The 72,089-nt window shown below is 36.1% G+C and overlaps 2 protein-coding genes across 2 annotated transcripts; one reads left to right on the top strand and one right to left on the bottom strand.

The window, feature by feature from the left end:
- Positions 1 to 18,097: 18,097 nt before the first annotated feature.
- LOC135076570 (uncharacterized) lies at positions 18,098 to 19,344 on the bottom strand. The gene is made up of 2 exons (XM_063971007.1): positions 19,084 to 19,344; positions 18,098 to 18,807 (listed from the first exon to the last, which is right to left on the bottom strand). Exons 1-2 carry the CDS (start codon positions 19,229 to 19,231, stop codon positions 18,221 to 18,223), a joined length of 735 nt encoding a protein of 244 aa, XP_063827077.1. The 5' UTR covers positions 19,232 to 19,344; the 3' UTR covers positions 18,098 to 18,220.
- Positions 19,345 to 50,702: 31,358 nt separating this feature from the next.
- On the top strand, positions 50,703 to 51,475 carry LOC135076556 (alpha-crystallin A chain-like). The gene has a single exon (XM_063971003.1). It carries the CDS (start codon positions 50,749 to 50,751, stop codon positions 51,409 to 51,411), a length of 663 nt encoding a protein of 220 aa, XP_063827073.1. The 5' UTR covers positions 50,703 to 50,748; the 3' UTR covers positions 51,412 to 51,475.
- Positions 51,476 to 72,089: the final 20,614 nt, after the last annotated feature.

Genomic DNA, 72,089 nt, shown 5'->3' with positions numbered 1-72,089 from the left:
CGAAAAAGGTTTTCCAGAAAGAAATACGTTCTCACAGTTAAGAGCAATTAAATTATTTCAGTGACGACGCGTAAAAATGGCGATTCATCAAAACAAAATGTTGCCTTTCAGCGCTGAAACGACACGTTTCTTATTTAGTTCAATTTTATTGTAACCAAGTACTGACTCAGCATTTTCATAACAAACATAGTACCTAGCAAGCGAGCTTATTATTCTAAAGATTTTACTATCGTAATATTTAAATGTTATGGCCTAAGGTAAACGGCTACTAGTTCGTGATAGTACGTAAGTTCGTAAGTTTTTTTTCTAGCTCAAATAATAAGCAAATGGAATATTATTTATAAAAATTCTTCATTACTACAAAAACTATATTATTTAAGCTATCTAAAAAACCAAGTTCCAACATTGTGGCGCCAAAAATGAGAGCAATACGAAGCTTCAAACTCTCAGAGAGCCAAAAACAGCCGAGCGGCTTGCAAAGGTTGCTCTCACCGTAAGGTTAGCGCTCCAACTTCTTAAGCTTATAAAAAGGCGAAGGAACGTCCATTTAAATAAAACTTGTAATAGTGGTTTCATGTGTTCCTTGACAATTGATTTGGCTTAGAAAAAAGTTATATGAAAACGTAGAATTCCTTTAAAATTGCGATTAATTGACTCACGAAATAGCGTACATATTATTTTTCGGGTGTCCCCTATTTCGTAACACTACCGATTCAAGGATATTATGGATAACATTTTGATGCTTGGTTTTTAAATAATTATTTATGATAATTTAAATGTAAGTTATGAAACAAATAATGCATTTATTTAAGTTTCTCATGACCTAAATTCGGTATATGTTTCGTTCACTAGAATTTATACGACACGAGTTTGAAGTTCACATATATGACCAATTTTAAGATAAATTAGCATAAGTAGTACCAGCATAATTTTGGTTTTATTTCGATTTGTTTTATTTATCTTTGTTTATTTGTATTGTATTGGGATAGATAATAGTTAATTGACACATTTTGACAATAATCCATGAATTTTACTTGGGGAATTTGGAATAATCAGTATCACGAAACAAGGAACCGTATTATTGTTACTTTTTTCCAAGTTCGTGATATATAAATGTATGGTGTTTGGTACTTTTATGACACACACCATCAAAGAAATCGACATATTTTTTAGTTTTTAATACTTACCTACCTAAGAAATTAATTAGTTAATAACTTTTTTTTTTATTATGAGTCATTGGCGTATCTGGGGTTATTTTCAGGGGGGGGGCTACCCTCACTTGAAACAGCTCCAGGGGTGGGATTATGGGGAGAAGGGGGGGGGGGTTTGCAAATCAAAAATTTATGGGTACGAAGGGGGGGGGGGTAGGCCACCCCCACATTTCTAATGGTTATATAAATATTTTCACATATCGCTAGAAATAACAAATCTAAATTTTATGGGTACGAGGGGGGGGGGTAAGTTTCCCCCCCCCCCCATTTCTAATGGTTATAGAAATATTTTCACATATTGTTAGAATTAACAAATCAAAATATTTTACAAGACTCACATTATTTCTTATGAATATTTCAGGTAAGTGACATCGTCAATTTCACATAATTATTTTATTCTAAATTTTTATTATCGTTTTTAAATTTATGAAACCCTTAATCATTATTAAAATATCCTAACTGTATGCATAAAACCTTATCCCGAAATAGGGGACATGAGTTCACGAACTTAGAAACAGAGCAAAATTTTGTCACGAAACAGGATCCAAACAAGAGGTCCGCAGAACAATTAATATAAAAAAAAGTTCAAACTATATAACTATAAATTATATATTAACTTACTGTCAAAAGACCAAAGTTTAGCATACAAAAGCTTTCATACTGATATCATGCTTGGTTATTTTTAAATAAAATGTTAAAGTCGTAAGAGCCTTAATATACCGAAGTAGGGGGCACTTACCTTAATGGTTAGCATTAACAGAACACCAGGTTCTGATATTGTTGGGGTCAAAATGCGCACGAGTATTAAAAACCCAACTATTTTTTTAAACTTTTGCTTTCATTAATTGGGGCTGGATATTATTTGGTTGTGATATTTTGCTACCTTTACTTACTGTACTGGACAGAATGCGCTTTTTAAACTACCTATACATTTTTCATATGAGACTACAGCAAAATTAATTTCCAAGCGATTGTTCGCTAAAAATTGCTAGACTTTTTAAACAGCAAGCGTTTGCAAACAGACGTCGCCGTTTGTGAAACGACTAATAAGCATGTACTTCACGACGACAGTGACACAAAGCTTGAATTTTTTATATAACAAAAGTATGAGTTTTATTAAAATGCACCATAGTGGACTCATTTTAAAATGAATTGTTGGACTGGACTCTCTTCACTCGGGGTGTCTGGATTACCTCATAGACGAGGCACACAATTATGTTTGAGACTTAAGAATTTCCAGGATCGAGTAAACCTTTTACTTAGTATGGTTCTATGTTTTATAGGAGAAGAAAATAATTACATAAGTTTAGGACTTCATTTGTAAACCCAACGGAAGCTAAATGGAAGCAAAAAAGATCTGACAAACATCTTTACCTTTTTGCTTTGTTATACTATGTCATTATCAGCTATTCAGTCATCATCATCATCATCTCAGCCATAGGACGTCTACTGCTGAACATAGGCCTCCCCCAATGCTTTCCATGTTACCCGGTTGGTAGCGGCCTGCGTCCAGCGCTTTCCTGCTACCTTTATGATGTCGTCGGTCCACCTTGTGGGTGGACGTCCCACGCTGCGTTTTCCGGTACGCCGCCTCCACTCCAGAATCTTGTTTCCCCATCGGCCGTCAGTTCTGAGTCAGCTATTCAGTACTAATGACCAATGTCGATCACGATTAGTCAGCATAACAGCTATCTAAAGCAGCATGCCCCTAAATCCTGCGGTTCCGACGCCTAGATAATTATTCCGAGCAAAGGTACCGTGGTAAGGTTGACGTGTCCGTTGGAAATCCGCCAGGCGCTGCACTGGATACTACATCAATCTCGCCTTTGTATAAATTTACCGATAACGGCTTAGTTCCTACTCTCTCCATGATAGCATGCAATTATTACATGAAAGCCCGTTGGCTTTGATAGATGAATGGGCTATTAAACGCAGTCCCAAGAAAATTTTTTGTTGGATTATCTTAACTTAATAAATAAATAAATAAATGTTTTTTTTCGGAATTGATCGGGGCTCTTGGGTATCAGGAGCCTGTAAATCCGTGAAGTTGTTCAAGATATTAAGTAATTTATTCAGTTTTGACTCATATTTATATTTTTATTGATGATTTGACTGTAGGAGAGCTAGAGTATTTTAAAACACTAGTTGACCCAAAAATGCGCAGAGTTGTAACTAAGTAGGTACTATGAAATGTTGGAGGATACATGATACATGTTTGTAGTCCATAACTCAGGTAGGTACGAGTATCATATTTGAACTCATCATTCTCCCCTTGCGGATACCGTAAATTACTGCACCAAGTGGCAATCGAGTAAATCAAATGAAACGAGAACCAATTCCAATTGCGCCTGTTAACATTGTATAATCGTTACACATACAACTACCCGCCTCTTGGCCACATCAAACATCAAACATATAACCTCGCTATTAATTAGACGCAGCCATACATATCTCACTGGGACAGCTCTGCCATACGTTACGGACCCGCAAACTGTAGACAACCCCTGCTTAATAGAAGCAACCTTATAATTTTGGTTGGATACAATATTTTGACAGTTGCAAGACACTCAACAAGTTTGTTGGAATTTATTAAGGAATCTTCGAATTAGCCAAATGACGTCCACTGCTGGACAAGGCTTCCCCCAAGGGTTTCCATAACCACCGGTCCTGTGCTGCTCGCATCCAGGTCTTCCCGTTTATGTAAGGAATCCTAATCCACATAAGGTCAACATGATGCACTGAAGGATATTATCAGTTCCATTTATAATACTAGAAAAACTTACTCTCTACCTAATGCGAAATATATACATAAACTAGCGGCCGCCCGCGACTTCGTACGCGTGGATCGCGTTTTACCCCTTTAGGGGTGTAGTTTCGTAAAATCATTTCTTAGCGGATGCCTACGTCATAACATCTACCTGCATGCCAAATTTCAGCCCGATCCGTCCAGTGCAAACCACTGGCTGTGCGTTGATATATCACTATGTCAGTCAGTCACCTTTGAGTTAATATAAAATATATGTATTTAGATGTACTTTCAGCGTTGTCGTCTTTAATTAAATAATGGTAGTAGCTAACGTAGATCCCTTTCAGGGCAATGGTCTAAGAAGAGGGACACAATATGGTATGTGTCCCAGAGTAGGACATGGAATGGGTGCTAGAATATTTTGGTAAATAAGGAAGCTTTAAAAAAACTCATTAAAACTCATTTATTTCTGTAAGAAGGCTTAAAAAAAAGCACTTTTACACGTACCAGTATTAACCCTACCGCTGCTTCAGGACAATAAATGGGCCAGTGCTGAGAAGAAGCAGCGCAAGAAACTCAGTCACTATTGTCAGCCTCTTTTTCAAAGGTTTACATGCTTTGAAATGTACAAAGTTATAAATATTTATGCGAGCTAGGCAGTAACGTATCCCAAACATTTTTATCTTTTAAATAATCATCGACTTTATAGTAGTAAAAAGCAATAGACGTTTTATTTATTTTGATTGCTACAGTACTTAACTAATGCTGAATGTTAAAAGTCTAATTAATTTATTGCATAATATTTATGATAATTTAAAACACTTCAAGGTCAAGTAAGTTATCTGCAGACAGACGATCAGCCCTTTGAAAATGCGGATTCCCTGATAAATGTTATCAACCGGGCCGAGCCCGCAAATATCAATCAAACCCTCATCGCTGGAGGGTAGGGGACAAGGCACCAGCTTTTTACCCTCCCTTTGAAGACGGGCTTTCATCTAAGTTCTTTTGGGCTGTCGGGTTTGATGGTGCAGGGTGGGATTCAGAAAAGAATGGATGAGTTTTGGTTTTACTGGTGTTGCTCAATCGCGACTTCGACTCAATCGATTCGGCCTCGGGGAAAGCTCTATCACAATTTTTTTTAAAGATTATTAGCAATTTGTATTGCCCAAATTACTAATAGTCCCATTAGCCCCTCGTGTTAAGCTAAATAAGCTTGTGTTACGAGTGGGCTCACCACAATTTATAGTCGAGCGGCGGTGGGATTCGAACCCGCGTTCCTCGGATCTCGAGTCAGCCACTCCGACCCCTTCACCGTTCGGCTATCGTGGCTATAAAACAATGATTATGTTCAGTATCTTCATTTGTTTTACTATTATTAAAGATACGAGTATTATCATTTTAAAGGGAAATCTTACTATACTTTCTTCCCAACCTTCTAGCTTGGTGAGCTTATAGAGTGTATCCCAAATTCTCTATTTGTCTGGATTGGAGAGATGCGGTTTTTACAGTAGAGATGAAACCTGATGTTGATGATGATAATGACTAAATTCATACAAAACTTATATTGAACCTTATCAAGTCATTTAAAGTCTTCTTTGACAATAGGTATCAGTCATCCCGAAACCAAATCCTTTACGACATAACATCTAGGTCGTGCTCGTGATTGACATTGATGAAACATAAATTATGTAATGTTTTGACCGAGGGTTAAAGCGTGAATAATCATAGAGGTAAATGATACCTACTTAGGTATTTATGAATATGCCTACGCTTAAAATATCATATTCACACGAATAACTGTGGTCAAACCACCGCAGAAATTGTGAAAGTATTTAACGCTCTCCCCACGACTTGGGGTGAAACCGCAGTTGCCCGCATGCAAAGCAATTTTGTGCGACTACCTACATAGTTCAAAGCCTCGTATAAGAACTGGTGGATTCTTGTAATACAAACTATTTCTTGTTTGAAGGTTCTAAGTATGAATAATAGGTAAGGTAGAATATACTGATAGAGTGAAGACATTTTAAGATTAAGATTGAAGGTGAAAATTTATTGCTTGTTTTACGGTACCTACTGAAATAGTTATGACCCACGTACTTCCAAATTGTACGAATTTAGTTGAAATGTGTAGTGTACCTAGCGATTTTTCGGATTGATTTCGGTTGAGTTTCACTATAACGTCCACTGATCACATAATATTTTGTCTACCACGTACGTGGGTATTGACACGAGTATGATCTTCCACGAACAGTGATTCCTCATACCTTTCATAATATTTATAAGTAATTTCTACCTACTATCTCTACAAAAGATCAATGAATATAATATTCTGTTAATCTTATCGCTTCAGTCCATACCCTGAGCACTCACTAAAATCCTTTAGCGAGAAGCGTTGAATTGCCAAATCATTCCAATTATCGAGTCCCGAGGGTTTTTATTGGCAGTGGCGTGGTTTTTAAATTAAAATATTTGCGCGATGAATAGAGCGCTACTGGTCCGAGTTCGGAGTAAATATTTTGAATTTTTCGCATGTAATATCAATAATGTTCTGCATATTTGGATGAAATATTCCGATGGAATATTGAAATGTATTTCGTTCATGCACTACGAAAGTTCACCGGCGCGTCGGTGAAACCGAATAAATTCAAACCATGTCGGGGTGCTGAAAGTAATTAAAATTATTTTTTAAAGGCACTTATAGTTCCAAAATACTGAACTGTCCTATGCATGACATTGACAGTGGGGCGCCACCGTCAATACCGGATCGCTAGTTCCGATTTTTGCCATGTTGGAAACCATATAGTTGAACGATGGTAGCGCCCCCCTGTCATTGAGTTTGGTGGGACAGTTCAGCGTGGGTCATCTATAACACGTTCACAAAATTCTAATAAATAAAATAGGTCGCTTTGCAAGAAAAAAGAAAAACTATATACCTACCTAGGTATGTAGGTATTTACTTTCTAAATTTTCACAAAAAACTGTTACGCAAAAGTGGATCGACTTTTTGCTTATTTAATTTCTTTGGTAGGTAACTCTTATAACTTTTCTTGAAGATTGAAATCAATGATTGATATTATTACATTTCTAAGCATTTCTCTTGCCGAGGTCTTAAACTTCTCATTGCATTTTTGAGATATGCCTTAACTTTCGATCGTTCGATTGGAGCGATCCATCTTCCACAACTGGCAGGTGAGGCGATGGAAAGTGTTTACTAATTGAACGCCCCACGAACGCCCCATCGCTTGCCTTTGTCTGTTAATTGAAAATGTCAACTTGGCCACCCTTAGGGCGCATTCACAGCCGCATTAAATTTTACGTTCAAAAAGAGGAAACTTCGACTTTTGCAGCTATTCAAGTGATTGTGCAAGAGTAAGAGTCATGACTCATGATTATTTGTGGCTTATTGTGAGGTACAAAAGAGTCATTTCTGTTTAAATGATTTCCAAGAATTGACCCGGAAATTAGTTTCTTTCGGTAAATGAAACGAGACTGAAAACTGGACTCAATTTCAGTAGGTACAGTCGAGTTCATAAATATATTGGCAGTGCCCATGTTTAAAGCCCTCCAGTGCAAAGCGAATGACAGGGGCAAACAAAGGTTTAGGAACCTTTAAGAAAATATATACATCACGGACAATAAACAATTTAAATTTTGATATTATGCTCCGACAAGTGGCGACCACGAGCCGGAAGACGTGGACCGACGATCTGGTGAAGGTTACGGGAGGTGCCTGGATGCGGGTAGTGCAGGATCGGTCTTTGTTGAAATCCTTGGGGGAGGCCTTTGTCCAGCACTGGACGTCATTCGGCTGAAATGAACGAACGAACGATTATGCTCCAATAGGTAGCTATTTTGTGGTAGTAACCCGATCACTATTGTGTTTCTGCCCTAAGCCACTTTTGGAACAATGCCCTTCGATAACGGTTTAATTTTTGGGCACCAATTTGCGGGGAATTACTTCAGATTCGATACTAAAGTCGGCCGATGAATATTTGAGTTGCCTTCAATTACACTTCAAGTCCTGATAACCGAAACTGGAGAGGACAATTGAATTATCTTGTACAGTAATTAAATTAATGTGTTTATTGAAGTGTACCTAAGTTATAATAAAATATCCAAATGCAGGCAAGGATATTTTATTTTTATAAAATAGGAATATAACATCACTACATAGTATAAAACAAAGTTGATTTCCACTGTATGTCCCTATTTATGCTTAGATCTTTAAAAGTACGCAACGGATTTTAATACGGTTTTTTTAACAGGTGAATGATTTATGGGGAATGTTTATACGTATACTTAGCAACCGTGCGAAGCCGGGGCGGGTCGCTAGTAGCACATAAAGGCTCATTACTTGCACGAAAGCATGCTACTATTAAGCAATTGCTGCTTAGTAGCATTTATGTCGAAACATTGCTAATTTAGCATGCTCATTTCGAATTTTTCGAGCACGTCTATTTTAAGCATGCTAATATACATGACTTTGTATGAGCGTATGTCAAAAATTTTTATAGATCCTAGATTATTGACAGCAGAAAGAAAACATAAATTAAAACTATGCTAAAAAAGAAAAGTTACATCAAGACAGAAAACGCCCAGGCAGAAGCTCCAGTAATTTTGTAAAACAAAAACACTTACGCCTTTTCAGTTTCATTTCCTTTCAAACGATTATCCGCACCAATTCTCAAATGCCTTAGAAAATCCTGACTCCATAAAAACTCCCCCAGAACCCTTTTCACTCATTCACTTTTGTAATAATTGACTTTTACCACTCCTAGCTGATGAAATGTCTGCTCTTGATTGGTTAGACATTAATTGATTCCCGATGAAAAAACACTTTGGCGATGCCGGTGCTTGACGGCTCAGCGAGGAGCGGCAAGAACAGTCTACTAACTTCGTTAACTTGACTTTTAAACTGCAGATGTTAAAATTGTACTTATTCGCTATTCTATGAAAATATTGTGGTGAACCTGACGCGCCTGGTGGTATGTAGGTGTAATATAATTAGAATTTTACTTTAACCGCTTTTTCTAAATAATTAAACAATTTTTAAATTATTTTCTGTCTGCTGTCTGTTTTTACCCAAATGCGCCAGAAGGAAGGTTATTTTTTTTTTAAATCAGAAAAGGTTAAACCAACTTTGAGAGGACCTTCACTGTCACAGGCAGGTACTTATTTTAATTAGGCTCAAAACATAATTTATTTAATAAATACCTAATTAATAAATCCGTCACAGATAGAGTTACACGCGGGCGAAGGCGCGAACTTGATATCCCAGTTATTCATCATTTCAGCCATAGGACGTCCACTGCTGAACATAGGCCTCCCCCAATGCTTTCCACGTTGATCGATTGGTAGCAGCCTACGTCCAGCGCTTCCTTGCTACCTTTACGATGTCGTCGGTCCACCTTGTAGGTGGTTTTCTGGTACGCTGCGTTTTCACAGTTATTTATTAAATTGATTTTAACTAACCGGCCCACTAGCTAAGTGTGGCTCTCACATCAGCATATTTTCTTCACATGGCTTTTTTATTTGAACTACATCCCAAACAGAGGAAGACGTCCGTTCCCGATTAGGTATTTCCCGATTACACTGTTCCTCCCGAATTTGAGGAGGTTTTTGTTTCGATAACCCGAAATGCTTTGGAATTCGTTTAACCCTTATCTTGGCATGACCAAAAATTCACTACGATTTTAATTTTTTTGATATTTATGAGTTTAGTATGATCCTAATAGGCCAATAAAAATGTTTAAAAAAATATATTGCTTTCAGTTTTTCAGAAACCAGGTGTATCATATATGATACACTGCCAAGATTAGGGTATAGAAAATTAAAAAGCTAAAATATTAAAAAAATAATTTTGAATGAACAAAAACATACATAAATAATTTAAAAAGGTAATTATTAAACTTCCTTATCAAAACAGAAACTCAGAGTGAAAAGAATATGCCAAATCGAATTATAGCAAATAATAATTACTCAGACACTTGCTTTTTATACCTACTAATAATGATAAAAGTCATAAAATCGAATAACTTTTTACCACACATAAAAGTTGATTATATTTTGTGCATTTTATATTTAATCTGCCTATTTTTCTAGTTTTATATTTTCCACAAGAAGCGAAAATAGGCCAACATTGTCATACTTGACGGCATCAGAAGGTAGGGTGGATGGAGTTTAATAGATTTTTATATACTAATTGCACTCCACAAGCTTGTCCACTCTAATTACTGTATTTCCTACTAATGTAACACTAATATCTTTTAAAAATGCGCATTTTTTTCTTATATTATGATTTAAAAATACATCACGAAGCACTTGGCAATGTAACATATATGATACACAGGCACATGGACGGTTATAAAATCGGCAAGTAGCAATACACACCATCCAAACCAAACTAAAAACTCAGAGTAATCCTTCTTCTGTAAATTAAATACAGAAAATAACACAAATATTTTGTGATATCGCCAATAAACAAATAAATTTACCACGCGTTTGAAGCCAACATGCTTAGGTTATCTAATTTTGACAATATCTGACAGCCAAATGTATTTTTGTGTGAATAGTTTTTTTTTATCTCATTCTATGATATATCAGGAACGTGTTAAGTATAAAATAAATTATTTCTAATGCTTTCGTTGCCCTCAGGATTTTTTAAATTATGATGTATCACCCGTGTTACGATGCCAAGAAAAGGGTCAACGCTCGTGGGAGGAATGTGACACTTTAGCAGATATTGAATCTTAACACAATGAAGTAAGGCTTGACCCTCTTAACTTGTATAATTCTGGACGCTGTTTTTCAGAATAATGATGAAGCAAATTCTACGACAACTTTTGTCTGAAAGAAGCCTTTCTTCAGTCGCAATTTGAAACGCGCCTACTCAAGAAATGCGTGCAAAATCCGTAGCGCAACTATTTGCTAAAGTGTTAACATCAGGCGTTGAAAGCATCAACGTTAATTTGTTTGTTGTGGGGTCGTTGAAAGTTTACTTCTAAACGTGTAGTCGGACTCGAGAGTCATGAACAAAGGTTTAATTAAAGAGCAACATAAATTCCAAGTGACTATACTTCACTTCGCGCTTGTCAGAGCGTTGCAGTCAATTTCCGAGTGCAGGTTTTGCGGTGACGTCGCCAGCCGCTCTCCTGCGGTTTGGGGCATGGCCTAAAGCACAAGTTAAAGCGGAACTAGAAATTGTACAAGCCAGGTCACCACTTTAACATTGTAATACCAATAAATGGAACCACATTCTATTTCCCATGAATCTACGGGTTTCTGAGTCATTCGAGAATCCAATTATCATTGTCAAGGAGGGTGTTTAAAGTTAAGTATATTAATTTAGTGCCAAAAATATGTCTAAATAAGTATTTAAGTGGGAGCAACACATAAACCGTGAGCGCAAGCTTTCTCGTAGTTGATGCTGAAATTCAACGCTGCATTTGACGACCCCTCACCTCAGACGTGGACCTACTCTACAACATGATAGAAGTAGCTATTTTTGTAATCAGTTAGTGAATAAAGTAAAGAGGATTTAGGACGCTATTTGGATCAAATATGTAATTGCTCAATAATGAATAATAAATAAATAAATAAATAACTGCTCTAAGACAGCAACTTAGACCACGCGCAGTGCAGACCCCCAGAGAGTCGCAAGTCGCGGTCTCGGTCCCGGACGGACTCCGTCCGGCCATCGTCAGCTGTAACCAAGTCTTAAATATGCAGTAATATAAGCTTCCCCTCGTTGCCGATTTACGTCGTTCTATTTTATGAGTTGGGAAGGGAAAAAGGATAATATAGAGCGGGACTTCCAATACTTAAAGTTAGTTAAATAAAATTAAAAAGTGATTTTAAAAGTCTCGTGAGTTCAGACAAAGGCCTCCCCAAGGATTTCCACGACGATCGGTCCTGCACTGCCCGTGACCTTTTATAGATCTTAGGCCAAAAAAATTTAATGGCAAAAAAAATATGACTATCTTACTATGCCCTCAAAAAGCAATTTGTTAAATTGATTAAAATTTTGTTTCTGTAACCAGTAACGAGAGCGGTTAATTTTCAGTTAAACCGCAATTAGTTGAGCAGAGTTTAGATGTACTCGTATCTGCAGTTCGTTTATTGTAAACTAAGCTGTGGTTGAATAGGCCTCGATAACATAAATCGTTGGCGGTCTGTGGGTTTAGTAAACGATTTTATGGGGTCATTTGAAGGAGAACCTAGTGTTATAATTGTCAGATAATGCCTGTAAGCATTTATCGACACCGCATTTGATACTGATTTGATAAAAAAATTACTTACACCGATAAAATGGTATGAATCGTATAATGAAACTATTGTATGATGACTATTGTATATGAACTGACCTATTTAGTTATAATAATAATTACGTCAATTTTTAAATTAACCATTTTGCTTCTGACTGTACTCATTTTATTAAATTTTCATGAGATGAGTTATAGAAGTTAAAACTAAAAAGTTTCAGTGACTGCACTGAGCCAGATGAGGCCAGCGCGGCGGCGGGTTAACGAAATGTAACCAAAACAATAATAAACTTAATTCACAATAATACTATTTAATAAATGGGAATTTAAATTTATTCCAAAACAATGGCATTTTATTGGCTAACAAATCACCCTTACAAATTGAAACAATAACCCACAGGCCTTCTAAATAAATTGAAACGATATTAGTCTCGGCACCACTTACGACAAACTTTGGGCGATATAATTTAAGGGCCGCCGCACAAAGGCCGGATAGTTGCAGGATTGTTGGACTACTTCTTCAAGGGCCCATCTCCGATGTCCCTTTGTGGGATGTACACCCTTTCGAATAGTTCTCCCATTCTCTCACCATCCAAACAATATCCGGCCAACACGCTGTCTTCACCCAAAGATTTGTTACCCCCAATGAAGTTTTCAACCTTGTTGCCGTTGAGCAAAGCCGAAATTTCGCTGTCATAACTCTGATTCATCTGATTCCCATTTCTGTTTTGATTTTGCATAGTTTTGCCGGAGAATTGGCTGCGGTTTGTGCCTTGCGAATTCGTATAACCCTCGTTCCGGATTCCGCACGCGGCGTGCAATATCGATTCTATAGCCATCTGATCCTGCACTCGTCTCTGGATTGCAGTGGCCTGCATGTTTCCGACGATCTCTTTGTATTTGTTTTCCAATTTATTCAGGGCGGCCGTCAGTTCCGTTTGATTCTCGTCAGCTACTTCGCTAACGACCTGAGCCCTCTGTCTAACTAGTTGTAGCTGTAACGAACACTCGGCCAAATGTTTTTCGCGCTGTAAATGTGCCAATTTAGCCTCGTACACTCTGGCATTTTTTGTTTTTGTTTTTTCAATTTTGTTCAAACGCTTCTCGAGTTGTTCCGCTTTCAGTCTCATATTGTCACTAGGTGTATCGTCGTTTGGCTTTTCCAAAAATTTATTTATTACCTCATGCAAATGGCCCTTCTGGTCATCATTGAGGTTTTGTAGGCGAATAATTTCATTATCTTTGTCCTCTATTATCTTTTCCTTTTCAGAAATAACTCGGTTTTTAGCTAAAATCATCTCTTGCTTCTCAGAATCCAGCTTACTCCGAATATTTTCAATCATCATTTCGTATTCTGCTTTTACTTCTTCTATTTTCTTCTCGTAGATTTCCTTTGTTTCTTCACGAGTAGCTGTTTTAGTTTTTATTATGTCCAGTTTATGATGAGCTTCGACTTCTTCTAGTTCATGTTTTTTCATATCGTCGTAGTTGTCAAGTTTCTCTTGTAAGTGTTCAATTGTTTGAATTAAAACATTTCGAGAATCTTGTAGTTCTTGCAGTTTTGTTTTCAATGAAGTAAGTGTAGTACTGCTGTCTTTAGAATGACAACATACGCTAGTGCAGTGATCGACTTTTATAATACTTTCATCTAAATTTTCACACGACTTGATTTTGCACTCTTGCCTCAATACTTCTAACTCTTTGTGCAGTTGAATATTTTGGGTTTTGATTTCCCGTAACTTCATTATCAAATTTTTAGCTCTGAATTTGTACTCATCACACGACTGATTTTGTATTTCAAAACCTCTTGGCATCTCTGGGCACGTATAGCAATAAAATGTTTGTTTATTTGATTGAAATTGCTTTTCAAAACTATTTGACTCATTTTTCTGGGATTCAGTATCATTATCTTGGGAATGATAGTCTGTGTCTGATAACTGAGGTAATTTCTTATTATTGAACAGGACTTTGGTATCTTCTTCAGAATTAATCACAACGTACTCAATTTCGTTCGACGAACTATCACTATCCAGCTCATCAGAGAGTGGAGGCAGTTCCGTTGCTGGTGGGGAATTTAGAAAGGGTTCATCAAGGACTCCTTTAGCTAATTGATAGCACAAAGAAAACACATACTTATTGCGAAGGTTCTTCTCTTTATCGTTACAGTTTGAGAGTCTTTGGATCCAGGCCTTGCAAATCTCTATCACGTCTTGGTCTAGAAGTTGTTCTAAATATGGCCTCATAATTTGCAGGTACCTTTTAAATTCCACGTCAAGACTGGCGCCTTCATTTTCATCCATGATCTCATAAAAAAGCAATAAAATTTTCCCGTAACAAAAAACGTAATTTTAAATCATTTCAAAATGCCAAAGTGACACAAAATGCGCTGTCATAATACCCAAGTCAATTTTTCTCTAAAAAGGTGATTCTTATCATACAAAGTTCCTTCGAGTTTGTTTTTGTATTAAGGAGAGGTTATAACATAGTTGCCTAAATGACCTCATTTCTTACAAAAGTTGGGTGCTTTTTTATAAGGGACTATTTAAATAGCCTATAAACGACCTGCGGATACTTACTTCTTGATCAGATATTATTATGATCGTGGCGTAGGGTAACCACACAAAGAGTTGTAATGGATATTTCCCGGCGGACGCGTGTAATGCTCTTACCTGACCGTTTGCACGCCTTAATAGCCCATAAGCGGATTTTGCGAGTCCCATTACACGGCGAACTTTACACTGGTAATGCTAAAAAAGGCATAAAATAGTTTGCTATTTTTTATACTTGAGCAAAAGTCAGTAATAAGTAGATCTTTTACAGCTTTGTATGCTAAAGTCGGGAACCAATATCGCATAGGATTAAAGACAATAATATCATCTTTTGAATTTTAGTGTACCTGCTGCCTATGCTATTAAATCCAATTTGTATTTGCAGTGCTGAGATACACCAATCTACTATCGAGACTTCAAATCTAAGGTCTTTACTTGAAGACCTTAACAGCGCACTGTCTAGTGCATTCACCATTATCTTAAAACAGACAGTAAAAGTGAGTACTCTCATCATTTTCTCTAAAATATAGGTGCTTCCAACTTAAGAACTGCACATACTGTAACTCAACAGCTTTAACTAGCCCTTCAAGTAACCCGTAAAGATAAAATTACTTTGTCCCCTTAATCTTCTCGTAAAAATAATCTTGGACCTATCTTTATGGTTCAATAAAGCGGTTCAAGGGTGGTCCTTATTTCCTGAGGAGTAAGGTTGGAATACGTTTGCAGGGAGGTGTGAAGTCTGTCTACATTGCTGCTGGGGATAAACAGATGCAGCATGACATGAAACAGCTTTAAAGTCCGGTATTATCGCCGACGATCAGACTTGGCGGGGGTTTAAGAGATGGTATTAAGTGATACAATGGTCAGACGGACCCTTGTTTTGCGACAAGAAGTGCTTAAACGAAACGCTTTCTCAGCAGTCGTAACTGCTTAGATTCTCCCAAAGGATTCTCCAAGTGTAGGTACTTACTGATATTTATCGCTTATTCCAAAATACAATTATGACACTATACACACAATGCTGCTTGTCTAGGCATTACATCGAACTGCAGGCAACAGTGCCTCTACCATGAGTTGCCATAGAAATCTTGTAAATATTGTAGTGTTTTTAGTTTTGCTGTGGTTCTGCTACTAACCGCTAGAGGCGCTGTACAATTTGCCATACATTTTTTTACGCACTCGATAGCGAGGTGCTCGGTAGGTAAACTCATGGTAGAGGCAATGATCTGTGTCTATCGCAAAACAGTTTAACGGATTTTTTAATTTAACGTATTTCGTCAACGTTCGTATTTTGTCTAGGGGATAGACTAAACAAATGATCACTAAGTCATTGAGGCGATAATGCGGCTGCATAGCAGCGTTAGAAGCGTCATTGGGCGTGTTCGCTGTGTTACAAATGAGGCTATAAATTCGTCGCACCATGCACAATCGCGGGCTGCTTGTCGGACATCATGTTAACTGCATGATCTGCTGTAATGTTGGGTTAGTGTAACATTATGGGAAGGGTAGCTTTGAATTAGAATCATTTACTCTAGTGACATTCTACGAGTTTTCAGCAATTTTTGTAATAATGCCATAGATCATGGCGACATCTAGCTAAAGGCAAGCCTTTAATCGTACCAACGTTACCTTTTATATTTTTAATTTTTACATACCAACCGCTTGATAAAATAATCTCTACTTATCTGACAGAGCAACATCACATAATCTACCTATAAGAAAAATGGTTTTATCTCACACAACGTATCTAGACGTACTTATTGCAATTTGGAGAGTTACATTTGATGCATATACACGTAATTTACTTATGTCATGATGGATTTCAGATTGAAAATTCTGTGAAACAGGCGCATGCAGCATGGGGCCTGATCACACCAGATAATCAAATATTTCTGTTTGTAACAGCTTGTTAATGAGCGAGTTAGACTGTACTAAGCCCATGAGCGTGGCGTGCTTAATTAATACCCCGTCATTAGCGAGCGAGTGAGCGAATGCAAACAAAATAAGTGGATAATATGAAATGTCACAAACTTATGCTGCGCTAGCTTTGGATTTGCAATTTGGTTTCATAGGTTTAAGAACCGGACTTAATGATCTAACTGCCGTTTAAATGAATGAAATACCAGCTGACAAACCTACACACATGGATTAATACATTTTTCTCTGTGTGAAAATGAAACATGTTGTTTTATGTTATGATTATAATCTACTAGGTATATAAAAATAAGTCGGGTTTTCCTTCCTGACGCTATAACTCCAGAACGCAAGAACCGATTTCCACGGTTTTGCATTCGTTGGAAAGGTCTCGGGTTCCGTGAGGTTTATAGCAAAGAAAATTCAGGAAAATTTAACAAACAAAATTCCACGCGGGCGAAGCCGCGGGCGGAAAGCTAGTTATGATTTTTTTTTAAGATGAGTGCGTTAACTTTTCTTATTACAATCATACGTTGGCGTTAGGCATATTGGTTTCATTTGCAAATTGCACTTTGTCTATTGGTCTAGAACTGTAGACCATAAAATGATTTTGAATAAGTAGCAACTTTTCAAAAATTTACTTTTAGCTCAGAAAAAATATTGCAGAAGCTGCATACAGGACAATAACAAAGAGAGCAGCCTGCGTCGAGTTATTGTTCCGGTTGCCAAACTGTCTTCTTTTATATGCTCTATTCACTGGTGTTAGATTCCAAATTTGCATTGTTAAATCATCGAGTGCAGAGGCTAGATAACAGGGAATTCAATAGGCATTGGAACAAAAAATCCAAAAAGTATTAGTTCAATCGTTCAGCGCTAGAAAGCTAGGGTTTTAGAATTGGCGAATAAAATGAAAGCTAGTCCCATTGTGGTGATTGTTTTTCAATTGTTTTTAAAATTCTATGATTTTTGTGGGCTAACAGATTGGTAACTGTAAAAGTTATGACTAACGCTACATACACGCTCGCAGTACGCGTGCGTCAGTAAGAAATTAATGATAACTTCTTTGCCAATCTATACTAGTTAATATTATAAAGAGGTAAAGTTTGTATATTTGTTAAATTGTAAGGAGTAATCTCGGGATCTACTGAACTGATTTTAAAAATTGTTTCACCAATAGTAAGCTACATTATTGCTGAGTGTCATAGGTTATATAAAAAACCGAAAAATTCCACGCGGGCGAAGCCGCGGTTGGAAAGCTAGTATCTTATATTGAAGTAAATAAAATAAGATATCCACCTTTCTGGTATAGCAAGCATTATACGTTTTTATGAGGATCTACCCGTATTTAGTATTTAGAAATGAAATTAACAGGATTTGTTTTTATTTTTTAATCAATTAATTACTTAAAGACGATGCACAACTGGGAATAAACATTATTATTGTGCTTAAGATCAGACATCTTGCTAATGTATGACTAAAGCAATAAAAATTAAGAGAAACAGTAATTACAAGTTTTACATAAACATAACGGAAATTTCCTTAACCATTATTTGATTTCATATCCAATTCACTCAACTCAGCATCAGAGAAAGCCTTTGCTAACGTCACTTTCAAGTTCGCTTGCGTCCTCGCTGAAAAACTCTTGAACGTTGTCGAGTAGCTCATGAAGAGGAGGTCCACCGCATCCTGCTCTTTCTTCTTCTTACTTTTGAGGTAGTCGATGATTTTATCCATAGGATCTACTGTTGCTGCTCGTTTCCTGGACTTAGGTACTTCCTCTCTGTACACGTAGCTAGGCATAGATTGTGTATGATCTTGGATCGGAGAAGACGCTCCCGATTCTGCCTCGCATTGGTCGGCTAAATCTACCTGCTGAGTAGGCGAATCCAGGTTGATTTTAGAATAAACCTCTTCAGAGAAGAATGAGTTCTGCGTGCACGATTGCTGGGGTGGAAACTCGTCGACGAATTCTATATCTTTAGAGCCTTCTATGGCAATATCCAGGAACGAGAGCTTGTCGGCCCAGGAGTAGTACTGGGATGCCTTTGGGCCTTTCAATTTCAAAGCTTTCTTGTGTCTGATGTAGCCGTCGCGCAAAGATCGCCACATCTCTCGTGCTTTACTACCTAAAAAAAGAACATTGTTACAGAATATCATGCCATTTCTATCAAGAAAATTTTCTAATAACATCCTTTTTAATAAGTAATTAATAATAATAATATAACTCTTTATTGCACCCAAAACAAGAACATTATTATCTGTCTGACTATTATATTTCTAATACAAATTTGTTCTGAGAAAAATCAACCATGATTGAAATTGATTTTATTTTTAATCACATAGTTTTGAGGTAAATGACAATCAAAAGAGGTAAATAAGTAAGTAAACAAAATCACACTTACTGTCTATATTCAGCTTTGCGGCAATATCATCCCACAGCATGGTTTTTACTGGTTTGTTCCTGTAGTTTTTGTCTTTTGGGTTGTAAATGCACTCGTTTTTACTGATTAGCTCAACCAAATAGGCTTTTGTTCTTTGATATGACGCCATTGTCCTTAAAAACACTTTTAATGTAAGCGAGTAGAGTTCTTTCTTTATAAAAACAAGTGACGCGCGTGTTTATTTTTACTGAACTGCGTGTTACGTACAGCAGTCGCGCGCCACGCTAAGCATAGCAATGCGCCGCGTGAACGCGTGACCGGTTCGTATAGGAGAGCTGGCAACGTCGCGTCGCGCGCGTGGTACTTAATAGTGTTGGGACTGCGCTGTATGCCAAAATAAGGTTCTTGATACAAATAAGGCCTACCTAACTTTAAATGCTTATATTTCAATAAATATTAACGCCAGTCAACAAAAACAAGGTTTATTAACTTCTTCCATCCTTTAATTTTTATAATATTACAAAAAATAACACAATTTTTAACTAAATCTATTCAAAATAAGCAAATTACGAAACCACTGATTTTGGCTTTATTAAATCACCTACACGGAATAAGGCCTATATGATTCAAATGCCTGTAGACCTTAAAATTGAGGTTGTATTAAACAAAATGCGGTCTTATAACATTAAACATGTCGATTTGTTTGCGTTATCAAAATTTTACATACCAAGTAAACAGAAATTTACTGTATATCTCTAGATAAACTTAAATTCCACTTATTAAGACTATTACATAAATTATAGATAAAATTAAATATTCATAGTAACAAAGTAATGATTCTTTACTTAAATTATCAAAAAAAAAATCAAAAACAAACAATATTATTTTTTTGTATAGGGCTTATTAAAACACCGTGTTCGAATAAGGCCTACACATAAAACCTTTTAAATAAGTCAGTTTAGGAACATCATTTAGTCTTGATTTTTTGTAAACAAAATGAGACCTCAATTTTTGTTAGAACCAGGGCATAAAAAGGCTTCTGAATCATCTTTACGAACTCCTACATAATCTTTATGATACCACCAAAAGCAGTCCTTTATGGTAGCATATCTGCTACATTGTCTTCGAGACAGGCATGATAATACCAGCTTTGATTCTCCTATCCTTTAGAATTATACATACGGCTTTTTTTTCTTATTTTTTATTGGTTTTGTATTTTGTTTCTTTTTTTACAGGTTTAGTAATTTTTTTTTACTCTATTTTCTTTTTATTTTCTGTGCTGTTAGTAACATTCTTATTAAAGAAATATTTATTTACTCTTTGACTCATTTAGTTTAATGAATTTGTCCGTAATCAGGTGTTGACATAAGTATCCAATATGGCCTACCATGCTGAAATAAGGCCTAGGCCTTATTAGATATCTCGCTCTTGTTGTCTTTAAAAATTTACAAATAATGCATCTATAGCCAGTAGTACAAATTAAGGTAATTATTAGCTAGTAAGAAATATTTAGAAACGATTACTAAGAAAAGATTAATCTAAAACAGCGTTATTTTATCGAAAATTTAAGATGAAATCGCCAGATTTTTATAAGAGAGCACGAAATCACCCACCACCTTAGAAGAACGCGTGCCAATTGGTGCTGGGATCGTGGATCGGGACACTCTTGCACTCTACCGGGTTGTAGGGCATATGAGTACGTGTCCTTGAAGTATTATCCCGGTTGGATTTATTTATCTGTGTTTTCTGATGTATAGGCCTTATTAGAACGTGGTCCTTATTTGTATCAAGTACCTTATTATTAAAGTTTTTTAAAGATTTCATTTGATCTTTAATTAATAGATAATAATTTACGAGTTGCGACTTAAGTCTTACAAAAAGTTTAATCATACGTAGTTATAAACTTATTCGATAATATTATTTTAAAAATCACATTGAAACGGAAAGTACATTGTCATTTGTTTTCTTTCACAAAAAATTGCCAATCTTTTTTTTATCCACAATCTTGTTGAACAATCCATTTTCAGGAATACCTGTTATTATCGTACTATATGCTATGATGCCTATGATAAGGAAATAACCTAAAGTTAGCGAAGGTCATTTACCTATTTAATTGGTTTAAAATTTGCTAAATAAAGTCAAATATGTTGCATTTTTTTCCCAAAATTTAAGCAATTTTCAGTGTTGTAAACTTGTGTCTCAACTTTTTTTTATTTTTTTTATACATTATTTTTATTTTTATTTCCACTATTAATAAATTTAATCACTAACTAGTGCAATAATTTGTTGTAGGTAGGTACATACTAGGTACTAAAATTTTATTGTCGATAAATAATGTTTTATCGGATAAGTAATCCCATCCCTACAAACGTACTCGCGACGCGCAGCTGTAAGCGAGACTCGAACCCGACGTCACAACGCCTGCTTACGCACGCCAGGGTCACGCGCAGCGAGCCCGCGTGTTGATGCGCGACGTTGCCGTTTCGACGCGCCCGCGCAGTGCGAGCGGTTGGAGATAATGAATTGGGCGCGAATCCTAGTAATATTATAAAGGTGAGGTGAGTTTGTGTGGATGTTTGTTACTCTTTCACGCAAAAACTACTGAACGGGTGTGGTTGAAACTTTACAGTATTATTATTTGTAACCCAGATTAACATATAGGCTATAATTTATGCGAATCTGTGGCACTAAATTTCACGCGGGTGAAGCCGCGGGCAAAAGCTAGTATTATGATACGTTGGAACGTAAATATAGCGCGTGGTCGTAAGTGGTGCATTTGGTTTGTCAATAAAATGATAAGTAGTGAAGTATTCTCTTCCTCAATTGAGTCAGTTTAGTTTTAATAAGCACTACAATTTCAGTTTAACTGTGTATGTAATGTTAAGAGGTTTAAAAGATAATAGCTTGCAAGGGGATTTTATTCACAAACAAGCAATAGGGATGTTTCCTGGGTCAAAAAGCAAGAGTTTTAATTAGTCCGTCAGTTAACTTATCAAAAAATACTCTACACGTATTTTTCAATTTTTCAAAGAGATAAAGCGCGCCAAAGTTCATAAGAAAAGGCCCGTGACGTCAATGCGTGCATAAAAGTGCCGCACGTTGTGACGTCGTGCGGAACTTCAACGCACCATAACTATGTAATTATTTGTTAGATTGACAAATAAAAATATGTGTCCAATATTTTTTGATATTAAACATGACGGACTAAAAAAATTTTTTTAGGAAACTAGCCTATTAGTTTGATACCTACTTTCCTATAATACCTATACATAGGTAGCATAATAAAAACATTGTATCGGCTGACAAAAAAATGTCTTTTATAGTTTTAACAAGTGCAACTTTGCAACAAAAATGCGGTAATCCCGTGCAAAGATTTGCATTAGTAGACTCTATAGATTATGATAATACAAGTAGGTATGTAAATAAATTAACACAGTAGAATCGAGGCGGGATTTTACTCAGTCACTTTATTAACAGCAAGTGTTCTCAAAAATGTTTTATAAAAAATCGCAGTTTCTGAAATTAAGACACACAGGCAGTATCACAGATGAACATGGAAATGACATATGGGTCATTCCATGAAAATCTGTATATTTTCGACGTCATTTTGTCCCAAACTTTTTTAAGATGCTTTTAAATACTTTATTAGTGTAAATTATAGTTTATTTATTAATTATGTTATGTCTAAAAGGGCCAGTCACTTCATGCTTTATTTTAGGAGAAATTATAATTTTCAATTTTTTCATACTACATTACTCCTATATGACTTTCAATCAAGTATAAAACTTATAACCTTAACATTTATAGATAAGTTAATATACTTCATGTAGTTGTTTTGTTATTATCACTATATAAAAAACGTCATTCCTTAACTAGTAACTTAGTCCCTAGCGCCGTTTAAAGCTAGGGCCTGACGGTCTAGGGACTGACGATTTGGAGTAAAACTTAACACAAATGCAGATTAACTTTATAATGTAAGATGCTTAATACGATGTGCCGAAAATAGCCGAAAAACCACACGTAAATACTATTAAATTATATACAATATCCTATTGTAATCAATAATGCTACTCAACTAGGGACTGACGAAGTGACTGGATTAACACTTGTTTCCACAACAACTGGCACGTTTGCACTAATTCAAAAAACGGCTGCCGCAAAGCCAGTATGGTATGAGGATAACTTCGTATCGCACTTTAAACTCAACTAAATGTCATTCACTCTAAATAAATATTAAAGCGCAAAATTGTAAAATCAGTGCGTGGCGAGGGAATGACGCTAAAAGCTGTAGACTCTTTTTCAACTATAGAAAATCAAATTATTGTTTATTGAAACCGCAAAATATTAATAGAATTTGGTGTAATATACGTTTAAATAGAATATTCGTTACTTGAAACAAAGGTTGAAGTGATGTTTCTATCAATATGGGTTCCAAAACACAAACTTTTGGACATACGGACATGCCTAGGGAATGACGATTTGGGTCATTTAAAAGGAATTTAAGATGTTTGAAAAATAGTTTTAAAAAATATAAATGGGTGATGAATAAAATACATTGCGAGCTGTTATTTAACAATTTTGGAATAAAATATTAACGAATATTCCATGTGAAATGTGGCGCGGACTAAGAGTTGACATATTTTTGTGGAATGACCCATATAGAGTCAATTGACTCTATCTGTCATTTCTCTGCTGATGCTAAAGGTAATCTAGAGCCACCGATGGATGGCAGTAATGAAGCGTTAATAGGCTTAATGAGACCACCTACCTGCTCAATTAATTGAATCGTGTCCATTTGCAAATCGCTGAAAATACGGGCGACATTAGCTCGTACGTCGAACTTGATTCCAACTCAAACATTTAAGCTTGTGGTTGGTTGGATGTCAATAAACAGACAAAACAGAAACTGGAATCTGTTCCATACTGAAGTGTGGGTAGTATGTCGTTTCGTAAATGGGACCTTACAGAGGGAAGCGGCTTGCGGTCAGTACCAGGATGTGCTAATACTATTTTAGGTTAGGCTTTTAAACCGACCAAGACGTCTTTGTCAGCAAAACCCCAAATTCATGTTAGGTGCCCTAATAATTTTTGCTCTATAGGTCCACACTGTGTCTTTAAATAAATCAAACTTTCATTATCATCATCATCATCATTTCAGCCATAGGACGTCCACTGCTAACATAGGCCTCCCACAATAATTTCCACAATGACCGGTTTCCCGCTACCTTTATGAGGTCGTCGGTCCACCTTGTGGGTGGACGTCCTACGCTGCGTTTTCCGGTACGTGGGCTCCACTCCAGAACCTTGCTGCCCCATAGGCCGTCAGTTCTGCGTACTACATATATGCGCTGCTCATTGCCAGTTCAGCTTACTAATCCGTTCAATCAAAATCAAACTTACTAAATACATTTTATTGAAACCAAACTTATACCTACTTATCTAGGCTAAGTAATTTTATTCTTATTCTAATCTTTAATTTATTAAAAATGTCAGTACTTTGAACAACCCCGCGCCAACAGACTACGGCTACTTATTATGTATCGTAGTCAAAGATAACTAAAAATCGAAGAGAAACAGAGATTGATTGCCTCAGTTTCAACATTAACTTCAGCTTGGAAGCGGGACAAGTTTTTCAATCGTAAGTAGTTAGGTGTGAAAAATTGGCGCTCCTATTGGTTCGAACTACGCACACTTACCAGAAATATATCGCAATGACGTCACAAAAGGCAGGGTCGGACATTAGTCGGATGACAGATGGAGTCGATTACGCGTCCTGTCCTGCCGATGCTAATGGAACACCTATCTAAGGCGAGATATGTGGCAGTAATGTTGGGATAATCGTCCTGATGGGACCACCTACTCTATTAATTTCAGTAACTTGCAGAATATAGGGTGTCATCGGTAATGATGATAAAATGGCTTTAGTAATTCTTCAGAAGTCAGAAAAGACCTAACCAAGAAAAAATGTAAGAAAAACCTATGTAAAGTTATAGTAAAACTAGCTTTTCGCCCACGGCTTCGCCCGAGTGGACTTTTGTCTGTCACAGAAAAACTTTATCGCAGCGTCCCTGTTTCAAAAATTGGGATAAAAACTATCCTATGTCCTTTCCCGGGATTCAAACTATATCAATGCCAAATTTCATCAACATCGGTTCAGTGGTTTAGGCGTGAAAGCGAGACAGACATTTATAATATTAGTATAGAGTATAGATTGGAGAGCCTTGGAGGCATTTGTCCAGCAATGGATATCATTTTGCTGAACGAACGAACGCACGAAAGCAGAGCAATAACTTTCTGCTAGATAGGTATACCTACTTGTATTGCTATATTCGCTAATATAGCTAGGTGACATAATGGCTCTCTACAAGTCTTTCATTTTTATTAACGCCATTTTCGCCTGAAAACCTCGACTTGAGTGGTTAATAATAAATTACTTATCTTGAAGGAGTTGTCTAGACACTATGTTATAAATAAAATATTTTTCAGACACCTTTACAAATAACGTAATTTGAAATATACACTCACAGACAGAAAATATCATCATCCAGTTGTAGTACCTATGGTTAGGAAGGTAATCCAATTTTCTTTTTTCTAGGTAACAAAACGTACCCACAAAACGTCCTGAGCGTAATCTATACAAAATGATACATAGTTCAAAACAAATACGTTGGGAAAACATAACCACTACTCAGCTTTTATCAAGTGAATCTCGACTCTACATGTTTGATATAGAGTTGGATATGGGCCAGCGGTGTTTCCCGTGGGACCAAGTCGTCAATAGTGCTTGAGACGGGATATTACTTAGGGAAGATTTAGAAGCAACCTGTTTCAAAGTCTTTTGGGATTTACACAGCGATTGTACTATTTTTAGGGAAATATTTTTTAAGAAAGTGCGGTTTTCTTAGAAAAAAAATTGATGTAGAACTTGCGAATCCCTTGTGATCGATTTTCTTTTGCTTTTGGGTATTTAAATTGATTTTATAATAATAAAGTACCGAGAAACGGTTGCCCGTCGAATGAGTAAAAGATGAAAAGCAAAAACAACAATTTGATTTTTAAAGCACAAAAGCTTGACCAAAACAAATACGAGTAAATTTAAAAATTGTATTTCACCACTTTAAGTTACAGAATTTTATTAATTATTCTGTAAGTAAACAACAATTACAATTAATCGTATTTACATAGTAGAGTAGCTCTACCACAGAAAGAATAATACAAGTCCAACCCGTACTACTGAATAAATAACATGAGACTTGTCCAGTCTTTTGTAGGCTAATTTCCTCTACAACCAACTTCTGAGAAGCTTTCATTCAATCCACAAAAAAGTTTCATTACGTTTATCACTAAAAAATAGTTAAAAAAAAACAAAAGTGCCAAAAGGTAAATTGAGCACAAACGTATTTTCAGCATCAGCAGGTGTGACAAAAAATCAAAATCAACATTCCCGTTTCGGATATTCCAGCTTTCCAGCGTTTTTGCGAAAAAACAAAATAGACGAGGCATACATCCAGCGGGTCACGTAGTACGAGGCCCTTATCTACGGGGTCCTATCGGCCTTGTAATGCCCCTTGTGCCCGACAAAGTGGGAGCAACCCCTTTTCTGCTGCGTCATAAACTGGCCCTTATAAATATTTTTTATGATAGTTCTTTATAGTTTTTGGAGAAAGTGCGGTTGATGGTCTTGCGTTAAAAACAGATACTTCATTGAATTATCGTTCTATGAATCGACCCGTTTGGCAGTGGTTGAGAACAGGCTACTACGCTAGAGGTTACTACGATCTTAACCTATATATGCCCAGAACTATTTAGGTCCCAGATTTTTATATATAAAAAAAAAATACATTAAAAAATACAAATGAAACTGACGAACTCCGAAGAATCATAGCAAACCATAATTTTACCCTGAAAATAACAAGTCCGACACGTAAAACTGCATGCTTGGATCAAATAATCAGTAATGTCTCTGATAGTCATGCAGGTACTATAGGACTTGGGTTGTCTGATCATGACACTGCCCAATATATTAGATTTCAAACACTTAGCAAATCACCGCCACATACACATTGGTATTACAAGAAAAGAGATTATAATTTAGAAAACATGACTAAATTTCGTAATTGCGTGAAAGATCTTACATGGGCTAATGTTTTTGAGGAATCAAATATGCAAAAAGCATTTACTAACTTTTACGACGACCTTAAGCTCTTTTATGATTTATGTTTCCCAGTAAAAAAGATACTAGCTAAACCACAAACAAAGTCTTCAAAGTGGTTTACAAAGGGCTTAAAAAAATCTACGATCACAAAAAGATGCCTACGATTTTCCTACTATAGAAGTCCAAACGCAAACTCCAAAGCAAAATATAATAAATACTCAAAACTTCTTAAACGTTGCATAAATCAGGCTCAGAAAATTACTAATACTAGGTATATGCAGAAATCGAAAAACCTATGCAGGGCAACATGGAATGTAATCAAAGGCGAATCTCAGAATGTACTTTCTAATACAAACATTGACAAACTAGTTATAAATAATGAAAATATTGACAAACCTGTTGACATTGCAAATGCATTTAATGATTATTATATTAATTTGACTAAATCGAACTCGAAGACAAATGATGAATCTGATAGCTATAAATGTTTAAAGTATTGTAAGGACAGCATTTTTTTGTACCCGATTGACGAAAAGGAAGTTCAAAAAATTATTGCTTCACTAAATTCCACGAATTCTACTGGATTCGATGAAATACAAACAAATGTTTTGAAAATATGTGCAATAGAATTATCATCGGTATTGGCCTACCTAGTAAATCTATCCTTTTCCACTGGTATTTTTCCAGAAATCCTTAAAATGTCTATCGTTAAACCACTTTATAAGAAAGGAAGCAAATTTGCAGTTGAGAACTATAGGCCTATATCTCTTCTGCCTACAATATCAAAAATATTCGAAAGAGCTATGCACGTCCGTATAACAAATTTTTTGAACAAATATAAATTAATAAAACCGGAACAATATGGCTTCCAGAAAGGTAAATCGACATCTTTAGCTGCCTTTACATTAATAAACAAAGTATCGTCTTATCTAGATAAGCGTACACCAGTTACAACGGTATTTTTCGACATGAGCAAGGCATTTGATTTTGTGTCTCACAATATTCTTCTTAACAAATGTAACGCACTAGGGTTAAGAGGAATCACAAATGAGTGGATTAAGAGTTATCTAAATAATAGAACGCAATATGTAGAAATAACAAAGATGGATAAAAATTTAGAATTAAATAAGTTTAGATCATCTATAAATTTGAACAATGTTGGAGTACCGCAGGGAAGCATTTTGGGCCCCTTACTCTTTTTACTCTACATAAATGATCTCCCCGATGTGACTTTACACGATTGTATACTTTTTGCTGACGATGTATCTGTTATTATTCCATGCAACAATACTAAAACATATAATGACGACATAAATAAAATAATCCATAACATTATAAAGTGGTTAGGTAATAATAATCTCAGAGTAAATTTAGAAAAAACGACATTTATACAATTTATTAACAAAAATGGTAACAAACACTCTTTACATGTTGTTTCTGGTTCGAATACCATTAAAGAGTCGAGGGATGCCTTATTCCTGGGTATCAAAATTGATGATGAATTGTCTTGGCTAGAACATATAAATAAACTCTGCAATAAAATAAACTCTTTTGCATATGCACTATGGCGCCTTGGAAGAGTTAGTGAAAGGAATATTGCAATCCAAGCATACCACGGATGATATGTATGTTCTTTATTAAGGTATGGCATAATTATTTGGGGAAACTCGTGTCATGTCAACCGGGCACTTATAGCACAAAAGCAATGCATCCGAGCCATCTGCAATGTTGATGGTTTAACATCTTGTAGACCATTATTTAAAACACTAGGGCTGCTCACTGTTCCTTGTATATACATATATGAGATTTGTGTCTTCGTCAAAACCAATCTGGGATTATTTGTGATGAAGAAAAATGTTTGCAGATTTAATACAAGATACCCAAATGCACTTGTGTTGCCCATCAACACTACAACGCTTTACAGTCGGAGCACGTACTGTATGGCAATAAAAATATATAATAAATTACAAGATGACTTGAAAATACTCCCACTAAACAAATTTAAATGCACTCTCAAACGATGGTTGATAGAAAAATGTTTTTACTCAATGGACGAATATTTTAATTATTTTAAATCGGGGAAGTTGTTGTAACCTTGATATTTATATTCTAATTTTTGACTACATACTCGGTGACTTTATTCATATCTAATATTTGTGTTCTATTTGTTGATGTTAATAACTTTATTGTTGACATAGTAATTACTTAAAATGACATTGTTTAAATTTTATATTTTTGCATGCCATACTCTGGCGAAATGTGTGATACTACTCAAATCTACTTTACCATCACTTACATGTACCACTTTCAAGCGAAATAAATGATTTGATTTGATTTGATTTGATTTGATTTGATTTTATGTAATTTGGTATATTTACTCTATATAGGCCCCTAATCATGAACCACGATGAGTTTTTGGATTTCAGTACTTGGAACTAATTTTTTTTCAGCTGGTCGAAAACGACCGCCTGGGCATAATTATATGAGACTAGAATATAAATGTTCGTGGTATAATGTATTTTCAAATAATAGTCGTATTCATCATATAATTAGTTCACAAATTTGAACGGATTATAGCAAATAGTGTATAATAATCATATTTGGGTATTTGGAACTTGAATAATAATACAGTTAGTACAATTTAGGCTGCAAAACATTTTTCATGGAAATTTATACCGCACTTACTGCATTTCTTCACAGTAATGTTTTTGCATACTGCATAATTTCTACGAATCGTACCGGTGAGGATCATTTGATCCTCACCGGAGCATTTGCTCAGCACCATACCGCCTTACACTTAGTGGTATATTAGACGGCACTGGGCGTGTTGAAGGTCCAGGCTGAGTTCAAGGAGATCCATATTTTGGAAGCAATTTACCTTCGAAACTCCAGAGTTAGATATTGACGGTGACATCAATCAACCATGTGAAAATACCATAAACCGTTTTTTTCCTTCTCATCTATAACTCTGCCATAATAGCGAGATCACTTGGAGAATCTGTAGACACTTTAGAGATTCGAAGGTAAATTGCTAGATATTTGCTTCTAACAAATGGATCTCTTCGAACTCAACCTGGACCTTCACCACCCACAATGCCCTCTAATATACCACTAAAAGGCTGTATGTGTGCTGAGCATTTGATCCTCACCGGTCAGATTCGTAGAAATTGTGCAGTATGCAAAAAAAAACAAGTGTTTTGCAGCATTTCATGGCTAAATTGTACTAACTGTGTAATTATACAAGTTCCTAAATTAACCAAATATCATTATTTTACACTATTTTCTATAATTTGATGAAATTATAAACTAATTATATAAAAAACACGACTTGTATTTGAAATACTTTATACTAAGAAAACCTACATTCTGGTCTCATATATGCCCATGCGGTCGTTTTCGACCAACAGAACTTTTGTAACAAATAACAAAGCACATATTTATATTTTCACTACACTTCTTACTTATTTACCTTGGAAATATATTCATTTCATTATTTCAATCGCAATAGTCGTTCAAAACAGAATACATAAAAGAATACTTACAGTTTTGTGAGACTGGGTGCACTAATTTCAACAACAAAAAAATCTGTGAAGTTCAATGTCAAATTCGAAAAAAACTGGAGGCGAACGAACTTATTAACTGTTATATTTGAGTAGGAAGTTCTTTCAAGATTATATTTATGGCATTAAAACAGAAAACAAACGTACAGTTTTTTTTAAATTAGCATCGCAAGAGAACATGTACCATTGGGTCGTTTTCGTGCCTCTGGGCATATATGGGTTAAATATCATCATCATCATCATTTCAAACACAGGACGTCTACTGCTGAACATAAGCTCCACCCAATGATTTCAATATTGACCGGTTGCAAAACTGGTTTGTAGCGGCCTGCATCCAGCATCTTCCTTTACGAGGTCGTTGGTCCAGCTTGTGGGTGGTCGCCTTAAATTATCACCATATAATAGGTATACATTATGTGAGTTTGTATGAACATGATAACTGTTTCTATTGTTCCGGGTGGTTCCTTAGTACCTATTTAAAAATATATCTTAGCAAAAAAAGAGTTGAATTTTTAAGAACATGACAAAAGAAGTATCATTAACTATTAAGTGTGTGTGTTATGTAAAATATCCAAAGGTATTGTGCTTATTTATTTATTTAAACTGTGTCGTTAAGTTAACTTAAAAGATGTTAATTACTTTTCATAAATAAACAAACTGCTGAAAAAGTTATTTCATGTTTTCATACCTAAGGTTGATTTCAAAAAAGGTTTTGGAAAGATAGGTCAGGTACAGAAAACATTTACAAACATTCCCAGTTTACTTATTTTTATTTTTTACGGATCTCATCTCATTACCTAAAAAGCAGGCCTCCAAGGCCTTCATTGATATAAATGTTTAGATTCCCAAAAAACAAATTACAAATGTGATATTTGCTAAAAGGTATTTTTGGGGCTTATAAATTCCTATTCGTACGCGAATTTACACAACTCGTAATAGATATTCGAATAAAAATGTATTAAGCGAATCTAGATTTTAGTATCTCTAAAATAAGTCTCCAAGTCTCTTTTTACGGTTTAGAACTCATTAGGTTCTCGGTTTTAAATGCTCTTTGAGCCAAAAGTAGCTGAGGAATTTACAAAACTTACGGGTCGGATGTGTGCCGCACTTTTTGGGGCTTACGTTAATAAAGATTTGTTAGTACAACTTCTTACGTTGATCACACAAGACCGTTTTCCACTACAAGGCAGATTTTCACAATTTTTTGAACGCCTACAAAAAGTTTTGCAGCAATGATTTACGAAGGCATTATTGTGGAAAATGATTGTTGTTGAAAAACGTGAAGGAATGCTAAATGTGATTATACTATTAGTTTATGTAAATACATTTAAAGGTAAAATGCTAAGGTCATTTACAGGAAATAAAAAATAATCTTACTGTCCGATGATTTTGCGCATTTACTATTTGCTAAGACAAAAGTTTTTCTATAGAAGCACAACTAACTATTAAATGTTTAATTCAACAAAACTTTATAGCATTGTACTGCTTTCACAGAACTACTGGCTTCAACATTTGTACTGTAATATAAGGTAAGTACGGTTCCTTGAAAAAGGGTAAAAAACTTTGCGAGGGTGGAAACTTCGACCCTACCTGATGTTGGGCAACTTCGGAAGAATTAGGTTGCAACAAATACACCCATTTCACTTGGAGCAGATAAAGTAGTTTTGTACAAATACATTCACGAATTGGTGAAATAGAAGTTAACTAAATAAAACTCAATAGATGGGATTTTGCACCCAGAAGTTGGACCGACGACCTCATAAAGGTAGCAGGAAGGTGCCACTACCACTGGTCTATAGTAAATCATTGGGGGAAGCCTATGTTCAGCAGTGGACGTCCTATGGCTGATATGATGTTACATTCCCTCTAATATGGTCGAGTGAAGCGATGGCTGGTTCACTCGTCATGTCTGTGAACAGGCGCTGCTTTCGGGGACTGGTCAATCCAAGTTATTCAAATTTATGTATGCGAGTCATTTCTACTAGTATCTTAATATGTAAGTCTAGATATTAGCACGTCACTACCTTGTTTAATATACCACGCAATCTTGTATACCCATTCTTATAAGATACACCATACAAGAATGCATGGTAAATTCAGTGAACTGCTCCTGAATCGAATGTACCTACTACTACTATTTCTATTTATTTATATTAACCGGCAGACAGTGGTGACTGAGTTTGTTGCGGCGCTTCTTCTCAGCACTTGCCAAATGTTGGTCTCGAAGCGCTGGTAGGGTAAAAAGATTATGAGACATGTAGAGGCTCCTTAAGAGCAAAATGACGATTTGTAAGAACTATTTATTAGTCCAAACAAATAAAGAAATTTTGACTTTGACTTTTGACTTTGACTTTGATGATGATGATAATATTATAGACTAGCTTTTGCCCGCGGCTTCACCCGCGTGAAATTTAGGTTGTCACATATCGTCGTAAATTATAGCCTATATGTTATTCTGGGTTATAAGTAAAGTTTCATCAAAATACGTTCAGTAGTTTTTGCGTGAAAGAGTAACAAACATCCACACAAACTTTCGCATTTATAATATTAAGTAGGATACGCCTTCAAGGACGTAAAAAAAGAGCCTGATGTGTTGTCAACTGTACGTAGATGAAGGTCATATAAAGCGTGTCACTTCTTGTGTTGAAAATGCGGGTGGGGATCGAACAGGCGACCTTTTAAAATAGTACAGTGTCTAAAAAGAGTTATGCTGATGTGGTAATTTTCATAACAACTAGAAATATTACTTTTTGTCCTCATTCAAAACATTTCCATACTAAATGATAATTTAAAGTTAATTTAGTTAACTTTTTGTATAAGGCGCGTGAATTTTTTCACGTATTCACTTGCAAAGTTGTTTATCTGCTACTCGGACATGGTGGAAAAATTATATTGGTGATAATATTATGACAATAAGTTTATGATTAGTCATAACATTACACACGTTTGCTGACAACCTAGACGTGCGAGTATACGCCTATGAAAGATGCCTGTTATTTTATTTACATCTCACAATTTCTTTGACCGTGGGTCAAGTTAGGTTCTCATCTATTGTATTGTCTTGTGTCTACTTCGTGGACAGTAAGCTTATCTATAACATAAATATCTTTCACTATTTGAGAACTCTAGATGTGATTATGTCAACGTGAAATAGTAAACTCCGTCAGCTTACAATATAACGCGTGATATTGCGATATAAACTAAATGATGGAGTTCACTATTTTACGGTGACATAGATTAGATAGATAGGCTACGTCCACGTTGATCGATTGGTAGCGGTCTGCGTCCAGCGCTTACCTGCTACCTTTACGATGTCGTCTCACGTTGCGTTTCCCGGTACGCGGCCTCCATTCTAGAACCTTGCTGCCCCATCGGCCGTCAGTTCTGCGTACTATGTGCCCTGCCCATTGCCACTTCAGCTTGCTAATCCGTCGGGCTATGTCAGCGACTTTAGTTCGTTTACCATATTCAGCAGTGGACGTCCTATGGCTGAAATGATGATGATGATGATGATGATGCTACCCGCAGACTGCAGACTTTTAGTCAGCCGATAGTTGGGCCCGATTCAAATTTTTGTATGAAGTATCGGCCGATACCAATGAGCGCACTTTCATACAAGTCCATACTGATTAACAGTCCGACCCAACTATCGGCCGACAAAAAGTATGTAGTCTGAGGCAAGGCTTTAAAAAAACAGCACGAGTTAAACTGTAGTCTTAACATGTTGAAATAAACGCCAAGCATTTGCGTTAACAAATTATTATATCAAAATAATTACCCCAGATAAAGAGGCAATTATTCCGTTAATTCCAGAGATACCGGTATCAGGCGGCTGTGTATCTTTATTTAATTAAATTTGCATAATATACGACATTATAAATCCGAAATAAGGGGAGTTACGCCGCGGTAATGGGAATCTGAATTTAATGCTGGAGCTGGAGTAAGCGTGAGAGTACACTGCTGAGATTGGATCCTGTTACTGGCTTAGACGCTATAGTAATATCTCAATCCTAATACATTAAGGCTGGGTTGCACGATCTTCATCATCGTCATCATTTCAGCCATAGGACGTCCACTGCTGAACATAGGCCTCCCGCAATGACTTCCACATCGCCTTCCTGCTACCTTTATCAGGTCATCGTACACCTTCTTACTTTGACTTTAACAAACGTCAAAAATATGTCAAATTCCATAAAAAGAACTCCGCTCAAAGTTAGATGGTGCAACCCGGCCTAAGTCCATAGAGCTTGTCCTAGTAACTACATTTTGAACTTACCAAACTTTTTACTTACAAAAGAGAGTATAGAAATAAAGTAACTATCAAATTCCAGTTGATCCCTCCACCTAAAGCTGAAATAAGCAGCAATAATTGTAATGCCTCCACAATAATCCAGCGGTCGACGTGGATCAAACGTCAAACCCTCAGATCAGCAGTTTAATGTCGACACCATTGCGTTGTTGTTGCCTCCAAATCAAATTGTTTATTCAGTATACTTAGGCCTTCTTCAGAGCGCTTATACACGTATATTTATTTATATGTATAAGACATGCACGATTCACGGTAATAAATGTTAGAAAGATGTAGGTGACTACATCTTTCTAACATTTATTTTGCCCCCCAAGAGAATCAAACCCGCACTCACCGGTTCCTAAACCACCCGGCTATGGCCTGAGCATTTGCTAGTGTGAAAACGGTTTAAAATACTTTACAAGGAATTTCAAATTCCCATTCGACTCCCTGTTTTATCGTTACTTTGAAGATAAACAGACCTTTCTTTAATGTACAGACGGCACATCAAAGTAAACACGGGGTCTTATGTAGTTGAGATAAAGGCGAGTTTGCAATAAAAACGGGTAGTCTATGTACTGTCATGTGTACGTTAAATACTTAACTTTTAACGTTATACGCTATCGTTATTTCAATTGGCCTAGCAATAAAATTACTCAACATAAGACAAAGGCAGTTAATTTATAAAGTTACATTATATACAATTAGGTAGGGTTCTAATTTATACTCGCAAAGTGCTCTTAGCTAGATTGTTAATATTTTAGATCCTATCGCATTCGTTTGAAAAAGAGGCTGACAATAGTGACTGAGTTTCTTGCGCTGCCTCTTCTTAGCACTGGCCCATTTATTGTTCCAAAGCAGTGGTAGGTTTAAGTAATACTGAGACGTGTAAAAGAGCTTTTTAAGCCTACTTGCAAAATAAGTTAATTTGAATTTTAAGTATCCCACTTTCTGTAATATTAAAATCTGTAATATAAGAAAGATTAGACAATATTCATAACTTTGTATATTTTAAAGACTGTATAAACCCTTGAAAAAGAGGCTGAATATAGTGACTAAGTTTCTTGCGCTAAGTACTTCTTCTCAGCACTGGCCCATTTATTGTCCCGAAGCAGTGGTAGGGTTAATACTTGGACGTGTAAAAGAGCTTTATAAGCCTACTTGCTAAATTAATTAATTCGAATTTGAAGCATCCCACACACGTTCTGTAATATGAAAATCTGTAATATAAGAAAGATTAGACAATATTCATAACTTTGTTTAATTTAAAGACTGTAAAGTCTTGAAAAAGAGGCTGACAATAGTGACTGAGTTTCTTGCGCTGCTTCTTCTTAGCACTGGCCCATTTATTGTCCCGAAGTAGTGGTAGGGTTAATACTTGGACGTGTAAAAGTGCTTTCTAAAAGCCCGCATGCAATACCTACACATGAATTAGAATGAGAATTTTGAAGCATCTCACGTTCTTTTTAATATAGATATCTATCATCATCATCATCATCATTTCAGCCATAGGACGTCCACTGCTGAACATAGGCCTCCCCCAATTATTTCCACAATGGCCGCTAGCTGGCAGCCTGCATCCAGCGCCTTCCCGCTACCTTTATGAGGTCGTCGGTCCACCTTGTGGGTGGACGTCCTATGGATATACGATGGAAATCTATACAGAACTGTTAAAATGTACACATGGCTTTATTTTTGGTATTAATATTAGTATAATAAGTACTAGTTTCCACCGATACTAAATACTGTAGCTTTAAACTACAAACAAAACTAGCAATGTAAATACCCTTTGGTTAGTCAACCTGCAATAACTAGCTTTGGAATGAATAACACAGGAACAATAGGACCGAACAAAGGTTCTAGGAAATGTTTAATACAAAGACCAGTCTAAACGGTTTACTTTAGCCATACTGTTATTCTAGAATAGTCTAAACTAACTTTGAGGAAATAAACGGAAGGCTCATTCTCTCATTTTAGACAATTTATATTATAATACTGTCAATTTAAATTTATTAATAACATTCCATTTATAGTAAATAGCGGCCGCCCGCGACTTCGTACGCGTGGATCCCGTTTTACCCCCTTAGGTGTGGAGTTTCGTAAAATCTTTCTTAGCGGATGCCTACGTCATAACATCTACCTGCATGACAAATTTCAGCCCGATCCGTCCAGTGGTTTGGGCTGTGCGTTGATAGATCACTATGTCAGTCAGTCAGTCAGTCAATCAGTCACCTTTGAGTTATATTATATTTAGATTATACTCACTGAATTATCACTATTGAATAATTATAAATATTCAGTTTTATGGGCATTGTTGTGTTCCGGTAGTTAAAAGTAAGATAGCCAGTTCCTCTGTGGTAGACGATTCCGAGTGAAGCTCGCTACCACCTTCGGCCTGATCATCATTTTCCATCAGGTAAGTTAAGTTGCAGGCCAAGAGCTTCCTGATTGTGCATTTAAAACATATCATTCCAAAGTACTTATCGGTTTTAGAACCTGCTGTATAAAATTACACTGTTCCCAGGATGTAGGGTAACGCGAAAGGTGCCTAGCTTAATTTGTAACACAAATTCTGACAAGCTGAGTAACGTGTATTCTATAGTAACGATATAAGGAGGTATTGTGCCCCCTATTTGTTTTGCTTCTGTACCTACTTTAAACACGATACGACCTACAAACTTTCAAGAAGAGAGCGTATAACACCTTAACACTAGAAGTGCGGAAGATTACGACCCCCCTAAAAGCGCCGCTGGGTCAATTTTGTCCCAGCATATATTTTGTAACATTTTTTAGTTTCAGGCATGAATATTATGGTTAAAACTATTTGTAGTAACCTTAAAAAAAGGTTTATCTATGTAGTTAAATCAATATGTACTTATTTCTTTAAAAATATAAATGTATTCAATTTTAATTTTGAATTATTAAAAGTCAGATATTTTTGGTTTCATTTAAAAATAGTCACATATTACGTGGTGTTATACTGTATTAAAATAATGAAATTACTACTTTAACTAGTCATTATTATTTTTAAAGGAAAAATAAATATCTTACAAATAATAGTGCACATTTTGCACAAAGTTTTTTTGTATGGTTTTTTGTCTCTCTGGTGTACTATGTGTTTAGGAATTTTATAGGTATGGTTATTTTTCTGTTATCTGTACACAAACAGTGAAGTTTTTTACCAATTACAATGAAAAGTATGTACGTTTAATTTTCAAAATTTTATAAGTCTCACATTTTAAAAATGTATCAAATCATACAATGTATGAACTGGCTTATGTCTAGAAGCCACCTTCCTACTAATATTATAAATGTAAAAGTTAATAAATATTGATGAATTGAAGGATGGATGGACTGATGAATGGATAGGAAGGATGAATGGGTGGATATATGCCTGGAACTTAAATTAAGTGAGTATGGATTCATGGTTAGATCGATGGATGTTTTTTCACTCTTTTACGCAAAAAATACTAAGCCGATCTTAATAAAACTTTGCAGTTTTATTGTTAATACTTCAGAATTACATAATATACGGTATAATTTAAAATAATATTCAGTTATTTGGTCAAAAACCAACGATAAGTGTCAAGAAATTAGGTCTTTCTATGATAAACTTAATTTCTCACGGGTGAAGTCATAGGCAAAAACTAGTACAATATATTTACATTTCTGCATTGTCACGACTCACCTAAACTCTCCTCACCTCTCTACTTTCGTATCTCCTCGAAACAAGGACTCTTCATCGAATTATTGTGGCAAATACCAGGGTGGGACAAAAATGACCCAGGGGCGCTTCTAAGTAAAACCGATTTTTAAAAATGTTATATTATCAAAAACATTAAAAAATGATAAAATTATATAAATCAGTAAAAGTCAAAAAGTTTCATGGACTTTCGTTGAAAAATAAAAAAGTTAGAGACGATCAAACTCGCGAGTGGGACAAAAATGGGACGGCGGCCTTTCTAGTGTTAAAGGCCGGCAACGCACCTGTAACGCCCCTGGGACTACGGGTGTCTTTGGGCGACGGTAATCATTTACCATCAGGTGATCCGTCTGCTTGTTTGCCTCCTGTCCCATAAAAAACAGGTACAGATAAGTAATGCGTTTTTTACGTAAGAAGTAACAATATTAATAACAAAATACTTTCTGTGGTCGATCTTTGAACTCCCTTCGCTCGGGTTTGGAATTTGGAATTTTTTTATTATCAGTTGTAACATTTAGGGTTGAGATGCCTCGTGCTTGTCTATTGAAGCTTGAGTCAATGGATCTACAATTTTTAAAGAGTTTTTAACACTATTTCAATTAAAAACTACTTTCATCCTAAAAAAAGGTTTCATTACAACAGTAGGACTGTTTTATTAGATATTGGATCTTTGCGTAAATATTGCTTTTTCAATCAATACAACGGCGGATTTTTCAAGAACTTTAACTACTGGAATAAAACCTTTGAGCTTTGACACCAAGGAAAGGTGTAGTGTAGCCTTCCAATGAAAGCCTAAAGGGCTAGGCGACTACAAGTTAACAAGCTCGCAACTATTACTTTTATAGAAGAAAGTGTTTTTCCTGTCGTTCAACTCATATTACTTTTATTATTTAGATGCTTTGTAGGTATTAATTATAGATTTTGTCACAAATTCAAATATTTATTTGCACAATAAAATTTGGTTAAGTAAAAGTATTTACTGGGTGCTACTTTTCAGCCTAACCAATAATATGAAATCACGAAAAAATATTCATCAATTTGGAAAAGCCAATAAATAAAAGAATTTGAATAAGCCAAACAAGCATAGAAGGTAATAATAATGCATAGTTAGTAATGTAATTAATAGAAGCTGAAAAAGGTGACTAGAGCCCGTTTTCACCATCAATCCCTAATTTTTAAGTGAAAAAAAATTCGTGTTACCCTATGGTAACTATGGGTCACTTAAAATTTTGGGATTGATGGTGAAAACGGGCATGAGTTTCTTCTACCACATCTTCTCAGCACCATCCCATATTTTGTCCCGAAGTAGGGCAAGCATATTTGGGACGTGAATAAGTGCACTGAAATGGGCCTATTACTAAAAAAAATTCATTAGGAAAAACCATAATTTAATTGTGTGTTTTGGTTGCAAAAAAAAAAATCCATACAACAAAAATAACAAACTCCGACAATCACAGCATAATTCACTCGTGTGCATCAGATTGCTAAGGCCCCCCGAGCAATAACGACCGAGATTGTCGTTACGACTAGTCGTTTACTAAATTGTTCCGACAAATAGATGACATTCGCGTTTACGTCTCGTGACGATGATTTGACTGAGCGCTCGGAAGATGTACTCGGTGCGTTAAGTAGATTGCTGTACTTTAACGCGGTAAAATATTCAATTTGTAAAAACAGCAAGCAATTTTGAATTCGAGATCAAATACTAAATCCTGTAGTGGTAGAGTCGATTAAACCTAGGCGCAGACCATCGATTTTTCGTCGGCCGATAGTTTAGTCGGGCAGTTGATTAGTATGGGCATGTATGGAAGTGCGCACATTACACCGATTCGATTTGGCCGATTCTTCATATAATTTAGAATCGGGCACAACTATCGTCCAACTAAAAATCGGTGATCTGCGCCTAGTCTAAAGGGCTCTTTCTCAAGAGACCTTTCCATTTTTGCTGGAACTGTGTGCTTACCATGAGTTTACGTTAGGTGTGCTCGCTAGCGAGTACGCCAAAAAATCTATGAAGATTTAATTTCCTGAAAGTAGCCGCTAGCGCTGCACAATATGTCATACATTTATTGTCATTTTTTTACGCAGTCGCTAGCGAGCACACCTAACGTAAACTCATGGTAAGCACACAGTTCGAGTAAGGTAAGGACACTGTTTTTGTAGGATCAAGAAAAATCGATTTTCGAATTTGGGATTCGATTTTCAAACACACGAGTCCAATTTGCGGGATCCTGCATTACTGGATCCCACAAAAATGGATTTCAGTGGTAAATGGTCCTTAAATTTAATCGAGTAAGTGATAATAATACAGGGTGTATGTATACTGTATATTATAAAATTACTAGCTGTGCCCGCGAACCTGTTTTCGCAACATTTTTCATTGTTGCTCTGCTCCTATTGATCGTAGCGTGATATTGTATAGCCTATAGTCTTCCTCAATAAATGAGCTATTTAACACTGAAATAATTTTTCAAATCGGACCAGTAGTTCCGGAGATTAGCGCGTTCAAGTACCTAAACAAACAAACACTTCAGCTTTATAATATTAGTATGGATGTGGTTCAGGGGACATAAGGTTTGACGGAATACACGTAAAGTATGATCAGTCGTCTCGTGAATAGCACCCGAGGGAACTGGCGGAAGATCTAGCACTTAAGTAGTACTTGGTGGCTGTTAAGTGCCATTTACCAAGAACTTCCAGTAACTATAATTCACATTTCACAGTTCACTTTGCAGAATTAGTAGTTAATGCATATCCTTTGCATGAGAAAACATAATATAAAAAACATAACATAACTCGCAAGTTTTAATGTGTTCTTTAAACTCTTTAAATAGGTAGTTAACATATTAATTAAACACACAAAATCACTTAACCTAAAGAGTTAAGTCTGAAATATGTCAAGGTCTTATACAAAATACACCTACCATTATCTACCCTGTTTTAAATATGATAATTATTTAGGTAGTAATTAACGTGTTTTGTCACAAATACCGCTAAAGTCTTTTAAAAGCCTTGAGCCTGCATCTAATTTGCAATGATAAAGTATTCCGCTTTCGGTGGGCCTTTTTAAATTAATTTACTGAATTAAGCGTGGAGATGACTGTACCGAATTATAATTAAGGTCATCTCCAGTTCCGGAGTAATGTAATGATTCTTTTTCCTTCGATAATACATTTTTGATTGAGGCAAAAAGTGAACATCTTTTAATCGATGGATCGGCCTCGGAAAATTGTGAGGTTATCGACTCTACCTATTTTTCTGCAGAATCTCTATTAGACCACCTCTCTTCTTTCTTCAAGCTTTTTAATTGATTTATGAAGGGCAAGTGTGCAAGTCTCTGATACCACACAAATATAAATAAAACCAAATTCTATCATGATCACCGATCGTAAAGAACAAAGTTCAAACGTTTATTCAGTATGAACAAGATAGAGCAAAGGTTGATTTAAATATAGATGAGCGTATTGTATTAAGTTTCATGAATATTGTATTCGTATGAAATATACTTACTTAAATACACCAGACAACAAAATGATTTTTTTATTTGAATTTGATTAGATGTGACTGCATTGACAAATAGTTAGACTAATTTAATTTGCTAAGTAATCAATTACTTTGAATCATAGTATGGGGTGGTTGACCTCTAGCATATCTTGAATGCCATATCAAAATGCGTACGTAATTAGAATCTAAACAATTGAGTAAGCAAACTTATTAAATCAATGTACATTGTACATTGACAATAGCACGAGTGGAGAATTCGTCAGTGCGGCCTAAACTACTTTTGGGGTTACAATATTATTTCACTGATACATGGTAGAGATTCATACAAATAGTACCATCTAAGCCTGCACAAAAGATCGCAATGGGGCGAGGTGAGGTGTGGTGTGGCCCTATATGTATAAGATAAGCCAGCTGAAAATCGGCGCCTTTTTCAGTTAGAATTCAGTGGTTCCCAAACTTATTTAGTCTACTGCCCACTTTGAGAATAAATTATTTTTTAGCGCCCCCCATTTTTGTAGTCAACAGTCGAGCTCAGTCGATGTCTAAGAGTCTTCCTAGTAGATGACGCCTCCCAAGCCTCTACACAACGTCCCGATTTTTTTTCTGGGTCTCTTACCGCCTCCCTTTAAGCCTGCAGCGCCCACAAGGGGGCGTTATCGCCCACTTTGGGAAAGACTGAGTTAGATCTACATATTATTATATTCGGGATCTATCTGTCAGGTAAGTAGGTTCGTAACAAATTATATCAGCAGGTGAGGAACAAGATATAAACCTTTTTACAGACAAAAAGTAGAAAACAAAATTGAAATGGAATATTACTCTTTATTGACTCATAAATCAATTAATTATCTGCATCCATGTTATTGTATCCAGTGATTGTTGTGTCTCGTAGGTAAGTTATTAGGTATAGGTTACGTCATACCGACTATTAAAGTTCATTAAAATTATCTTTAGAACCCTATCAGATGTTGGTAAAGTTCTTATTTCCTTACCGACACTGATAGCTGGAAAATCCCCGATATTATTTGCTCACCATTTTAAATGTTACGTTTTTATGTGCATTTTCATTTAAAATCGAAGTGCAAATTAGTCTCTACATAAGAGACATATTTATAATGGCGTTACAAAGATAGACTTTGTACTACCTAAGATAGGAAACTCATATTGAGATTTCCATTTTAGTCATTCAGTAAGAAGTTTTAAGTAGGTACCTAAAATTGGTCACACATTAGACGTAATGTGTACCACGAAATTTGTAATTGATTTACCATTTAGGAAGTAACAAAAAACTTGTTATTGTATACTTTTATCCTTATTGTGAATAACATGAGTTTTTTTTACATAAGACTAGGGTTATTTTATCTATATTTACGGTACCGTAGTAGGTACCTATTCTATCTTCGAAGCTATCTTCTTAGATCGGCATTCATATCATCATCATCATCATTTCAGCCATAGGACGTCCACTGCTGAACATACGCCTCCCCCAATGATTTACATCTTGATCGGTTGGTAGTGGCCTGCGTGCAGCGCCTTCTTGCTACCTTTATGATGTCGTCGGTCCACCTTGTGGGTGAACGTCCTATGCTGCGTTTTGCAGTACGCGGCCTCCAATCAAGAACGTTGCTGCTCCATCGGCCGTCAAATCGGCCGACGTTCATATGATATTGGTTATATTGTAAAGTACTGAATCAAATCATAATATCTAAGAGTCGTCTCAATTTCTACTTGAGAAATCTCTTATTTTTGTTTCTTTACCCCTTTAATCATTCCAAGTTTAAGTTCTTCACTTGTTTCCGTCAATAAGACAGCTGTATTAGTACACGACAAACAGCCAAGTGGGTATTAATTTTAACTTGGGCCTGTTTGGGTTGTTTTGTGCCCCAGAGGTCAAAGTTTATAATTGTAATACTGAAATGTTAATCAGAAACTCTGAGCCAATCCCCAAGTTTGATAAGCAAATATGCATTAGTATTGTCGGATGGTGCGTGAGCGGGAGTGTCTACGGACGCAGCGAGTCAAGATAGATTGGTACCATAGAGATCTGAGATGCCAACTAATGCGCTGAGTTCAAAACCCAGTGTCGCATTGGAAATTCACACACACAAAGTAATAAAAATAAAAATCATACGTCGCGAAGAGTGTGTGTCATGCACACATCGCATTTAGAGCTACTATTCGTTCGCATACCATGGTACGTATCTGCCCTATAAGTGCCTATTCACTTTTGCCTTGAAAAGGCCCGGATTATAATGTTCTGGAAAGACAGAAAGCACATTTACATGCACATTTTTAATATGGGTCTTATAATTTGGTGTTGGGGGCTTTTGGCGCCGTATTAAAAGGCACTTAAATCGTGCCTACACAACATTCAACAATCAATTATGTTGAGTACGTGCTAAACAGTAGATGCGATTATGCGACTTTATCTTAACTGGCCAGCGATAAAGAACTGCTGATTTGTAGCTTACTGTAGAGACGACAGCACACATCTATGTAGTGGAAACCGATACTACTTTGCAGCAAAAACTTAATTAAATAAAAACATATCAGGTGAGATGATTCCTCGTTGTGGATAAAAAATGAAGAGTCATTTATTTATTATGACGTAAAATAAGCCAAGGATTTATTTACTTTTTCCTTTCACTGTGCGAAAACTAGACACAATAGCAAAACAATTGACCGCACCGTGACCCACATGCAGTTCACTGCTCTGTCAACGTAAATCTTCAGGGCAACCTCGCTCCGTCATAGTTCGCATTTTAAGTAGAGTGCAAAAGCAATAAAATAAGTACTAATATGGATAATAGATGGCGCTGTGCTTCGTTAGCTCGCGCTAACATTTGGGCCTTACATAGGTATAGCATCTGTAAATGTGTGCTTACCAGGTTAGAGCTTTCGCTCAATTTCAATAAATGAGCTGTTGCCTCTAGCATAGTGTTTATGTTACCATGCCACCTCGCTAAAGCTGCAGGATTTCACACTCCCTGAGTGAAATTATTACCAAGAACATGCCCATACTACATAAAAAATATGATTAACTTAAGATGCAGGCCAAGAGCTTCTTGAAGAGTGATTTGTCATTTCAAGGTTACCAATTGGTGCTCGCTTCAAGAGCAGACTCACCCTAAGGACTTGTATTAAAGCTTGCTTACAGACTTGACGATCTTAGTTTGTTTTTACTTTGTGACTTAGACAATGTAAAGTAATAATCCCCTCTAAAACTAGTAGTTAGTTTACATTCTCAATTTTAGTTTCATTTTGTCATTATAATAGTCGTAGAACTAATTTCAGCACTAGACTCAAACTTTACAAGCTTTATTGGTAGAATTTCAATGAGTTTTGAACTACGTTTAATGTACGTAATGTATATGAGTCATGCTAATGTTTACATCGTATTCTAGCTGATTTCTTAATTCAATTTACAGTATCAAAATAGTATCAAAACGTGTGTTATATTAGCACATTTTATTTTTGTAAGCAGCCTCAGAAAATATTCTACTCTACCTGTGTTATGATTGTGTTGTGAACCTTATTTAGAATATCCTCGTTCTAAACGAGCCCTTTAAATTGTGATGAAAAAATCTGCTATCCTCAGGCAAAGGTGCAACGAAATAAATTAGTTCTCAGATTGAATTGGTAAATATGACGTCATAAGTTGTTATTGCTATAAAAAGTAGAATTGCTTGTGTTAGCCAAATTCATTATCAAAGAATAGATCAACAACAAAAATAAAATGGTCATTCCGAAGAAACGACGCGTCCGCGCGATTTAAATTTGTACAACGCCATCTATTTGCAACTAATCGAAACCAAGGCACCCAGTACTCGAGTCTACAATATCAGCTGGCCACTTGCCCAATAAACCAGCGTACTCCAGTTTCCAACTGGAATTTGCATAAAGTAGCATTCCAGTCGCACGGGATTATCCAAACTGCTGGCCACCAGGATATGTAAATCATGGACAGGTAGCGCAACTTTGGAAAATTATCAACTTATTCGTTTTCCATTGCTAATACAAGAGTAACTTTCGCTTGTGGATTCACATGATAATTTTCGTGCCGTAAATTTTGCCTAACAGCTAATATGGTTTGGTGGTTCGCGTACCAGCTGAGGTTGTGGTTTTAGTCCCATGAGGGGTTTATTAAATTCAGTTTCGAAATGTTCGAAATCTGCCCATAATTTATTAATATTTATAATCCCTCAGAATGTACAGTTAGGCATCTACGAGTAAATAGTGAGGAAAAGGTAATGAGTAAAAGGAATATCAAACGAACTGATAACTCTACCATACCATAAGCATTTTTTTAGCAAAATTAGTTGCAAAAAACAAACATCGACACATTTCGGCTTTATTTATGCACTCCTATTGTAAGTTTTTTTGTAGCATGCTTGATTTGAATTCTTACTGGGTAGAATCTGACTCAACATCGTCTTAACAATGAGGAAAAGATTCGTAAAAATTAGGACTGCCGACCCCTCTTCATGCCGGGCAAGCAAGCACAATTTATTTTTACTTGAAGAGAACAAAATCTTAGATACTTTCGCTTACTGTGGTATTCTATAAGAAGACGAAACCAACTACAAACAAAGCCCTTCTTATCCTCGTATGCGTTCCTAAAATCAAGCAATCTATTCTTAATCTTTCACATTGGCTTGTCTTATGCAAGTTTGCTTATTTTAGACTGCATTTCACATCTTGAGAGACAAACTTAAATAAAGCAAAAACATAAGCATTTAACAATGATACCACGATGAACAATCCCTGCTTAACGAAAGCCGAACTTGCGATTTAAGAAAGATTTTTATTAAGCACACGAGATTCAGTAATCTAGAAAACTAGAATGAACCTAACTGAATGTCAGAAGTTTGAAGACTTTTCATGGAAAATAAATTAAAAAGGTTCTGTATCTGCTTCTACGTGTTTTCTTCTCCTTCCAGCTTTATATTATTGGACGTAGGTAAGTACTGGAATTTCCTGTGAACTTCAGTATAGTTAAATGCCTAACTAGGCGTATCATAATATCAAACTACGTGATTCATACTTGCATTGCAATGCGTTTGGTTTAGTGCGAGGTTTACGTGTCCTGTGTGTCATCTTAGCACTACGTGATGCGCAATCGCATGATATTATTTTTCATAGGAGTCTGAGTTGTCAGCTACTTTAATTTTGAATTTAGAAATTATGAAAAAAGATAGACTTTTAGATACTTAGGCTGAGTTGCACCATCTAACTTTGACCGTAACGTTAACGATACCGGTGTTTTTTGTATGGATTTTTAACGTTTGTCAAAGTTAAAGTACCTACTATCGGCCACAGTGTTACTATCCGTAACCTTTTTGCTCTTGCTCTCATCAAATGGCGATTCTTTGCGATAGAACGAGACGACATGACCGGCAATGAGCCGGCAATACAATTTTTATTGGATACATAATACAATGGAAAATCTTCCAGACACCCTACTAGACAAAGGAAAATTGGTTTGAAATAACAAAACTACTTATTAGGGTGAATCGGTGAAGAATATCAAAACCCTTTGTTTAACTATAATATTCAATAAATATAATATTTATCATCATAAATACATTTATTGATAAGTATATCAATAAAACATCAATGCAATATTAACATAGCTCCTCCGATGGCCTGAGGGCGGGCTATTTCTCGCTGTACCTATAAAATAAGTAGGTATGTTTCGCCTTTTGTACGTAATCGTGCCAAAAATGTAAGGGCTTGTACACATAAACGCGATTGGACATCGTGCTAAGACGCGGCGTCGTTTCCCGATGCGACTTCGTATTGTGAGAATCTATGGGAGCTCACAGACGAGTGAATAGGCATCTTTTTATGTTTTTTTTTATGTTTAAAGTAAGGTATTTGAAAACTTCAACATTCCATATTTATTAGTGTGGTGCAGTGTTGAAAAACGATTCTGCAGGCTTACTTTACAAAAATCATTTCAAAGCATGATAATTAGTCGGATAAGTAACTCTACCCACGAAAAAGGATTATTCCACTTTGTTCACCTGGGTAAAGAAAGTGGAATTTTTAGTGTCCTCATTTCACCCGGAACCATCACCCAGGTGACCGCCTAAACTTAACTAAAGGTGAACAGATGCGAAAACCAGGGTGAATTAATTCGTAGGTAAACAAAGCCTGAGTGAAATGGTTTCGAAGTGAAGTCCTCCATCGCGTTCGGTCTTGAGCTATGTGTTTGATCTCGCTCCAAGTCTTGCCGATCTTCTTCGCCTTCGAAGTGTAATAAGGACACTAAAAATTCCACTTTCGTCACATAGGTGATATCAAGTGAAAAAATATTGAGTCATTTTGATGTACATAAGATTAATGAAATGTATTTGTAAGGAAAGTATACTTTAATGATCCTTTATTACCTGAGTTGTCGTTTTATTGCATAAGTAAGTACACGTTTGTTTTTACAGTTATTGTAGGCCAATTAGTCACACAAATTCAACAGTCATACCTACACCTTATCAATGTAATGACTAAGGAAGGAAATAAAAAGTACATTCTAGAAACTTTGAAATATTGACTACTTTGTGTGTTAGGTACACTTTAAAGAAAAGCCCGAAAGTAAATCCATATCTTCATAATCATTTCAAGATTTAGTTTTGATTTTTGATGGTAGGTTGGTACGTATATTGTTTTTTATAAATGGGAAAAGTTTGGAATATGTGATGTGGAGCTCTATAAGCTATAAAATTACAACCTCATCTTATTTATCGTATCTTTGAAAGACAAGGTTATTTGCGATGTCCACTAAGTATTTAACTGAAGACTTTATATATTTTTTTATTTAACACATTTTTACATTTTGCACTAAGTCAGGAAACGTCTTGTATTTCAAAGGTCAGCATCACAAAGTAACCAATAATGACAAGAGAGTTGGAAATTGCCTTATTATTTTGCTTATAATCTAACTGCTAGGACCCGGAGGCAAAATTGTAAGCTAGCAAGATTTTATTGGATAAGTTTGATATTAACTTGACGGAAATAAAAGTATCTGTACTCTTATTTATGAGTAATAAAGATAAACCGTGTGTAATTATGATTATTCATCCAATAATGAGTCATAGAACTCTTTGTTTAGTTATGAACATAATTTAGAATATACATAATATTAATTTAGATAGGAATTCATTATTTCTTAAACTTACGAATTCATTCTGACGTCAATGTCTTTGACATTTCCTTGGTCAATAGAATGAATAATTTTATTTTATTGAAATCAGTTTATTTCATAAAAACCTTAACAAATTGTATGTTATAACGAAGAATCTCTCAATTGTTTGTTATCCTGCTGCTGTTTGACATCCCGTTTATTAGTAGGTATACGTTTTTCGGTGTCAAAAAATAGATCCATTCGAATTTAGAATTAGAATTTAAAACACACACTTATGTGTTTACACAAAATTTAAGTTTTGCGAGATTATGTTTTAATGGATGCCGCACAATATAGGTAGTTAGTGACATAATATGGATAATAAGACTACTACACACCTCAAGATAAACGAAGAAGATGAATATTCCTAAAAGCCATACAATTTGTATCTGAACAGAGACGATTCCCACGAAAATATGGAATAGCAGGAGATTTCCCCAAACACGCCTGTGATTCTTGCCTCAAGAACAACTGTTTCCGAGATGTTGTTTAAACAAACAGACATGGCTATTGTGTTTTGTATAACAGCTGATTCATGGCAGGGTATCACGTAGAAATAATCAGATCGTGAGGAAGAAAATGAGTTAATTCGCGACGATCGAGGAGAACTCTAGAAGGCTCAAGGTCGGATTATGTTGAGCAAAGATTAGTTTGTTGTAGATGAAAGTGCAGATGCGACAGTCATGTTTATGCCTACGATTCCATTTTTGTTTGTTTTTGTATGTACCTACGATTATTCGAGTATATTCAAAGATTCAAGTTTAATCTGTAAACTTTCAGTGTCTCTATTATTTCCATAATATACAAAAGATAAGGAGTGTGACACGTAGACCCAACTGAATATTGATAACCATTTAAAATGGTTATATAGATAGAATTTCGATTTAAAAATACTTCACGTATAACATCTTGTATAGTCTATAATGTTTGCCAGTATTTTTAGCAGCCTACTCTTTTTGCTTAGTCTAAAATTTGACTGATATAATTCCTAGTAAGCGTGATAGGCCCTAATGCAACTTATCGGAAATAAATAAAAATTAATTTAGGTTAGTAGAAATACTAGCCTAAATTACCTACTCGTAGTAGGTATCTAATCAAATTCCTTCCTTTAGAACCAGTACCTACATTCAATATTTTTACCGACTGGTAGTTCTGTACCAAATATTCTAGAACCGGCCGGCGTCAGTGCGGCGGCCAGTGATGCGCTTACGCACCTCCCCACCTCCTCTATATAGCCTTCGGCGGCCGCGCCGGCCTCAGTTCACGCAACCGTACAGCCGCGAGCACACGTCAGACATGTTCACCACGCGCCTCCTGGCGGTCGCCGCCGTCCTGGCAACTGTTGCCGCGATACCCACAGACAAACCCAGTGTCCCGCAACCGGTCACCACAATCACAGACGGAGACGTCGACGATGCACCCTGGTTCAGCTTCCCGCTCTTCGGAAACCTCTTCGCGCCCCTCTGGAGGCTATTCCCGCACTTTTCCGAAATCGGCCCCAGAATCGTCGCCGATGACAACAAATTCCAAGTCATCGTCAACGTCAAGGACTACAAAAAGGACGACCTGAAAGTCAAGGTCAAAGGTGACTTCATCTTCGTGCAAGGATCTCACGAGGCCAAGCAGGACGACAGAGATGTCTACGCGAGCCAGTTCTTCCACACCTACACCCTTCCTGTCAACTCCAGCGGGTCAGATGTTACTGCTGAACTCACCAGCGACGGATACTTGGTAGTCAGTGCTCCTATTAGCACTGCAGCTGAAAAACCCAAGGACTCAGACCGGGAAGTGCCCATCGTTGAGACTGGTGCCCCTTACCAGAAAGAAGAGGCCCCATTGACAACTGTGCAGCCATCGGAACCCGAAGACGACCGAAAGGAGCCCACGACGCCCTCCGAACGAGAGGATGTGACAGAAAAGGACAACGTCATACCACACGGAAACGAAATCCCGCTCTAAAGTGATATTTAGTTCTAAGTATTTAATGGTAAATCAGTATTGTAATAAATATTTTTTATTTAAAGCCAGTGTTTTGATCGCATGTCGGAATGCTGAGTTTTTCTCGTTGCTATGAATGCGAGATGTGCGTTAGACGTGTGCTCGTATGTGGAGAACAATAGAGCCGGCCTTTTGTTTTTTTACGCAACGGTTAGTAGTACGCAGGTGAAAACAAGTTTCAACTCAGTGGCTGAAATATTAATATTTATTCGAACTTGAGCTCGACCTAGATTTTCAGTAGTCTGTAGAGTTTGAGAACTTTTAAATTCAAAATGATAAATGTTGGGATAGTTTCTAAGGAAAAGCCACCATTCGCTTTTACTTTTATTGGGGAAGCGAGTCCTTCGACTGAGTTGTTTTGGTTCATTCAATTATTCTGTGAATACTTAAGTTTATTACTCACCTCTTTCTTCTCCAAGTGGTAGATCTGAAAACAAAACAATCGGCATTAATTTATAATAGTACTAAATAAGTTTTTAAACAATGAAAAAGTTATTCTTTAGTCTTATTAGGTTTTTATAGGGTTTAAATCAGAAAAGTACATTGAAGCGTATCGATAAAGTCAATTGATTTGTTTCGTCTTCAAATTGGAAGTTTTTACATCATTCGAGAAAATGTTATTGTTTCTTTCACCGTTCATTATAATATTATGCCATTGTTCCACACACGTATTATTTTATAAGTTTGGTTGCTAATTGAAATGAGATAAGTAAGTGAATGGTGAATTATAGTTAGGTATTTGATATCAGATTTTTTCAGAAGTCAGCATAGATATATTTTCATGCCGTTTCCGTCTTAATAAGCCAATGAAAAAGTATCTGAATAATTAGGAAGTGAGCATGTTTCCAAGGAAAATAAGGTAGGTACATTTATTTATATCATTTTTTCTAACTTCTACACGTGCCTTCACTCAATTAGATTTCAGTTCAGCACAGACAAAGATTTTTGTAAAACAAGCAAAGAAAAGTTAGTCTATGTTCTTCATCAAAGTTCAACCTTTGTTTATCGACATTTATCTAAATTCTTTCAGCGATTTTCACGTGAAATGATACAAACAATCAGTGTTTTGCTTCGCCTATAACATATCATCAGTTGCGGTTAATGGATCATCAATTTAGAGTAATTTAGACTTTACAATACATGAATTTCAAAGCAACAGAGATCATAATGGTCGATAAAATCTGTTTTGTTGCAATACAAATAGTATACCATCACTTTGTACTACCATTTAATTGATACTTAACAGAGCGGAAACATAAATATGTTACTAATGTTATTTTGTAATAACGTATCACCTGATTTGTAGTAAATTTTATAGATACTAATTAATTAGGAAAGAGGTTATAAAATCTTAATAGTACGTTGTGACTTCATTGTTACAACACGATAAGAAAAGAAGAAAAAAATATTATGTTAAAAATAGCTACTTGACATGAAATCCATTAAAAAAAAAATTATCTTCTTGAAATGGGGGATCATGTTGGTAAAGTTTGACACCAAGTATCAGATACGAGAGTTTAACTTAAATTATGTGATATTATACGTTTCCCAGAACAATACAAGCCTATAATAAGATTTTAAACTTTCGCGTTCCATTTGAACTAAAATAGTAAGACACGGGTCTTAACACGACGTTTATTATTGAGTTACATTACATTACATCGCAGCCGAAACATCAAGCCGTGAGTACATAATGTAACTTGCCTAACAAGCCTTTATTCTACTTTAAACATATTTCCAAGACATCAAAGAATGCAGCCTATTTCCCTTCGCTAATATACAACTAATTATGCCACAACCTACATTTATGTCAAAAACAATTTAGTCTGAACCAAGAATGGGCAAATTTGTAGTCATAACAAGTCACCCACTTAAATTGTAATTCCACGCGTCAAAATTAGCACGAAACTCAGTTGGGAATTCATAATTAGATTACACCTAAAACAGTTATTTGACTCTAGCTTAGAGCTGAGAACTTCGTGAGGCATTCACTAGGATTTAGTTTTCAAATAGGACATGGAAAATAACTTTATATTGTCATTTGGTACCAATAAATATTTCTTCTTCCCATTTTTAGTGCGATAATAATAATAAATAATAATAATAAATATCCTTGGACATTTTTACACTGCGCCTCTAGTCCCAAACTAAGCTAAGCTTGTACTATGGGTACTAGACGACATAATAATTTTTGAATGGTGTTTTATTGGCAGAAGAGAGAGTAAGTGCTTTTTAAAAGCCTATCTTCAAATTAAATGAGTATAATGCGGTTTTTTTGGAGCATACTAATTTTAAAATTCAATTGCAATTAATATACTAGTTCGATTGCATTTTTTTTCTACTTATAAAAGTGTCCGTACGTTAGGTAAATGCATGTTCGTTTTAACATCTCCTTGCCATATTAAAACTGTTATAATAAATGTATTCTTAGTCAGTAAATAACTGTTAGTTATTACAACAATATGCATGATATTAAATAGGTATAAGAGGAAATTAAGATGCATTATAATGTTTTATTCATTTTTATGCAGAGCCTGTCTCACGATCAATAAGTAGGTATTGTTTATCGCACACATCACGATCTTTTTTTTTACGCATAACCAGGCAGGTATTTGACCACAATCGCACCTGATGTTAAGTGGGATGCAGTCTAGGATGGTACGAGTACATTATCTGCCCTGTAAGTGCCTATTCACTCTTTACATAATAAATATTTATCTTCCGTTCGGTAAGTATAAGCTAGACGGATTGAACAGTTTCAAGGGTCATCACTTTGTCTGTCTATTCTAGTTTTTATGAAGTCACGGTTCAAAGTCAAGGCCATGGAATACAAGTCATTATTGAGTCATCAATTACGCGCATTTAACCCTTTGACTTAGACGTTAGACTATAAAACTATATTTATCTGATATCTTGTTACCTCAATTAAGCTTAGCTTAACTGGGACTAATAGCTGTGCTAATAGTAAGTAAGTAGGTACCTAAGTAGTAGTAACTTTGGATTTTGACTCTCCTTCCATATCTTTGCACGCTTTTATGAGTATTACAATAGTTTTCTGAAGCCACGGAACGAAAAGTATTTCTTCAAAATCTTTACGTGTCCCTAAGAAAAAGGGTTTCGACTGACGCGTCATGACGTCAGACAGAAAACGAATATTGCTATTTAAACTTTTGAGACAGAACCCTAAAAATAAAAACTAAGAACTTTAATGAGCAATTAGCATCCAAATCTGACAAAAAATATCGTGCAACTTCAATTTATTATTATTATCGTCTGATGCTTTCGATTTAATGGCTTGGAAAACCCCACAAAACCTATATTTAAGTAGGTTTTAATCGTGAGATCACGTCCAAAAATAAGGTTGTTTTTCGAAGCAATTAGAAAAGCGAGCAATAACTGGTTTTGTACTCAAAGGCAGTGCAAGGCCAGCTCTCTTCAATCCATTTCTGGCGTATTTTAGGTCATACACTACTTCACTGCCTCGATATAGTGTAGGCTGGGGAGGGATGTGGGGCCTGTCGGATTTCATTTATGTCCATAGTGTCGCGTGGTACGAGTACCTAGTTACATGTAATGTCTGATATAAAGCACACGTTTTTAGTGTTTTGTTTTCGTTCGTTCGTTCGTTCGTTTCAGCCGAAAGACGTCCACTGATGGACAAAGGCCTCCCCCAGAGTTTTGTTTTACTGTTTTGATATTCTTTTGTTTTTAATATCAAGCTGTTGTAGTATCAGTGCAGATTCCGCTTAGGGTATTGGGTTCTCGAATTAAAATAAAGGGTGTTTAAATGTATTACCATATTATTTGCTCGGTCTGTATAGCTTAATGAATGACGTCATATGCCAGTCAATGCCTACTGTTTCACTACTTTGCGATTTGGCATTTTGTCTGCTAGTATTTCTACTCGTATGTCAAATTATTATACTCGTATAGTCATAGTCATAATGTTTTATTGCATCATGTTGGTAACTGATGCTACGTTCAACACTTATTTTAACGACTTTTGCAGATTAATGTGACATTCATTCAAGATTGTTGCATTTGTGGCCTTTTCAGCTCTTTGGAAAGACAATGACACAAATCATAACCATACAGCAAATCAAAACCATCCATATAGGAATGATTTCCATGTTTACAAAACACGGTAGGTATAATGCAGGTCGGCGCATCGCACGGTCTTCACGCCTTGCTGCGCATGAGTGGGGTACAGATACAGAATGAGATTGTAATTTTACTAAAACATAATACTAACTGTAACTCACTGGCTGATCGGAAATAAAAATAATTTGTACGCTACAAAGTTAAAAGAAAAAAAAAGAAAAATGATTGATGTTAATTTCAGGGAAAAAAGATTAATAGGCAAATCCCTACTATATTATTACTACCAGTATGCCATAACTTATAAAATATCTAAAAAAAGGAATCTCTACGTAAAAGGACAAGATTTTTCGTGTTGTGTAAAATGACAAAACAAAATAATAATGTCTACCGTAAATTATTTAACACTAACATATCTTTGTGCCTAAGTTTGACAAGTCGACCTTAGCGAAGTAAGAAATATAGGTAGGTACTTATTTGTATGCAAATAAAAACATACCATTACATCGCCCGTGAACATCGAGTCAAACTGGTTGTTCATTTGTGATATAAAAATACATCTCGCTTATATTATTTATGTAATATTATGTACATACGACAGTACGAGTACATCAGGCTATAAAGTTTTGTTGCAACTTCGCGTTTATTACAACCACATAAGATCCATGGTGTTGACCTTGGCGTGCCGTCGTTTGTACGTGCTCATCGAATGCAGTTTTTATGTAACAAAGAGTTCGTGGAAATGGTAACGTAATATCTATGCTAATATCTATTCTGTCTGTCTGTCTGTCTTGCTTTCACGCTTAAACCACTGAACCGATTTTGATGAAATTTGGCATAGACATGTTTGAGTCCCGGAAAGGACATAGGATAGGATAGTTTTTATCCCGGTTTTTGAAACAGGAACGCGCGATAAAGTTTTTCTTTAAGAGACAAAATTCCACGCGGGCGAAGCCGCTGGCGGAAAGCTAGTTATTAATAAGTTTAATAATCAACCTTTGTAACTAGTTAAGTACCAATGCTTCTCAGTAATTACGTAACTTCATTATAAACTTAACGGTACCTAAGTGTAAGTAAATAATTTACTTACTTCACCGTAATCTAGTTCGATATACGATTACAAGAATTATAACAGTGTTTTGTAACTTTGTAACATAAAATATACTCGTACAATAAACATAACTTATAATAATGAGTCATGCAATACAAGTATTCGTTTCAGTTTTAATACATGATTAGTTTTTATAACAGCAACAATCTTACTTTCTTTAATTAGTAGAAAAGTTTAATATAAACTAAGTAACTATTATTATATGAACGTCATTTATGAAAATCAGTTGAGCGTTTATCACGTATTCACAAACGATGCTTGCTTAAGTGAAGCAGCAAATCGAACGCATAGCGTTGAATAGAGCTCTGTGATTGGTTCGTGTGTCACCCTGTGTGTCCACGCGCATTGTGAGACCTCACAGTAATGTTTGTGAATACGGGCGTCAGATTTATTATTTTTTTGTTTTCTTTTTAGTAAGTAAAAAACATCCCAAAACTACGCTCAGATTTTTGAGACTTTTTTTTTTCTTATTAGAAGAAAAAAAGTCCCCAAAAATTACACGACAATTTCGTCTAATGAATCGTTTCCTATATCTGAGCCATTAATTATTTCCCCGGTATTTGGCGCCCTTATCGTGACGTCGAGTGTGCAAGCTCAGCACCTCATTATAAATGTCCTTGGTCCTTTTGTCTCTGGACGACCCTCGTGATATTATCTTTAATTACATCACCTTTTTTCCGACCTATTTCAGGTGCATGCAGGCAAAAATGGCAATAATTAACGGTCAGTTTGGTTTTTTAGCCCCTGATAATATTACGGTTTTAATATTTTCTTTATTTATAATGTTTTACTTATCTTCTTCTTCTTCTTCTTGTCGTGTCGACAATAAACCTATACAGTGTCAGACCAAAACTCTGCTACAAGAGTGGCGTTGTCAGTAGCCTACATTAAATCATCCTGCGTGCAGTTCTTTGACATCATGTGCTTCATCGACTGGACAACACAACCACATTTGTTATGTTTTACTTTTGTGTGCTTTTTATTAACACGTAGGATGCCACGTGACTCACCGGTGAGCCTCGAACAATAAAAACCTCAGAGCTTTAACAATCAGAAACAATTTCAGTGACTCTGTGGTTAAGAACTCCGGGAGAAACTTGCTTTTTCCTTCAGCATGCCTGATCATCACTTTCTATCAGGTGAGATGCAAGCTATGAGCTTACTCCACGTGGTTTAAAGAACATGTTCTTTCTTATTTTCATCCAAATTAAAGTCTTTGTTATTGTTTAATTGATTTTCAAGATAAAAACATTAATTTTCTTACCATTATTATCATAAACAAAATAATAATAATTCCTTGTTGCTACCGCAAAAACAAATGCCAACCGTCACCCTTCAGCCAAGGTCATTGCCACTGCCAGTCCGGTTATATACAGCTAGGTAGGTAAGTAGGTCTGTTACCTAACCTGAGAACTCGTTTATCGGAATACTAGATCTTTCCATTGAGTTTGTACGCGTTTAATCGAGTAAATAATTGACGTAGAAAAAAGAACATGAAAAAGTGTTTGTTTTTCACAGTAGCTAATGTAAATAATAATCGTGACTCTACTAAGTTCGATTGAATATAGACGTTCAGTTTTAAGGCTATTTATTTTTTATATCTCGTAATAATTATTTCTATAATATTTAAGATACAACTTGAAGCGCATCATGTCATGGTGTGGCGCCTATGCATTAAATTACTACGCTTACTTTTTGTACCATGATACAGTCTTGACTAAAACCGTGGATGGTTTGGGCACAACACAATGCTCGATGGCTTAAGTAGAGCCTCTTAACAAGTGGGTCTTAAAATGAACATGGCAAGACAAAAAACACGTCAAATGGGAAGGGAAGGGGTTCCGTCCGTGTTGTACCCACTCCTCTGAAGGTTGGCTTTACATTCGAAGTTGTTGACAACTGCACATCATTACACATTTTTTAAGCTAAGTTACACCAATAACTACTGCATAAAATATACCACAGTGCTTAGTTTCATGTGCCACGTCATATCATGTCTCAGAAGAATCGATTTGCATGAAGACTCCTAACCTTAGCATGCTGACAGTGCACTGCTCTACATGTGGGTAACGGCTACTTTTTGCTGTAGTGTTCTTTTTTTTTTCAAATTCAAAATTTATTTATTGGAAACAAGAAAATTTGTACATGAAAAAGCGTGTACGATAATAGCCGCAATAGTTTCAGAGAACTGTGGTGCGACTACTAACGCCCACTTCCGTAAAAATATTCCAACATACTACTTTTGTTTGTAGACAGTCACCATCATCATCATTTCAGCCACAGGACGTCCACTGCTGAACATAGGCCTCCCCCAATGCTTTTCATGTTGCCCGGTTGGTAGCGGCCTGCGTCCAGCACCTTCCTGCAACCTTAATGATGTCATCGGTCCAACTTGTGGACAGTGAAATGGATAAATTACTATACTGCTTATAACGTATGGTAGTAATATCATAAGTATCCATTATTATTTTTATCCTCCTGTGTCACAACACGGAAGTAAAGTTGTGCCATCCAAAACACATGTTACCAACTATAGTAATTAGGCATCTGATGGATCCTTTTAAGCTACATTTCATCAGGCCTGATTAGTGGGCGGACGCCAGTGAGGCTAAAATACGTTAATTATAAAGCGGTATGTGTGAGTGGCACCGTGCCAAGCCACGGGCAGTGTTAGGGCTTGTTCATAAAGGAACATCCTGTTTTTTGCAGGACTTTCAGGATTCTGTTTAGTTTACGCCTGAGTTACACCATCTTTCTTTAACACGGGACTATTCCCACCTCTCGTTCCCACCGCTGCAACACCTGTGTAGCCAGGATATACAACTTGACCGCCAATAAAAACCCAACTAGTGAAGGTCAAGTTTGTCCCGGGGAAAAGTTAACTGTCATTGGACCCGCAACGAAAAACATAGGTGGAGTTCGAAGCTAAGGTTCGACTTCCCTCCATTGCAAAGCAGATGACAGGTGCTAAACAGTAACTATAACAATAACCAGCTATTTTTGTATGGATTTTGACAGATTTTTGACGTTTGATAAAGTTAAGGTTAACGTTCACACGTACAACCCGTTTATAGTGTCCCGCAAAAAACGATTCGTTCGAATTTATAATTCGAATTTCAATCATAATGTGTGTTCACAGGACAGTCCAGTTTTCCGGTCCTGCATTACTTATCCTGCATTATGTTCTGGATTGCCGTGAACGAGCCCTAAGGCGCAGTCCACAGCGTAACGGTGACGCGGCATGACAAAAGGACTAGGATGCGAAATGGAGTCAGGGATAATGACCCCGGATTCAATCCGCCTCAGCAACTTCCAAAGATTCTTCTGTCCGATCCTTTCAAACATGGTTTCTCGTGCCCCTAATGATGGGGTCGTGCCGCTAATATAACTTCGGGGAACATGTGAAAGATGTGGATATAATTTACTGGTCAGCTCCTCAATAGAAGTGTTGACACCACCAATCAATTGACGTACTTTTTAAAACTGTCAAAACGAGACTCTACTATAGATTTTATACGGCAATACAAGCAAGTGACGTCACTATTTTGTCAACTCAATAACTATTTTCAACCTTGCACTTTTTATTGGGGATTTTAAATCCGCGTAATAATTTGAAAATTATAAATAACTTGAAAAAAATTAAGAACTATTTGTGAAAACTCTTTTGGCATTAATGTGAAGTTGTAACTCTATGTGTGTTATAGAATGCTGTTTGTTTTCCTAACAATAAAATAAAATAAAAATAAAATCGATCTGCCTAAGGCGGGAATTGAACCCACGATAGGTAGTTCGATTTTTTTCAAGTTATTTATAATTTCCTAATTAGTTTGAGATGCAACTCTTAACGCTAAAAATTAAATAACCGCGTAAATTGATGAAACTAGATAAAGATACTGACTGCTCCATTCTAATCTTGCCCCAACCCCGCGATGCGATATTCCACTATACAGTATACAGGGTGTGAAATTGGAAACCTGTTTAGGAATTGCGAACTACTGGTGCGGTGCAGTTGTTCATTAATTTCAGCTGCACCATTGTGGTTATGCTGTGTGTTGTCTTAGGCCTTAAATTAAGGGGGTTGTGACCTGCCTCTTGTACGTGGTTTCATGGCCCTTTATATTATTTTTAACGGTTTTAAAAATAAAGCTTGAGCTCTACGATATAGGGTAGCGTGTGGCAATATAGGTGATCTAAGACTTACGTAAAAAAGATAAAAAAAAAATTAATTAATTCATTTATGGGATCTTTATTTCGTAAAATAATGTTACATTAAAACAGTTCTAGTGTACATTTTTAATCCTAGGCTGTTATAAAAATTAACATTTAACTGTTTTTAAGCTAATTCGCTTGTTAAAAACTTATAAAATATTCATTTTATCTATATTTACGAATCGTAAACTATAATAAAATTTTATTTATAACAATAAATATTTGCCTATGTAAGCTTTAGTTAAGCATTACATTTGTTAGCATGTTTTAAAAAAATGTATTAAATTCTTAAATAAATTACTACAAACTGTTGTAGAACTGCCCATTCATAAATTCAAAGCACATATTAAAATAAAAGTACCTAAATGAAAAAGAGCTACTATAAAGTCGATGATTATTTAAAAGATAAAAATATTTATATTTTAAAGTCTGTAAACCCTTGAAAAAGAGGCTGACAATAGTGACTGAGTTTCTTGCGCTGCTTCTTCTCAGCACTGGCCCATTTATTGTCCTGAAGCAGTGGTAGGGTTAATACTGGGACGTGTAAAAGTGCTTTTTAAAAGTTTACTTGCATAAATGAATGAGTTTTATGAGGTTTTAAAGCTGAATTAAGAAAATAGACACAAGTTACAATAGATTTGCCATCACATTACACCAAGTAGATATTTAATGTGCAAAATTAACTTTTTTTATGCATAACAAGGCAGGTATTTGACCACAATCGCACCTGGTGTTAAGTGGGATGCAGTCTAGATGGTACTTATGCAGAACTACACTTATTTAAAACATCACGATAGCCGAACGGTAAAGGGGTATTTGTATTTACAAATTGTATTCTTAAAAAAAAACAGATAATTACAAATTAACATTTATTAGGAAAAATACCATCAGAAGTTATTACAATTTCTTAGCGAATAGAGTCCACGACTGTGGGTTCGAGTCCCGCCTTAGGCAGTTCGATTTTTTCAAGTAGTTAATTTAAAATTTATCATCAGTAGAGCTTTAAATCCACGTAACATGGGTACAATTTATTTAAAAGTCACAGTTTATACTTAAAACCTATTATTAGCCGTCTGTACATCACCATTTTGATAATGCCAAGGCTACTGAAATAATATGAATAGAGTAAACCTTGCATATTCGTCGTTATTCTAAGGTTATCGTAACATAACTGTTACGCAGCTTCTTGTTATGCTGAAGCAGTTGTTACTCCTTATACGGATAATACTTGATATCATCCAGATTCTGCATTTGCGCCAATTGACGAATCCGCTCGTTATCACGCGCTCTTTTCTCCTTCAACTCCTCCATCTTTAAGTTCCCTAAGTAGATACCCCCTATAACGAAGAGCACCATAAAGCACGCAAGCACAATTCGAAGTATACAAGTATAAAATAATATGTCCATGATAGGAACTGCCTCACTGACTAACCCGAAACTCGATCAAAAACTGTTTATAATGTTTAGTTGTATAAAATAGTGATGTGAATTGTGTTTATCGATGAAAATGAAAGATCTTTCTTTTCTCCTCGTGGCACTGGCGCAACAGGGCCCCGGCCCGCCATAGCGGGTTACGGTCTGCTCTATGCCGCTGCTCAGTAAGCTTTTTATTTATTTTTTTCGTCAGAAAAATACATTGATTTGTATACCCACCAGCCGCGGAGGCAACTAGTGGGTTGTGTGGGGTTCTCCCTGCCAGAAGGGCAGGGCCTACCCACTAAAAACCTGACGTTGCCCTCGGTAGCCATATGAGTCGGGAACGCGGGACATCACTAGTCAGGCGTTTTGCCTCAAGCATTCGTCCGCGTTCCCTGCTCGGCATTCGGCTCGCTTAATGCGCAGCCCCAAACCAAGGAAGGTGTCATACCGGGGTTTTTAAATCGCACGCTGGGTCCGCTCCGGTAAACCGGTACCAGGGATGTTATGGATAACCGTAACCGTAACCGAAACTTTCGGATATCCGAAATAAAAAAATATAAATAACCGTTTCAAAAGTTTCGGATGTACTTACATAGGTAGTTTATAATTGTTTTTTTTATAGCATTATAAAGGCACATTAAGAGCCTGATTTACCTTTATAATGCCATCTAGTATAAATTTTTATTTTTTATTACTTTTTATTCGATGTAAAGTGTGTGGCCATGAATGAACCGTGTTGGACAATTATTGCAATTTGCATTCTAAAGCACAGATATCCGTAACCGTAACCGAAACTTTCGGATATCCGAAATAAAAAATATCCGTAACCGTAACCGTAACCGAAACCGGTTTAATATTATTCCTATATCCGTAACCATATCCATAACCATATCCATAACATCCCTACGGTACGGGTCCATGACTGGAAGGCGTTCCCCTATCGACATACCGGAGACGTAGGTATCTGATGGCAGACCCAAGACTGCACACGGAGTGATTCCAGCACCAATCCTTTCGCTATCAACTTATCACTTAGCTCGCAGTGGAGTTTGGGATTAATTTTTTTTTATGCATAACAAGGCAGTTATTTGATGTTAAGTGGGATGCAGTCTAGGATGGTACATAATTATCTGCCCTGTAAGTGCCTATTCACTCTCGCCTTGAAAATGCCCGGATTATAGTCTTCGGGAAAGACAGCAGCGGGCAGCGAATTGGTATCATTATTTATTGACATACTATGTCAAAAAGCTGCTCTGCCTGTCTATTTACGCTAGATCTTTTAAACTACACAACAGATTTCATGAATTTATTCAAAATAAAGTTTAGAAAGGTTTATTAAACTATTGAAATCGAATAATTATATCGACCGATATTAGCGATCCCTGTCACTAGTCGCTTTAAATTAATTTACAGGAAAATAATAATAACTGATAACTTACGAGTAAATGCGAGTATTTCCTCATACGAATTTACATTTCTATCCCAATTATTGTCATAATAATAATACTAGCAACAAATACATAGATAGATTTATTTATGTTATGCCATAAAATTAACACCATAAAGGTCATAGTATACTTATCAACCTGCAAAGGTTCTCGCCTTTTGCCACGCTGTCAATCGCGAGGCGAAGCGTTTACGATAAGAAGTAGTTAAGTATAGGTAACTTTTTAACTTAATTTTTAACCGACTCCAAAAAAGGAGGAGGTTCTCAATTCAAGTGTATTTTTTTAAGTGATCAAATTGCATCATCATCATCATTGATCAGCCTTTAGTGTGCGGATAAGTTTAGTGTGCGATGCAGTACCAGAGTAAATACAAATGAGTAGGTCATCTTCATAGAAACGCACCGAGCGCGGTTTGTATGTGAGCGCGCCAATACGTATGCGGCGCGCACGCACACACTGACAAAATTTAGCGTGGATTAGCGGGGAGTTTCATACAAATAATACTGACAGCCTCGAGTTGATACGGTTACGATCCGTTTCCAGGTTGAACTTGATAAGTGTGCTTCGTCTATAAGCTTGCATTTTCACTCAAAAATGTAACGTAACTGTCAACAAGTCAAAACATTTTTATTCGTTTTTGAGTTTGAAATCGATTACATTGTTTTATAAGTTTCTTAGCCCTGTAAATTGGCACTAACTCAACCTTCGCTCGTTAGGTTTTCTTTACGGCAAAGCCGTATAGTTCCTGGCTACACAATGCATTGGCAGAAACGATGCCCGTCTAAAATCTTTCTACTGCGAATTCTTCTATAATGCGAACAGCTAGGGACTGGAATTCGCTGCTGTCTTTCTCGAACATTATAATCCGGGCCTTTTCAAGGCGAGAGTGAATAGGCACTTACAGGGCAGATAAATGTACCATCCTAGATTACATCTCACGAAATTGCGGTCAAATACCGCATATTAAACTAAAATGTTACAATTTTAAGGTGTGAGTGATTTCCATCACCTCCTTCAACTTTCGGGTGATATTGCTTATATTTTTTTAAATTTAAGTTGACTGAAACTAGGGAGTTTGCTTTTATTTTTTACAACGAATTAAACGCTATTAAAAAATAACTAGATATTTATTGGTTGGTATTTGTAATATGATCACCTAATTGAGGATGTGCCTAAGGCAATAATGACGAGTTATTACAAGATTGACCTTGATATATGACAAGAACTGGAATCATGGTCTCAGCCGACCAGTAATTTTTAAAATTAGATTATACGAGTAACTCGCTAGCGAGTAAACCTAACGTAAACTCATGGTAAGCACGTGGTACAGTGTACCTACCATGAGTATACGATAAGTGTGCTCGCTAGCGAGTACGTCAAAATCTCTATGAAGATTTTGTTTCTTGAAAGTAGCCGCTAGGGGCGCTGAACAATATTATGTCATACAAGTAATGTCATTTTTTTACGCAGTCGCTAGCGAGCACACCTAACGTAAACTCATGGTAAGCACACAGGTCTCTAAGTCTCAAAATTCTCTCTTTTATAACTGGATTACGGAGACAAACATATTATTCCTTTTGCAAGAGTATCAACATAATAGAAACCATACTACCATGTACTCTAAGGCTGAGTTTCACCACATAACTTTTACCGTAACTTTAACCATAACCGGTGTGTTTTGTATGGAGTTTGACAGATTTTTGACGTTTGTCAAAGCTAAAGTAAGATGGTGCAACCCAGCCTAAGCCGGTAGAGTTATGACCCGCTAGTGTTTTCCTGCGGCGCCGCTTGAATACTAATACATGTAAACAATCGCTCTACATCCATGCGATTGTTTGAAAACAATAGATGATGGATGATTCATGTAGTACGAGTGTCGTGACGTGGAATATTCGAGATTAAGTGTTGAAACTTCTGTTGAAACACGTAAATAATGGCCCAAGAAATATTTTAAAGAGACTATACTTGACAGAGGGTGAAAGGAAGAAAATACAATGTAAATATTGGTAAAATGATCATTATCACCTTTATTGGTGAAGTTCGTACGTTTCAGCCAAATGACGTCCACTGCTGGTCAAAGACCTCCCCCAAGGCTTTCCATAACGACAGGTCCTGCGCTGCCCGCATCCAGGATCTTCCCGCGACCTTCGCCAGATCGTCGGTCCACCTAGTAGGAGGCCTGCCCACGCTACATCTTCCGGTGAAATAGTTACCTACATTGTAAATATTACTAGTTGTAAGTATGTGTGGTTTTGGCAGAGTAGGTAAGTAAGTTAATACTGCCCACACTCTTCTTGTGAGTGTCGTAAGAGGCGAATGTATGCGAACATCAGATCCCCAAAAGTCTTTTGCCTTTTGCTTTTAATAAATTAGATAAGGTCCTCCGTCCTCCTGCAGTGGAGACTGACTGCGGAGAGTGTAATTGATCTGACGATGATGATAATAATGAATATTGGTTTTAAAAGTAAGCAAACTTTTACATAATCAACAATACCGGAACATGACATGACATGACCATATTCTTCTGATTAATTTCGTTGCGGGTCCAATGACAGTTTAACTTTCCCCCGGGATAAACTTGACCTTCATTGGTTGGGTTTTTATGGCAGTCAAGCTGTAGATCCTGGCTACACAGGAGTTGAAGTGGGGGGAACGAGGGGTGGAAATATTCCCGTAACATAGACCGGAGTTGCTGTTTACGTGTATCGAAAACGTAAGTGAAAATGTGCATTATATTCTCCACTAGAAGTAAAAGACGGCCGTGTTTACGCGATCCGACGCGCCGCCATTATCCTCTGATGGATGATACAAAAGATGCGATACACATAATACGGATCATTAATATGTAATACACATCATAATATAGGCCTGCTTTTAGATTTATGCATTCGTGATGACATTAGCATGATTTTTTTCACTTGAAGAAGTCGATTGCCTCAAGGACTTTACGTACTTTTTGGCTATTCTTACCGTTAGATAATTCCTGGCAATAAGTGGTGACTGAGTTTGTTCCGGCGTTTCTTCTCAGCACTTGCCATATCGAGACAAACATATTATGCGCGCTGGTAGGGCCCAAAAGATAAGGAGATATGTAGTGCCCCAGAAGGGCTACTTTTTATTTTTTTATTTTTTGACGTTCATAAGTGCCACTTGTAGTCTAAACTGAATAAATGATTTTGATTTTGGACTCGAATTGCTGAGTGATTGAGCAGTAAAGTGAAAAATCATGTTCTGCGTCTAATTTCGTTTTAATTTATCTAATTTTATGCTTATTAGCTTTCAGCAGCTAATTCTACCGAAATAAAGCTTCGAATATTTTTGAAATTTTTTCAGAACCGTACAGGAATAAATTTAAATTAACAAATGTCTCTAGTAGCTCTCCTACTAGAGCGTTTACTACTTACTTTGGCATCTGACTTTTTGAGTCGTAGGAAATAGATAGCTCATCTTTATCATTATTTTAGGTACACCGTATGATTTATGCCTAAAAAAATACCTGAAAATACAAGGTATCTTTTTAATTTGTGTAAAAATCAAATTCCAGACCCCAATATAATCCAAATATCTAACCGCTAGACCACGGCGGTAATATTTTACATAACAAACGCCGACAAACACATGGAGGTTAAAACCCCTCATACATACAACAAATGCATCCATTCAAATGCATTCTGTACAATAGAAAGAGCAGTGCGACCCACATAGCGGGATTTTGTGAAAGTCTGTCTGTGCGCATACTAATGTTGCATCTAGTTGTATCCAGTTTAGGTTTCATTTATATGGAAAACTCGTAATAATAGTGCCCACCTTAAATACGATGTTGGTGCAGAATGATAGTAATTTTGCAATTGAGTGTGCGTGATCAATGTAATTTTGCCAGTGATTGGACTAACGCGTGCTTAGGTAAATTTGAGGGAGAGTATAGTATACATTGCTCTAATACACTCATAGACAAGTGTAGAGGGTAAAGTAGGAGCATGTATAAAATTTGAGGTACGAATTTGTTACCATTGTCAACACCAAACCACCAAGAAACTATACCTAACTTGTTAATAAGTTCCGTGCTCATAGAATATTGAAATACAGCCAAAATAAGAAATAATTGAAGTTAAAAATGTCATCATCATCAAACGTGTCCTCTTATTTATTAAATTCATTCTGAATTTGTGATAATATTGTAAGTTTTACACAATTTATTCTGAATATTGTAACATTCCCTATTAAATGAAGGTTCAAGGACATTATTTAAAGTATTTTTCAAACATTATACTTTTCTCTTTTCTTTTTCCTCGGCCCCTCACTTATGAGGATCGCGACCACATAAGTGTTCTTCCACAGACTTATTATTAAACTTTTAGATATTTTATTCAATAAACGTTAAGAGCCCGTTTGGTTTCTCCAGTTCAATTTGACAGAATGGGCAGAAATCCCTATGCAATATTCACATGTATCGGCGGATCGGTTGTAATTTGTATTCAGACTGAAAACATAAAAGCAGAGAAACCTTTGAAAATGCCTTTATAGAATAATTAACGTTTATTATCTACACTAATATTATAAAGCTTAAGAGTTTGTTTACATGAACGCACAAAATTTCAGGATCTACTGGTCCTATTTGAAAAAAAATTTTTGTGTTGGATAGCCCATTTATCAAGGAAGGCTTTATAACATTACCTTAAAGCCAATAGGGGCGGAGCAGTAAAGAAAAACGTTGCAAAAAACGGGAAATATTATCCACACTATTTTCACGCGTACGAAGTCGCGGACACAGTTAATTATACAATTTACTGGTGTTGAACGGAATGAATCAAGGCATAATTAATAAAGTTCATTACTTTTTTGTTAATATTAATGCTGCCATCATGATAAACCTTCCTTCAATCACTGTCCTTATTATTTCATCAGCACAGTCATTAATTAGCTCAGTTTCTGATTAATTATAGATAATGATGAAAGTTACTTGTTTTATTAAATGAGATGTAATTTAAGTACAAAGGAATTATTGTTTCTAATTACCATATTTATTACTTTATTTATTTTTACTTACTAGCTTCTTGACTTCGTTCGGGGTTTTATCTCATAAAGAGATCCTAACCTCTACATCTAACATTTTGATAGGCTCCAGTATAACTAACTGCCTATCTTATGCATTACAACCAGTCAAAAAAATGTTCAACTGGCCTAAAAATCCAGCATAAGAAAACCAAAGTTATGAATATCAAGTTACTGAATCTCCTGTTATTTTATTACCGCCTCCTTTCGTCCATTACTGCGCACTTGTGAGGCGAATATCGTAACTGAATTATACATTGTTTTGCAAGTCACAAAGCGTTTTGATTGACAACTATTATAAGTCAAATTCCTGTACGTAAAAAATAAAATTTACCACAACAAGGTGGACCGACGACCTCATAAAGGTAGTAGGAAAGCGCTGGATGCAGTCCGCTACCATGATAAAAATGATATAAGTAACTAATACCAGGCCTGTTCATCTCCGTGAGTTTACATTGAAAACAAAACACGCACGATGGCCCACCTACAGGATACTATTCGACAAGGCCTCACATACGAGCGAACATTGACTCACGCACGCGTATTCTTGTGTATGATGGAAGATAATAAAGAAATTGGTGTACTAAATACTGTGCAGTATTTAACTGCCTAAATAATAATAAAAACACAGAATGTACTTTTTTAAGTTGCCTCAAGACACTGAGAGGTAAATAAGTAGTTAATATTATTCATGATAATTCATGCTAAATCATGTATTTCCTCCGCCATTTTCCGCAGTTTGGCACCTCACGTCACATCATTTTACCGAAGTCAGCCCTATAGCTTCGGCGCAGTGCCGATCACTGACGTTTGTCAACAAAATGGTGCTTGACTCTTGAGACAGGCTAAATTACACCATATTGTTAATGAAATTGAGCATACATTTTTTTAAATACCTTCGCGAAGTAAAACTTCTGTACGTAGTACTTATTATTATTCTGTGGTAGTACTTATTATTATTCTGTGCTAATACCTACGAGTAGGACCTACAAGCCAAAAGTAAACTCACTTTAGTTATTACAGATCTGTGTGGAGTAATCGTTCGTTCGTTTCAGTCAAATGATGTCCATTGTAGTACCAGTGGAGTAATTTATAATAGTAAATAAATATAGTACCTATAAATACATGATAGTTATGTTTACGTGAGTATACGTTTGTTAGCTAGAAAGAAACACAGTCAGACAAAGTTAACAAGAAAAGTTAGTCGGCATTATAATGCAATATAATTTTGCACTTATTAATAATAACTAATATTTTATTAATAAAGGTAGATCACACGCGATCAGTCGGCGTGCAGCGATGGCGACCAGACTTACGGTTCGGACAAACCAACGCGATCACAGCGCGATCAGCCGGTGTGCAGCGATGGCGACCAGACCTAAATGCATTGATCGCCATCGCTGCACGCCGGTTGATCGCGCTGTGATCGCGTTGGTTTGTCCGAACCTTTAAATGCATTGATCGCCATCGCTGCACGCCGGCTGATCGCGTGTGATCGCGTTGATTTGGCCGAACCTTAATACGATTGAGTAGTGAGGCCAGGCCTCCCACTATGTGGACTGATGACCTAGTGAAGGTCGCTGGAAGTACCTGGATACGGGCAACGCAGGACCGGTCGTTGTAGAAGTCCTTGGGGAGGCCATTATCCAGAAGTGGACGTCATTTGGCTGAAATGAACGAACGAACGATTGGGTATAATATTGATATGAAATCTTTATTCAAGTACTAGGTACCTATGAGCAACTTATTAAAAGTACCTTAATGAAAAAGGGCTACTATAAAGTCGATGATTTATTTAAAAAATAAAAATGTTTGCCTAGCTCGCATAAATATTTATAACTATGTATTTTTTAAAGCTTGTAAACCTTTGAAAAAGAAGGCTGACAATAGTGTCTGAGTTTCTTGCGCTGTTTCTTCTTTGTCCTGAAGCAGTGGTAGGGTTAATACTGGGACGTGTAAAAGTGCTTTTTTAAAGCCTATTTACAGAAATAAATTAAAAAAACTTCACTTTCACAGTGAGAAATAGAATAGGTAGTAAATTGTAAAACGTAAGTAATGGAAATTTTACTTTTACTGATATGAAAATGTAGGCAAAACCCCCATTACACTTTCACATTACAAACTAGATTCTCTCATAGTTTATCATTCACTCATATAATATGTCACTGTAAAAATCTAATTCTTTCAGAAATAAGAAGTGTAATTTGCACCGCTAATTTAATTCGTAGCTTAATATATTTCCAATTAGCTTTTGCCCGCAGTTTCACTCGCATGAAATTTAGTTTGTCACAGATCGTCATAAATTATAATTTAATATGTTATTCTGGGTTATAAACAATAATATGTACTGTAAATTTTCATCAAAATCCGTTCAGTAGTTTTTGCGTGAAAGAGTAACAAACAATACGTCAGTCCAGACATCCAGACATCCAAACTTTCGCATTTATAATATTAGTAGGATTTTTAGAAGATTACAAAGTCATTTGGTTCATTCACAAGTAAATTAAACCACGGTATTGTAGATTTTTTTTTGTTGATTTTTGTTTTTCTATCAGAATTTCTATTTATTGTACAGAAGTATACACGTGCAAGATGTAGAGGCAGACAATAGTAATATTTCAAGTACAAAACAAAGACGAGCCGCTAACAGATAAATAGAATACGTATTCTACTTTGGTAGAAGTCGTTTTCATCAAATAACATTGTTATCCACTCCGCTCATACTTGATCATAACAGAACAAATAACGAAATAATATTTTCTAGTACTTTTCGTACTCTCGCAAAAGTAATAAAACGTTGGGCACGACGAACCCGCATCCAGATAAGGCCCCTATGAAACAATCGAGTACTTTCGCAACGAGCTCTCGAATGTGTCTGTTCTCTGCTGGAATTTGAATTGATATTCGGGTCTTCTTGATGAGTATTCTTTCATGAATTCTACAAGCTAGCGTTAGTCACGTTAGTGTTGTAATTTTCAATTGCATATAATATACTCAACATCAAATAAATCGCACCTTCCACGACGCGTACTTTAAAGATTTTCTTCTGACACAATCATTGTGAACAATATTGGTGTTATTTGAAAGCCCAATAAATATCCTTAAAGAAAAACACATTTAATTTCTTAATAAACGATTAACATATACCATAAATGTGACTTGAAAAAAAAACCTAACTTGGGGGCTCACCTCTGGGATCATTAGACCAATTTTTATTGTTATAAAACCAAATAATGATCTCACTGTCCTCTTTAACAGATGGATAGCGATTAATCTTAAACTTAACAGTTTTATAGCCATAA

The sequence above is a fragment of the Ostrinia nubilalis genome, chromosome 1 (genome assembly GCF_963855985.1).
Source record: "Ostrinia nubilalis chromosome 1, ilOstNubi1.1, whole genome shotgun sequence".
Taxonomy (NCBI): domain Eukaryota; kingdom Metazoa; phylum Arthropoda; class Insecta; order Lepidoptera; family Crambidae; genus Ostrinia; species Ostrinia nubilalis.
The sequence above is the reverse complement of the archived record's forward strand: the minus strand, read 5'-3'. Positions and strand labels throughout refer to the sequence as shown.

Coding starts and splice junctions, on each gene's coding strand:
- LOC135076556 (XM_063971003.1), top strand. CDS start 50,749: ATGTTCACCACGCGCCTCCTGGCGGTCGCCGCCGTCCTGGCAACTGTT.
- LOC135076570 (XM_063971007.1), bottom strand. CDS start 19,231: ATGGCGTCATATCAAAGAACAAAAGCCTATTTGGTTGAGCTAATCAGT. Junction 18,808..19,083: donor CGCAAAGCTGAATATAGACA/GTAAGTGTGATT, acceptor TTCTTTTTTTAG/GTAGTAAAGCACGAGAGATG.